The sequence below is a fragment of the Kogia breviceps genome, chromosome 2 (genome assembly GCF_026419965.1).
Source record: "Kogia breviceps isolate mKogBre1 chromosome 2, mKogBre1 haplotype 1, whole genome shotgun sequence".
NCBI lineage: Eukaryota > Metazoa > Chordata > Mammalia > Artiodactyla > Physeteridae > Kogia > Kogia breviceps.
Window position 1 is genome coordinate 46,039,275 of NC_081311.1, and position 72,089 is coordinate 46,111,363.

The following is a 72,089-nucleotide window of genomic DNA, read 5'->3' on the forward strand; positions in this document are numbered from 1 at the left end:
TTGGCAGTGTGTGGAAGCCCTTTTGGTTGTAAAGACTTGGGGAATAGGGGTTTGGTGGGATTGCTTCTGGTGTCCAGGGCACTAGGTCCAGGGATGCTACACAACATCCTGCAGTGGACAGGACAGCCCAGCACAGCCCAGAATGAGCCGGCCCCAAATAGCAATAGTGCCCACATTGGGAAACCCTGCCATAGAGCATATTGGCTCTTGCAAGGCAGTTTAGCCTCTGTTCTTCAATGGTTTCTCATTCTGTGAGGCAAGACACAGAGGGGACCGAGGCTCAGAGTTGGCAAGGAACCTGCCCAGGCCCCCATGGAGCAAAGGACCAGGGGAGCAGAGCCTTCTCCACTGCCCAACTCCAATGGTGTCACCTTGCCAGGTGTATGTACTTTTTTGCTTAGTGTCTGCTTTGATAAAAGGAATAGAGATTTTAATATTTATTGAGAGCCTCCCATGTGCCAAGTGCAGGGACCAAAATCCTTGCTCTCAGGGAGGTTAAGGTCTTGTAGGGAAAGAGTAACAAACAAGATAACATATAAAGCAGACAGAAGGTCAGAGAGTGAGTGATGAGGGCTTAGGAAAACAAGAGGAGAATGAGAAGAAGGGGTGGTGGAGTTAGAGGGCATTGAATTGAAGTTTTAGATAGTGTGGCCAGGGGCTCTTTTTTCCAACTTTGTTGAGGAATAATTGACAAATATTCTTGTATATATCTACAGTGTACCCCGTGATGATTTGATATACACTATTGTGGAATGATTACCAAGATCAAAATAATTAACACATACCTCATCTCACATAGTTAACTTTTTTTTTTTTAGTGAGAACTCTTAAGATTTACTCCCAGCAACTTGCAAGTATACAATACAGTATTACTAACTATAGTCACCATGCTGTACATTAGAACCTCAGAGCTTATTCCTCTTATAACTGAAGTTTGTACCCTTTGATCTGCATCTCTCCATTTCTTCCTCCCTCCAGCCCCTGCCAACCACCATTCTGTTCTCTGTTTCTGTGAAACTCAATAGCAAAAGAGCAAATAATCCAATTAAAAGGTGGGCAAAGAACCTGAATAGACATTTTTCCAAAGAAGACATATAATAGGCTGAACAGGTACATGAAAAGTGCTCACATCACTAATTGTCAGGAAATGCAAATTAAAACCCCAATGAGGTGACAGTTGAATCAAGACCTGAATGACGAGGACTTCCCTGGTGGCACGGTGGTTAAGAATCAGCCTGCCAGCACAGGGGACACTTGTTTGAGCCCTGGTCTGGGAAGATTCCACATGCCACGGAGCAACTAAGTCCATGCACCACAACTACTGAGCCTGCACTCTAGAGCCCATGAGCCACAACTACTGAGCTCGTGTGCCACAACTACTGAAGCCTGCCCACCTAGAGCCCGTGCTCCGCAACAAGAGAAGCCACTGCAATGAGAAGCCTGTGCACCGCAACGAAGAGTAGCCCCCGCTCTCCGCAAGTAGAGAAAGCACACGTGCAGCAACGTAGACCCAATGCAACCAAATATAAGTAAATAAATTTATTTTTAAAAAACCTGAATGACGTGAGGGAGCAAGGCATGTGGCTTTCTGGGGAAGAGCTTCCAGGTGGAATGCGCAGCAAGGGCAAAGGCTTGAGGTAGGGTGGGCCTGGCATGCTTGGCGAGTCATCCTGGCAGACTGAAGGCATGAGAGAGCACGAGGAGGTGAGGCTAGAGACTTGGGGGTGGGTAGGAGGACAGCAGCTCAAAGAGACACCTGAAGGTCCTTTGAAGGACCTTGGTTTTCCAGAGAAATAAAACACCGCAGGCTCTGAGCAGAGGCGTGGTAGCATCTTTGACTTTTAACTGAATCTGGATGCTGGGTGGGGGATTCAGTGAAGGATGGAGTGAATTTCTTCAACTTCATTTTTGCCAGGTTTTCCAATTTCCTCAGTTTCTTTTTTTCTTTTTTTTAAATTCTATCATGTTGTAAACAAGGAGGGAAATACAGTTGTGCAGAAGAATACCCGGGAGATCTCAAAGAATGGGATCATTGGTCAGGAGAGAAAAGAAAACCAGGAGAAGAATGGCTATCAGGGAGGAAAACCAGCGTGATGGCCAAGGTTTCAGGACCACATGGCTGGGGCTGGGAGCAGGAAGCGCACAGAACCGCTATCCTGGTGCCTCTACAAGTCTCCTGTGTGGAAAGAGGCTGCGTGGTTGGAGGGTGAGATCATATCCTCCAGGATTAGCAGAGTTTCTCAAAAAGATTCAGAAAGTTATTCTCCTCTGATTAGTTTTCATTTCATCATAGTTTGTCATGACTTTACCTGTTTTTGTCAAATGTTCACAGCCTGTTTACATTAAGATATAAGCCCCTGAACTTGGGATTCTCAGGGACCAAGTCTAAGCATTCTGTTAACTAGTACTGATGTTGGTTAAGAAACCTACAAACTTAACTTAAAAAGGCAAGCCTTTGGAACAAAATCTATTAAATCATTCTGGAGTCTTTTGGAATGAAGAGTTTAGATTTCCTTCTTACAGTGAAACTAAAAATGTAGAGAACACTGTGTTCAATTAATGCATTTTTATCTCATAAGAATAGAACCGATCAGTATATATTTATGTGCTGGTCCTAAGAGCAGGCGAGAGAGAAAGGGGAGTTCCCTGAGCATTCTCAGGAAGGACGAGATTTGAGATGTGGCTGTGCTCCCTCCCAGGTCTTTGGAACATGTTTGCAGACAGTAAGTCAGCTTACTGTATGAGAACCTGTGTGATCTGAGGGAGAGACATTTACACACAATGTAATATAAAAGGTAAGGCAGGGCTTCCCTGGTGGCGCAGTGGTTGAGAATCCGCCTGCCGATGCAGGAGACACGGGTTCGTGCCCTGGTCCGGGAAGATCCCACATGCCGCGGAGCAACTAAGCCCGTGAGCCATGACCGCTGAGCCTGTGCGTCCGGAGCCTGTGCTCCGCAACGGGAGAGGCCACAACAGTGAGAGGCCCGCATACCGCAAAAAAAAAAAAAAAGGTAAGGCAAACATCCAAACAGGCAAGTCAATTTGGCCACCAATGCATCATACAGCTACCTTCACTGAGCTTCAGGGGAAAGGAAGATTTGTGCTACATAAGTAAATGGACAAGTGACATATAGAAGTACACATTTCCAGATTCCCTTGAAAACTCACACCATCTTATGAAACTGGGCCCACCTTCCAGTGTGGAGACGGCAATGTGGAGGTGAGAAACAGCCCCACTTCAGTCCCTTCGGGACCCCCAGCCCCCTGTCCTGTCCCCAGCTAAGGGGTTGGGCGTCTGTGCTTGTATATCATCATATTTGCACTGTTTTGTTCCCCTTGTAGTAGAGAAATATTTCTCTGTGCCCATGTTTCTATCAAAAGTGAAAAATTTTAAGAGGCACAAATTTCCAAAAACATGTTTCCAGTGGGAAGGGGAAGTACCTCCATGTGTCTTGGTGCGTAGCCAGGCTACATGGGTTTCCCCTCGCTCAGCTGGTTCCCTCACTCGCTGCACTGCCAGGCCCTGCAGCACCGAGCGCTCCGTGGTTCATCAGCTCTGATGCCTGTGTGGTGAGATGCCAAGGCTCCCTCTGTGGGCAGTTAGGGTCCTGGCATGAAGACCCTCCAGACCACTGGGTGCCTGGCTCAGGAGGACACCCAGACCCTGGGCAAAGTTTTTGAGAACAAAGGAGGCTGGGAACCAAAGGGCTATTTGGGGAGTAGCCTCAGCATTGAGGCTGGGGGAGAATGGACCTCTCTGACAAGCCACCACCACGCCCTCCCCCTGACACCAGACTATGTGGGATGAAGAGCGTAGGACCCCCTCCGAGCCTCAGTTTCTCCCTCGTACCTGGAGATGCTCATTTCTGCTCTGCCAACCTCGCCATTTTGTTGAGTCATCAAATGAGAGAGTAAGCTTGTGTTAGGTACTAAGTTCTACCTAACAAGAGCAATTCCCAGGAAATGGGCTCGAATCGGAGTGGGGAGGGTTGTGTGAAGTCAGGGCAGTAGCAGGGGGCAGCCTGCATAGCTGGTCTGCTTCTCTCTGGAGGACAGAGAGCTAGCAAGTGCTCTTGGCTCTCCTGCTGCATCCTAGGTGGGTCCCTGAGTAAGAAGTCCCCAAGAGAGAAGGCAAGATGTTAGTGTTTGTCTAGTGCTTTGCAGTTTCCAAACTGCTTCCCAGGACTTTTCCTCCTTTGCCCCTTATCCCAACCTCATGAACTTGACAAGCAGAAATAGTCTCTGGAATGCAAAAGACCAAGTGGCTCCAAACTATTTCTATTTGAATTGAGAACTATCACCACATATATTTTTTCAATCTTTAATTACTTTGTTTAAGCTAATGTATAAAAAGAGAGTTACTGCTAATAAGCTCTACCTGAAGTGGTTGCTGTGTCATGGGCGGGCTCTCAAACCTGCAGGATTTGTGACTTCCTGCCGCTCTGGGGAGTAGGGGGGCCTGAGACCCCTCCACACACACACCCCTGTGTGGGCTCTTCCATTAGCTCAGTACCACAGACATTTTCTCTATGAAGGAAGTGAATGCCTCTTATTTGTCTGTATCCTGAACCTTTAACTTCTAATAAAATGTTTCACTTCCTTCTGGTTTTATCATGTGGTAATGCAAGCCACCAGAATAATAGGGTTTTGGAAAAGCAAGCTCCCAAATCTAACCTCCATTCTTCCACCCTCCTTCTCCCCTGCCCCAGGGCACCTGTGGGAGAGTGGCTCTGGTGAATTCCCCAGCCCTCTGTCCAGTCTTGCTTCTCTCCGTTTCAGAGATAGGGTTTCTACCATTTCCTACAAGAGATCTGGCCGCAGTTTATCATGTCTGACATTTATAGCAGGAAGATTGGGGTTGGTGGGAATCCTGGGCTGGGAAATGGGGCCGGCCGACTTGCATGGGGGAACTTACAAGGTGAGTGGAAAAGTTCTAAGCAACTGAATACCCAGAAGGTATCTTAGGATCCATAAAGCAGTAATGATGGGTAATCTTGGTGGAAGGGCACAGCATACCTGAGGCCACTGGGCACCAGTTTACAGGGCCATTCCTCAGCTGGCTGATGATTGACAGCGGTCCTCCCTTCAGAAGAGGCACCAAGGCCTAAGCGATGTGGCTGCAGGGACACTGACAACTCGCCCTGGCGGACACATGGGGGCAGAGGCCCAGCCTTATCTCCTTCATACGTATAGTATCTTGCCCCCTTCCTCCTTCCGTCTCTTTCTTCTCTCATTTTAAATCGCAGCCTTATTAAGATATAATTCACACACCATACACCTCACCTACTTAAAGTGTACAATTGTATAGTTTTTCTTATATTCCCAGATACGTGCAACCACCATCACAGTCAATTTTGCACTATTTTCATCACTCCCCCCCAAAATCCCATACACATTAGAATCACATCCCCTTCTCCAACCCTCATCCCATCATTAGGCAACCCCTTGCTTCCCATTTCTATGGATTTTCCTATTGTGGACATTTTATATAAATGGAACCTTACAATTTGTGGTCCTTTATGTCTTTCACTTGGCATCATATTTTCAAGGTTCATCCATGTTGTAGCATGTGTCAATACAGCACTGCATATGAGCTAGCAAGTCCACTTCTAGCAAGTCACAAGAGAAGTGAAAATACACGTCCACACAAAAACCTGTCCATGAATATTATCAGCAGCATTATTCATTAGAGCCCCAAAGTGGAAACAACTTAAATATTTGCATGATAAATGGATAAACAAAATGTGGTCTATCTACTTAATAAAATATTATTTGCAAATGAAAAACATGAAGTACTGATACATGCAACAACATGGGTAAACCTTGGAGAACATATTGTGTAATTCCATTTATGTGACATGTCCAGAGAAGGCAGATCTCTACAGACAGAGTGTAGTGTAGGGGCTGGGGGAGAGGAATGAGGGCCAGTGACTGCAGTGGATATAGAGTTTCCTTCTGGGGTGATGAAGATGTTCTGGAATTAACTAGTGGCATTGGTTGCACAACCTGGTGTTAAAAATCACTGAACTGTACACTTTAAAAGGATGCACTCCATAAATTAAATTCTCAGCAGAGAATTCAAAGGAGTAGACAAAGGAAAAAGAGGAAGTGAAGACTCAGTAGGGCACTTGTGTTTCAGATCAGAATGTAAAGGTACATCTCTTCCTGCTCCTCTCTGCTAAGTACAACTAAAGACTCTGGGAATAACACAGCAGACAGCTAGACTAGAAAGGCTGAGACCCTGTTCTCCCACTAGAGACTCTAGGACAGCTGGGGGTCACTATTAAGGGGATCTTGTCACAACACGTGTCTGGCCAGAGAAACCTCTTGTCCCCTAGGGCCTGAACTTCCCTACCCACCAGGATCCATCATTACCCCTCCTGGAGACACACATCTCACCTCCTCAAGTAGCACTAGCAGGACCGGAGGGAGTCCCAGAAGCACCAGATAAATAAACAGACCAAAATGAGGTGGCAAAAGCCCTGAAAATTAAATTGTCATTGGAACTACAGCCCACAAAATAGGCCAGTAGCTGCGTGTTAAAACTGAACAGCATGACTGCCTGCTGAAATAAAAGATTTAAATAGGACTCAGTCTCACAGCATCAGCCATCAGCCCACTTTTATGTGGGCATGACTGAGTCCTGCAGGCCCCATGCAATCCCCGTGGGGAACTGGTGCTCTGGAAGCACAAAGACTGTGCTTTTTATTGTAGTTAAATTTTTTCTTTTATTTTTTCCAGATTGCGAAATGACTTATGTATATGGAAAAAAAACCCTAGAAAATAGAAATAGAGAAGAAATTATAAATCACCTTTAATCTCACAACTCAGAGAGAATATTTGTACATATGTGTGTATATGTGTCAATATTATCCATATATCATTCCAGTCTCCATATCTTCATATGCAGACAGTTTTTCCTTTCACAGAAAATAAAATTCTATGTATAGGATATTTGTAACTTGCCTTTATCCTATGGAATATACTCCTTTTCTAAGTCATTAAATGTTCTTTCTACCTTACCTTTAGTGGTTGCATAGTACAATATTTATCACATTCCTGTAAAGAATACGTATCAGTTACCTTTGGACCTCCTACTGCACAGTCCACTATAGGAGGTGCTCATAAATTTTGGATGAATACATGGATAGAGAGCTCTGTGGCCAGACTGAGGGCCACAACACCTGGTGAGCCTCTTTTTTGGCCCACAAAGGAAGAAAGGGCCTGTGTCCAGGCTTGTGGGAAACCATCAGGGACCAGCTGTCATGCCTCCCATGTTGAAAGTTCTTTCCTAGGAAGGAGGTCCTTCCACTCCAGTGTTTCTGAGTGGAGACTCAGCCTTGGTCCTTCAGATCCCACCAGAAGAGAAAGCCACCCAGAGAAGGCTTGCTAGAATTGCAAGACAACTAGCAATTCTGCCCTTCTCTCCCAACTCTTTCTCGCCCCTTCAGGCCATCGTGCATTTGCTCCCATTGTGTTTCAGTCTAAAACGTTCACTCTGCATTTCCCACTGACAAACCCCAATCTGACACCAAGACTCAGTTCCAGGGACACCTCCTTGTTGGATTTTGTCTGACCCCTTCCAGCACCTCCACTGACTCCCCTTTACCCCTTGCACCTGATGTAAGTATCAGACAGAAACCTTGGCTATCTGTTGAGCAAATGTGTTTCTGCGTCTGTTGCACTCATTAGACTGCAAATCCCCAGCATGGCCTCAGCCCTCAGTGAATGCTTTTTGGAAGGATTAATTGGCAGGACAGGACTGGCTTGCCTCTGCAGAGGGGTAGACAGACAGAAAGGCAGAGGGCTTCACGGCCGACAGCACCTGACCTTGAAGCACTAGAGGTAGTGAGATGGCAGCTGCCTGGAGCAGGGCTGGTGCTGCCCTGGGAACATGTGTGCTTGCTTTGCCATGCCAGGAAGCCAGAGAGTTGCCAGAAGAGGGAAAAGATGAGGATCCTTTGGCATGTTTCCTAACAATGCTTTATGAAGGAGAAAGTCATCTTTATTGCATTTATTCAGAGAAGGAGGTTATAAGCACTTCATCTGGTGTTCACTTCAGAGCAGCTGTTCAGTATGACCTAGGAGAAAAGACAAGTGAATTGTGCTCCTTGTTCCAAGTCAAAGAATCCAAATCAATAGACACAATGGCGTCTCTTGTGACAGACAGAGTTCCTGGAGCCAGGAAGTTTTCTCCCAAATCCCCTAGGTCTAAATTTCAAGATTCTTTTTTCTTTTTACTCTGAGGCCTCATTTCATCAACAGATATTTCCTGGCGCCAATTCTGAGCTTAGTCCAGGGCTGGGGCTGGGGTCTGGAGCTCAGTGATGCATCAGACAGGAGCTGCCATGTTGCAACGGATTTTCCAACTGCAGGAGAGAATGCAGGAGCAGAGGTTTAGTCACAGGCAACAGATACAGATTCTAGCTAGCTTCAGTGGCAGAAGAATTTATTGGTTGTGTATAGAGACATTCCCAAATTCAAGGGAAGGCTGGCAGACGAGACTTGGAGAATTATCTGTAACCAAGGAAGGCTAGATGACAGGAAACATAGCCAAGGTCAGCCCCGAGAGCAGTTTTTCAGATGACTCTCCTGAGCCTTTGGCTGTCTTAATATTCTCTCAAGTGTCCCTGAATGTTTGTGTGTCTCTTTCTCCAGATTTAAGGTTCTGAATGGAAGCAACAGATTGGCCAAATCCAGGTCACCTATCTGAACTCTACAGGATGGAAAGCAGGGAGGAATAGCTGGGTTTAGGATTCTCTAGAGAGTGGCAGGCAGTAGAGACGCTGCCCACAGCAGCACATTTGTTGAGATTTCGTCCTTAAAATTGGTCTTCTGATTATAGAGAATGGTCAGGATTTTCCGAGGTAAGGGTAATATTCTATTTCTTAAGCTGCATGTGAATTTTAGTAGGACACTATCCAACTCAGTACAGTGGGATAAATCAATACATTACTTCCATGCCTCACTAGACAACAAGACTTGGACATAAGCTGTTGGAGAGTCAGTATGAAAACTCCAGATTCTGGAGATAGATGCCTTTTAAAAGTGTTTGTATTTTGAATCTTTTATTTTCGAATTCAAATTTAAAGATCCAGTGGTCAAGGTTATCTGTTTTTCTAGGTGCTGTTAAGACAGAATTTGCTCAAATCTTACAAAGAAATACTTTGACCTCCAGTAACTGGAAGAAATACATTTCTACCCTCAAGAAAACTGAAGTCAAATCCCTGTGGGTTTTCTAGCCAAGTGAAAAGATTTGGAGTTCAAAAAGATGGAGCTCCTGAGCTGTCTAGTCAAATATTTCCTTAAATTACAGCTGAACAACAGTTACTCTGTGGAGTAAAGAGTGACTGCCAAGGTTTTCGTGGTGTTCTCATATCTTCTTCCTTCACACGTGCTTGGTGTGACACCTCAAGAATACAATCTGATTAATGTCAGCAGCATTTTTGGTATGACTCATAGTTTTCATTAACGATCATCCATTTTTCTCCTGGATAACCCAAACTTACAAACTGACCTAAGCATCATTAGAATTTCAATTGCTGCTACAAATATTCACGTATTCAGCATATGATTTTTGAGTGCATACCAAGCTCCGTAGTCAAGGGGATGAGGACAAATGAGATCTGGAAATTTCCTGGAAATTATGTTTTGAGGTGGAAGATAGGTCAACAAAGGGTAACTAGAATTCAGAGTGCTAAGAGCTCTGGGTGGGTTAATTTCAGGGCACTACAGGAATACGTGCCAGGGATGTCTCTACTCCAGCCTGGGAATTGAGGCAAGTGGCCGAGGCTGGGGGAAAAAAAGAGTGTGGACAGAGAGGAAAGGAAGTATGAGAAAGAGTTTAGGGGGCAAAACTGCTTGGATCCTCACCTATGTGGATGTGGAGTGGTGGTAATAGGGGAGGAGAAAGCACAGGGAAACGCTGTTTGGACTGCCTTGAGGAGGGGTCCCTGTCACTGATATGAGAAACAGGAGGATGAGATGTTTAGGGAACCAGGACAGGGAAGAGAGTGAGTTCAGTTTCAGAAATTTTGTTTTTTGTTGCTGGAGGAATGTTCAAGAGAAGCTTTCCAGTTGAGAGCTTAATTCCTCAGAGTGCTGGGAAGGAGATATATATTTCAAAGTCAGGAGAGCGTACATGATCCACAAATGGATGAGTGCATTCAGAGAGACTAGGTCTACTGAGAGGAAAAGTCGTTCTAGAATAGAACCAAAAGCACACCTACTGCTAACAGTTAGGTCAGAGAGGAAAAGTCCTCAAGGGAGACAGAGAAGAAGTCCTCAGAGAAGAGTCAATACTTGGTTACAACTTGCAGCTCCCTGGTGAACCTTGATTCACAGAATGTGGTGGCTGTTTAATTTGACTCAGAGCTCATCTAAGCTCATATGCAGGGGAGAAATGGGAATCAGGAGAAAATATTTACTTCCAAGACATTACTGAACCAATACCAAACTGTTGGCAACATCTCAGCTGCCTAAGGCTGCAATTTCATTTAAGGAAAACTAGAGTTTGACTGGGAATTTTAAAGGAAATCCTGGGGAACTAGACTATCATAAGAAACTTTGAAAAGCTCTCACATTCCTGGGGATCTAAAAAGGCTGCACACATGCACAAGGCTGTGCATATGCACAGGAAAGACCTAGAAAAGGAGAAGTCACCAGTCCAGTTCACAACAAAAAATTATAAGACATTCAAATAAGCAAGAAATTATGAACATCCACAGGGGAAAAAACGGCTAGCAAAGGACAGAAAATGTCCCTGAGGGGCACAGATTTTGTACTTACTATGAAAAGACTTTTTTAAAGTTATAAATATATTCAAATAACTAAAGGAATGCATGTCTAAAGAATTAAAAGAAAGTATGACAATGATGTCTCATCACATAGAGAATGTCAAAAAATAGAGAAATTACATATATTTTAAAAATCTAAATAGAAATTTTGGAGATGAAGTGAAAAATTCACTAAAGGAATTCAAGAACAGATTTGAGTTGGAAAAAGAAAGAATTAATCAAAAAAACCCTATCTTACAGGGTTGCTGTAAAAATTAAAGATGACACATGCATAGCAACCTGATATACAATAATCACTCAATAAATAATAACAGCTGTTATTAAAAAACAAGTCAATGAACTTAAAGATAGAAATTATCTGCTCTGAGGAGCAGAAGAACAAATAATGAGGAAAAATGACAGAATCTCAGAGTTTTGTGAGAAAAGGAATCACATAATAATGGTCAGTCAAGTTGCACATCAAAACCAGCTCACAGAAACATCAGAGTAATGCTTCATCACATTCTGTCACTGTGGTCAGTCAAGTTGCACATCAACAACAATCAGAGCCTCATGGGCCTGTAGAACAAAAACAGATAATTCAATATTTGTATTATCAGAGTTCCAGAATAAAGTATAAAGAGAGTGGGACTGAGAGACTATTCAAGGAAATAATGGATAAAACTTCCCAAATTTGGTAAAAGACAAAACCCTGCAGATTGAAGAACCTGAGTAAATGAGAAACATGATAAATCAAAGAAATCCATGCCAATACACATTGTAATTAAACTTCAGAGAAGTAAAAACAAACAAAAACATATCTTAAAAGCAGTCAGAGAGAAACAACACATAATCCATTCACAAGGTTATGCAACCATCACCACTGTTTAATTCTAGAAGATTCCAACACCACTAAAAGAAACCGTGTACCCATTAGCAGTCACTCCCCATTCCCCCTCTTCCCACTTCCTGGTAATCACTAATCTACTTTTCCTCTCTATGAATTTACCCATTCTGGACATTTCCTACAAACAGATTAGAACCCAAGACATTTTTTGAGGATAGGTGTCATTTACAACACTGTAGGCTTTGTGAATTGCAGTGCACAATATGTGGCCCTTTGTATCTGGATCTTTTCACTTAGAATATTTTAAGATTTGTGTGAAACTAAATACAGACATAGATGAGTACAAGGGAAATTAGTGAAATCTGAATAAGATTCAGGGAATGTATCAAAGTCAATATCATACTTTTGATATTCTACTGTAGTTTTGCAAAATGTTACCATTGGGGGATATGGGATCAACAGTATATGGGAACTCTCTGTATTATTTCCTATAACTGCATATGAATCTATAGCTGTCTCAGTAAAAGGATTTATTTTAAAAAAGACCAAAGAAAGGTGGAAATTATAGGGGGAGAATCCAGAGTGGGGTAATTAAGAAGATGAGGCAGCCAAGAGGTTTTTAAAGAAAAGGCCAATATGAAATACATTTCAGATGCATTATTCCAGGAAAGAGAGAAAATTGTAGGTCATGCCTCTTACTTTTATTGACTCTGATCTTACTTTTATTTAAATCTGCTGACTTCTTACTTTTATTTCCTCTCATATGACTTTGCGTGGGCTCCACATGGATACCGCTGCCCAGAGCTGCACCCTCAACCCCACAGACTTCCCTTTGATCATGGAGCACCCCAGGGCCCCAGGAGGCACCCTGTAAAGTTGAGGGAGCAAAGTTTCCACCTAGGGATGGAGTTACCACCAATGTTGATTTCCTCTAGATATTAGATTTGCAATAAAGCAGAATGATGCTCCTGAGTCCCCCTTCTCTCTAAAATACTTGGGAAGAGAGTATGTTACCCACCTGCACTATTTGCGATTCTGGAGTCCAAACCCTCACTCTTGGGTCACCCCACCATATCCTGTCATAGAGGCAGCAGTGGTGGGGGGGTTAGACCTGACCAAATCGTCGTCCCTTTGGGGACCAACTTTACCTGTGTTGTTGAGTTAGTGTTGCTCTGGAAATAGTAGAACTGGGACCAGGACCAGGGGAGGTTCCCGGGCTTGGGGTAGGCAGTACAGTAGAGTGTTAAGTGTGAGGTTCTGTAATCACCCAGCCTCAGATGGAGCCTGGGACTCTCACATACCTACTGTGACCTCAGGGGACCCATTGAACCTCTCTATGCTTCTGTCCTTATCTGTGAGATGGGGACACTGATGGGATCCATCTCAAAGGCCTTGTAAAGGACTCAGGACAATGTCTGCCATGCAGCAGCTAGCTTAGAGTCAGGGATGCAAGTGAGGAGTCTCTCCCTGGGTCCCAGGGGGCTGAGGATGAAGCCCAGCAGAATAAGAAGTCTTGCTTGGGGGCTGAGCCTTGGTCTGGTTTTTAGCACATTTTCCACATAGTGTGGTTAGGACAACTCACACAGGCATGCAGTGGACACACTCCGGTGATGATCTGAGGGACATGAGTGGGAGTCTTTTGGTGACGGGTCATGCCCTGAGAAGGAGTACAGAGTCAGGGAGGCTGCTGGACCCTGAGGTCCATTCTGTGGAGAGGTAGCCTCCAGCCAGACTGACCAGGGACAGACACAGGACCTTGGGCTCAGGATATCCCAGGCCTGTGAGCACATCTTCCCAAGTCACTTCTGCTGATGCCCAAATCTGCTGGTAAATGTGGTTTCTTGGGCACAGGCTTATTTTCTACCTGGCCCACTTGCTCCCATGTCCTTCTCCCACCAGCTCTGGACTCCTGATGGGAGGTCCTCCCTAACCCTCGGGTATCTCCTGACTTGTCCTTTTACCTTCCCCCGGAGATGTTCTTTGCCGGGCCGTCCTCACCCAGTTCTCTTCTGCTTCTTACACCTCCCCTTCTACTCTTATCCCCACCCCACATGGTCACAGTTCACCCCTAACAGTTAACCTCTTAAGGAACTTCCCTTACACTAGGGATGCATGTGAAAGCACTTCCACCAGCCCTCAGGGCATTTAAGCTCCCACCGTATGCTAACAGAGGGCTGGGTACTGGGAACCTCACCCTGATCTCTGATCCCCTGCGGCACTTGTTTCTGTGCCAGAAGTCAGGGCTGAAGGGCCGGGAGTGCCAGGAGGGAACATGATGTTAGTAATTAGATGGGGAATGCCACATAAAACAGAGGCATGATACAAGGCTATACCAGAGACTTGAAGGAAATGCCCTGGGGTGGGTCATTCTACCTGATCTACAAACACCAACCTGTGACTCCTGTGAGGCATGGACTGTGCTGGACATCTGTGGTGGGAAAAGCTATAGAGTCCTTGAAACCTCTGCCATCCAGCAGAGAAGAAACCAGATGCATGCAGCTCTGGCTGCTCTGTGCTACTTCCTATGAAACAGGAGAGAGGGCCTTATTGTCTTATTTAACTTTCCATGTTATGGAGAAAAAGGCTCAATGCCTGATGTCTTCTAACATGTGATCCAGCTTTTGCAATCAAAGATGCATAAGCATCCATTGTGGACATGGAGAACCTGAGTCCTAGAAATAATAGGACCATGGCAAAAAGTTAGTTCGGTTTTTTCCATAAGATGGATCTAGTAGAGCTTAGTTGTCTTTAACTTCATTCGAAACAATTTTGTTAGATTGTATTGTGACAGCTGTCATATCAGCGTGCATTTAGAAAAAAAACTTATCAAAATTGGTGAACTTTTGTGTAACCATTTTAATATTGAAGATGGAAGAAAAAAAGCAACATTTTCAGCATATTATGCTTTATTATTTCAAGAAAGATAAAAACACAACTGAAAGATTTTTGCAGTATATGGAGAAGGTGCTGTGACTGATCGAACATGTCAAAAGTGGTTTGCGATGTTTTGTATCAGAGATTTCTCTCTGGACGATGCTCCATGGTCGGGTAAACCAGTTGAAGTTGATAGCGATCAATCAAATCGAGACCTTAATTGAAAACAATTAACGTTATACCATGTGGGAGATAGCCAACATACTCAAAATATCCAAATCAAGCCTTGAAAATCATTTGCACCAGCTTGGTTTTGTTAATCGCTTTGATGTTTGGGTTCCACATAAGTTAAGCAAAAAAAACCTTATTGACCATATTTCTGCATGGGATTCTCTACTTAAACATAATGAAAACCTTCCATTTTTAAAACAAATTGTGATGGGCTATGAAAAGTGGATACTGCACAGTAATGTGGAATGGAAGATATCGTGGGGCAAGCGAAATGGACCACCACCAACCACACCAAAGGCCGGTCTTCATCCAAAGAAGGAGGTGTTATATACATGGTGGGATCTGAAGGGAGTCCTCTGTTATGAATGAGCTCCTTCTGGAAAACCAAATGATTAATTCCAACAAGTACTGCTTCCAATGAGACCAACTGAAAGCAACACTCGATGAAAAGCATCCGGAATTAGTCAACAGAAAATGCATCATCTTCCATCAGGATAATGCAAGACCACATGTTTCTTTGATGACCAGGCAAAAACTGTTAGAGCTTGGCTGGGAAGTTCTGATTCATCTGCTGTATTCACCAGAAATTTCACCTTCGGACTTCCATTTATCTCAGTCTTTACAAAATTCCCTTAATGGAAAAAATTTCAATTCTCTGGAAGACTGTAAAAGGCAGCTGGAATAGTTCTTTGCTCTAAAAGATAAAAAGTTTTGGGAAGATGGAATTATGAAGTTGCCTGACAAATGGCAGAAGATAGTGGGACAAAACGGTGAATACGTTGTTCAATAAAGTTCTTGGTGAAAATGAAATCTGTGTCTTTTATTTTTACTTAAAAACCAAAGGAACTTTTTGACCAACCCAATAAGATATTGAATCAAGTTCACACAGCCAGCAAGTGATAGAGCTGGGATTTGAGTCCAAGTCTTTCTGCTGTTTTTGAGATGCCCCCTTGGTGACAGGTAAGCAGGTACTGGCCGCAGCAGAGGGAGGAGAAGAGCTGGGGGGATAGAAGACAGTAGGAGCGGCCTGGGCAAGAGGTGCTATGGCTGTGGGCCAGGACAGTGTCTTTGAGGGGGTGAAAGAGAGCTGGAGAGAGATGCGGGATGTGTGATTGTGAGCCTTCAGCAAAAGCTAACTTGAGCCATGCAGAGGGCTGGGAATTGAGGATACAGAGATGAATGGCATCAGTGAGCTCACAGTCTCCTGGGCAAGGAAACTGGGAGCTGACAACCATAGTACAGCATCTTTGACATTCCACTGGAGGAGGACCCCCAATACAGAGCAGGTAAACTCAGAGAAGCCTGCCTGGAGGGGTGCACTGACTCCTGACAAGTCAAGGAGGCGATGAGAACTATAGGAAACCAAGAGCTAAACGTTCTTTCCAGAAAAAGCAAGAAGGGAGTGAACAGGAGGCAGAGGATGGAATGCCTCAGGCTCTGTTTTGTAAAGTTGTTTTCTTGAGGGATGTAGGGCTCCATCCCTCTCCCCACACATGCTCTGGCCCACTTCCCCAGGGTTTTCCGTTAAGCCTGCCTTCTGGCTTCCTTCCTTGGCCCTCTTTGCTTCTTCTCTTCTAGGAGGGTCAGTGCCCTCCACATGAACTTCCTGTGAGGTCAGCACTGACCAGAGAAATAGGCCTGGAGATTCAACTATCTGATCTGGATTAAGCAAGGGAGGAACAGAAGGATATCATCTGGAAGAAAGAAAGACAGGGTCGGCATGGAGGCAACACAAGCCTGGGGGAAAGATATGCCTTTATCAGAGTTCTCTGTCACAAGACTCATTTAACCAAGAATGGTGGCATTTTTGGCCCCGCTGTAAGGGAAACCATGGCTGGACAAGATGCTTACCACCCGCTGCTGGTGTCTGGGACTGAGTAAAAGCTCAGGGTCTCCAGGATCTTGTTGAGCTGGGGGCTCTCTTGTTAACAAGGCCTTGGGCAGGATCCTGGGATAAGCTCCTTGATGAGAAGCAGCATGCTATGGAAATGTGATTCTTTCTGGTTTTCTTCTGTTTTTCCTTTTTCTTCTCTTCTTGCAAACAACCCCCAGGATTTATTATAAATAGGCTGCAACTTTCCAGCAAAGCCACATAACAGGCAGTGGTCAGACAGCAGCCCAGGCCTAGGCCTCCCGGTACACAGAGCCCCTGTGCAGCCATGCACAGGGCCCAGCTGATGCAGGCCTGGCAGCAGACAGGTCTGCTGGCCACAGCCTATCAACAGTCCATTGATCTCGCCCCACTGCTTCCTGGGCAGCCATTCCTCCACGGTGGCATAGTTCTCCTCCAGGAACTTGGTTGCCTGCTTGGTCTACTTGAATCATTTGACGATTCTGTGCATATATGTGTCCACTGCAACGCCCAACACAGCACCCCAGGCCACGGCCATGGCCAAGTGTGCCATCCTAGGCCTGACACTGGGCAGTGCCACCAGCTGTGGTTTTCTTCTACTGTGGTCCCTCCTCAGTATTCCAAGCCCCGTGGGAGAACTGACATTTCACACTCCACCCATGGGGATGCCAACACGTACAAGCCTCAGAAAGTGTGGTATGGCAGAGGAGATAGATGCCCCAAATCAAGACCACACAGATTAGAAGGGATCTGTGAGTCACAAGTGAGCTGGAGAGGCTCAAAAAGGGAGCAGACACACCAGCTGGGGAGGTAAGGAAGGCTTCAAGGAGGAGGTGGCATGTGGGCAGACCTGGGGGATGAGAGGATTCCGAGGGCTGGCATGTGGGGACAGTGTGGGTGAAGGAGGAGGCGTGCTGTTGGTGGTCGCTTTAGTGGGTGCTGAGGCTGCACATCAGGGTGGACAGAGACACCACCACCCAGCAGAGCCTGGGGCTTTTTGGTCACCTCAGCTGTTTGGACTTAATTAGGGAGGAACCTCTGAGAAACGGGGCCTGGAAGTCCAGAAACGCAGTTGAAGGCTCTTGTCACAGATGGAGAAGAAGTGGTGAGGTCTGGACTGGGTAGTGAGAGAAAAATACTGTCCCAGGTGCAAGGGGTGGATTTGGAGCCTTATGTGAAGCTGGGATTAGGAGAGAGAGAGGGAGATAGAGCAAGGGGTGGGGTGCACGGCCATTGGGATGGAGGGAGCTGGGCCTTCCTGTCTCAGCTGCCATCGGGGATGATGGAGTCATCTGGGCATCACCAGGCTGAGACAGGGCCCAGCCCAAGGCCACATGACCACCCCCCAAGGACTTTGTTTTTCATAGCTGCCCACTGGTAACTCTGCCCTGCTGGGGTCCCATTGAAATAAGAGCTTTAAGGCTTCTAGAGTTTCTTTCTTTCTCTAATTTCCAGAGTGGTAAAGACAGTAGCATCAGGGTTAAGCAGGATAAAACCAGTGATTAGAAAGTGATGAATGTCTAGTAACCACCTAGGAAGCTCGGAGTCCAGCTAAGATGGTTCCTTGAAAGTGAAGACATCCAGGGCCCCGATGGGCCTCCCTCGGTCAAGGTGAGAAGAGGTGCCCTTGCAAGGAGCAGGAAGCACGGGCAGGACAGGGAGTGTATCCCCTTCCCCCAGTGGGGCCGAGATGGAGGGATTTGTCAAGTCAAAACTTACCAACCTCTTCTGCTCCCATGGACGGCACATCCTCCTCTGAGTGGGGAGTCCATCCACTCCTCACAGGCCCCAGTTCCCCGAGTCCCAGTAGGTCACTGAACATGCAAGGGTGAACTTGATGGCATGTAAATATGTAATTATACCTCAATTAGTGAAAATAAAGGAGACTGTTTTCCCTGGCAAATTAGGAAATGATTTCTATCTCAACCAATAAATCACTTATAGCCAAAGGAAAAGAAAAAAGTGAACTGGGGAGAGATCAAGTGGGTTTGCAGTTTACAGGCATGTTTGCTGGGCAGTGAGGACAGTTCCTCCATTGAAGACAAACCGCAGTAGAAAGCAGGTTAGCCCTGGGGACCATGTCAGAGAGTGAAGAGCCTAACATCAAATCCAGAAGCTCCCCTGAGCACAGCCTTTCCCTTTACACTTCAGCAGCTGCTTTAGGGGCCCTGATCTCCCCTAACACCCATGGGAAATCCTCATCACCTAGGCTAATCACTCAAAGCAGGAGTCTGCTTCATCCCTGAAGACATGCAGAGGTCTGAAAACATACATAGCATCAAGTAAGCAATAGTCCAGCACCAATTAGTCCTTCAGATATATTTGGGCTCCTACTGGAAAGGTAAGGGGTGGATTTTTCCCAAAGTGAAAAACACACACCCTGGAAACAAGATACAGCCAAAAGATGTCATCCTAGAATCACTCATTATTCGAGTCTAACGTTGCTCATGAGGGGACTGTGACAAAGGAGAGAGAGCAGGTCTTCCTCGGAGAGGACAATAATCCAAATGACTCACATTTATCAACCATCTTTTAGGTGCCAAACATTGCTCAAGGTGCTTTACATGGCTAAGTCACCCAATTTAACCATCCTATGCACTAGGCTCCTAACTTGCTCAAGGTTACCCAGTTAGAGACTCAGTCTGACTTCCAAGACATTGTTCTGTACTAACCCATAAAGGTTGCCCACAGAGCATTTATCGAGGGCTTCCCATGTGCAAGGCTGAGCCCTTACCTGAATGGTCACATTGAATCCCTTAAAAATTCTAGGAAAATGTCTCCCCATTTTACACATGTGTAAACTAAGGTTCAGAATGGAGAAAGAATTCCAGGCAAGGGGGCATAGACAACCAGTAGAGGGGAGCTTAATGAGGATGGTGGTAAGGAGATGGATGGGCACAAAGTGGAGACTTATCATTGAGCAATGTTAGGTCTCAGATGTTACATGGATAAGATGGAAAGGAATTCCCTGAGGACTCCTGGGTAGGGAGGTCACATACAGAAACCAAAGTTTAAAGCAGCGTTTCCTCTTTATAAGATTGGCGTTTGACTCTGCCCCACTGGCCAGCTATGCCTTCCTGGAGTTTTCCTGCATGTCCTTCTCTTTGTAGGACACAGGATTAGCATTAAAGATCATCTCAGATAAAAGCTTCACCACACAACGTTCAAAACTCGTCCAACACATGTTGCTGAGATCTCACTGCGAGCCTCACCCCACGTCCCCAAGGCTGCCAAGCTTCATCCCTCCAGATAGCTGTATCCAGTTGTCTTTGGGTTCACAACTGCTCCAAGAGGCCTAGGAAAGAGAGAAGCAGCTCCACACGCCTTGGGGTTGTTTACTGGTCATTTTCAAATTTAAGCTTCGGGTCTGAGTTTGAATGGCCAGAGGTCCTACATAGGTCTGTGGGCTTCCAAACATGGGTTACACTTTGAGAAACAAAGCAGTACGTATTCCAGATGCTTTTGCTAGACACAGTCAGACAATTGGATATTTAAAAAGCAAGGGTTTTTTTGTTTGCGATACTTAGGCCTCTCACCGTTGTGGCCTCTCCCGTTGCGGAGCACAGGCTCTGGACGCGCAGGCTCAGTGGCCATGGCTCACGGGCCCAGCCGCTCCGCGGCATGTGGGATCTTCCCGGACGGGCGCATGAAGCCGTGTCCCCTGCATCGACAGGCGGACCCTCAACCACTGTGCCACCAGGGAAGCCCAAAGCAAGAGTTTTAATGGAGCTTTTCAGATCTCTCATGGATATTTGGCTTCATGGAGCTGCACATGTGAATCGAAGTCTAGAAATCTGTGGATTTGCACTGCAAGTTCAGTGGTCACTGAGGTGGAAATTTCAAAACGAGGGGTCCACCCCAGCCCAAGTTAACGTCTTGATTTTGTGTTATTTCAAGATGATGACAGTACGTGTGTGTTATATTATAGTAATCCTCCATGGCATTAATAGTCCTGGTGTGTGATAAATGCAGCGGATCCCAAAGGAAGTCCATACAGAGGTTAACTCCACCCGAACGAGTTATATATAGCTTTCCTCTTGCTCAATTCTAGCAAGTTGCCTTCTACGTTCAAATAACACTGCACTGGAGCAACATTTTGGTATAAATTTTGTCCAAGTGATGAGTGTTTCCAGGGCAGGATTTCATGTTACCCTGAATTATATGTCCTATGATGCTGAGGGTAATTAGGAGTGAATACATAGCACTCCTATCTCTGGAGAGGCTCCTTGGAGTTTATTACATCAAAGCTGTGGAATGGATGAGCCCAAAGGGGCTGGAATTGGGAGTCAATTGTGGACCATTTCCAAGGTGGAAAAAATAGAGTGATCCATGGAAAAGAACACACGCTGATTCCCTCAGTGCTCATGGCCATGTGGCCACTGGGCTCAGTGCCACTTGCTGAGAATAGGAAGATGAATATATTAGAGAGCTTGGGGTAGTGTGGGAGATCCAAAGCATGTAGACCAGGCCAGGGAGGAAAGTGCTGCGTTGAAAGTTCTGCTCTGCCCTGGGCTTGCTCAGCCACCTGCTATACTTCTCAAAGGTACATCTGAGCATCTCCACAGTAGGCTCTGTGCAAAACATCCCTGGGACCACTCCCTCCATGCCCCTCCCCTGTGACTCTAGCTTCCATCTGCTCTATTTGGATGAGTAAAAGAGGACATTGGATAAACCAAAGTACTCTGGTTGGAGGCATTCTTTGAGGTTCCTGGACCGAAAGGATCCTGAGTGAAATGCGAATCAGAAAATGAAGTAGTCTGCTCAGTGGATCCCAGTCTCTGCGAGGTTAGGTGTGCAGTCAGTACGGAGCATATGGAGGAAACACGCCTCTCTGCAGCCATGCTTGACACCTCCCCTGGCCATCTGCTTGTATGTGTCATTCACCCTCCCTCTCCCATCCTGAATTCTTGCTGTAACTTTCATTTTTGAAGAAAGGAAAACTCTTTATTAAAAGAAAGATGCAGAAATGTGGTCTGGATGAAAGGGCTATTAGGAAAAACCAAACTAGATGGTTATTCTTATGTAAGGGGTGTAGGATGTTGCCATTGAGGGAGGGTCTCTGGTGTGTGCCCCTGGCTCTCTCTTTCGCCTTTTTATTTCTAACATTAAAAAAAAAATGTTGGTTGAAGGTTGAGCAGGCAAGCTCATCAAGTTTGTGTATGAGAAAGAAGCAAACTTTATAAAGGAGATTAATGAGTTGACTCCAACCAAAAATATAGGAATGTTTTTATCTCATTCTCTTCTTGCCAAAGAAGAAATATATGTACATGGTAATATTTAAATGTTATTAAAAGTATACAATATCTCATTCCAGATCCTCTAATCGTACGCATGTGATACAACAATTATTAATGGTTTCTTGCATATTCTTCCAGAAAATTTTATGCCTATGCAAATACAAAGATGTAAATGCATATATATGTGTATATATTTACATTTTTAATTTTTTACACAAATGGGAGATATTTATGTAATTCTTTGTATTTATTTTTCTGTTTTGGTCAGCCATTTATACTATGCATTAGAGAAGAAAGTGGAATTTGACTCAAGACCATGAATTTACAATGTCCCCATCCACGAAAGGGCAGGAAGGGGGAAGAGCCGGCATAGAAGCTTCCCCCATGACTTGGGGTTTTATACAGCTGTAGAGAGCTCAATTTGGTATGTTATGGATTATAACAGCTGTGGCACTGCTGTTATAAATGCATCTGTGACCCTAAAATTGGATTAACAAAATGATGGCATCTAGGACAGAGAAAGTAATAATTCAAATCTCACACTTGAGGAAGAAATAGGTAAATTGGAACATAGTACAAGAGTGACCAGGATGGCAAAAGGGATTGAAATTCATGTCAATGAGCTCTGAGTGACAAGCTGACAAGCTACCAACTAACTAACAATACCCCCCCACCACTAGAGATCAATGAACCAGGTGATGAGAATTTATTTATAATTTTATTTTATTTGGTTAGGGTGTGAGGGGTCTTGATGGCTACATGAAGGTGGATGAGAGAAGGAGCATCTTCTACGGGATCTATTTTGTGGATTTAAGATCACCAAGTGGAGGCTACTCAGCATGAAGGTGGGTACCACCATCAGACTTACTCAGTGGTGGGTCCCCTGGCTCTGAAAGTATTCAAGTGTAAGTCATGTAAAAGAAAGGTCCTGACATGATATTTCTCAATCTCTGCTTTCAACAAAACTCGTGTTCTATATGACTAGCTGCTCCCCAGAAAATGTTCTATAGAAAATTAAAATTTAGAAATACTATCTCCAAACAAGTTAAGCCTGTATCTTTACTGCAGATTTTCTCAGGAAGGAGCTAAGAATGTTCTGTCTCAGATTGATTTGATAATATAACATCTTTTAAGTATGTGTATCCACCTTTGTACAACATGATAGAGGCTGAACATTCAGGGTTCAGGGGTGTTCTGGAATGCAGTTTGGGAAACACTGCTCCAGCAGAAGGAAGCATCACTGGATGATCATCTGGGTCTTTCTAAGTCCGCAACTGTGACTCCAGGTGAGAACGTATCTTCAAGACAATCTAACCCACATGTTGGACCTTGGATCAGGAACAGCAGATTCTAGTTGTATGCTTCCCTGAGTTACAGGCACTATTCGACATGCTTCGTGAATATTATCTCACTTCACCCTCACAACAAACCCAGGAGGCAGGTGCCATGATCAGACTCATTCTATAAATGAGGCAACCAAGGAACAGAGAGGTCTCACAGGGTGCCCCAAGTCACACAGCTAGGAACTGGAATCCAGGATGAGTGCTTTGGACAGTGTGCTAATAACTGAGAGGAGAGACCAGGCACTAAAAAAATAAATAGTCAGGAGCAGCTGTGAAGTAGATATCTTCATGGGAGAATGCATGATCCAGTCTAACCGGAGGACTCTGGCTCCCAAGAAATAAAGATATAGGGAGTATGTGTGCGTGTGTATGAGGGAGGGAGGCCAGAGCCGGTTAATCTTCAGAACAGAGAGCTTCCTGTTCAAGCAATTTGGGGTTTCAACATCTCATCATACAGCCTGCCACAGCGTCTGCCTTTCCACCTTTTGAAATAGATTTATTTGATAAAAATAGACCAAATCTCTGAGTATCATTTTATATTATTGAAGATTACCTAAGAGGGAGCATCAGTCATTTCTATGTTGCCAGGAATTACCCTTTGCGTCGCCGTGTTTATGATTTCTAGCTGAGAGAAGCAGTTGGGAGGAAACATGAAAAGAAAGTCAGAATATGTTTTATTTAAAACTCACCAGAGTTTCCATGTGGCCTGCACTGGTCATCAGGAGAGGCGTCCAGGAGATAAATATCCTGTCAGTCCAGGAGGACTTCCAGATGCTCGGGGGTTCTAGAGACACTGGCATGGCATGCTCCCCAACACCTCCAGCCTGTCTGTTTGCATCTAGCTCTCTTTCACTGGGTGCATCTCCCAAATCCAGCACGTTCAGGTGTATGGGGACAGGGTGGCATCTGCTTGCCTTCTGACCATGTGCCCATGTACCCATTCTCTCTGCCTCAGGGATTTCTAAAGTATAAGCAGGCAAGGTAAGATGAACTGGTGGGTAGGTGAGTCTCCTAGGAAGACAACTCACGGTACAAGCTCCATCTGTGGCAGCTTCTCCCACGGTCCCCACACCTGCATCCTGGGCCTCAGCTTGAGGCCAGCTCCATGGACCAGTCTAATGATGTCTCAAGTTAGGCATTTTGCCTTAGGCCTGCTTGTATTGTATTAATACCAGAGTTTGCCTGAGAGCCAAGAAAATGTAGATTGGCCTTACCTTCCTCACTGCAACCAGTGTTTATCTTAAAGATGTAAGGGAAAAACCTGGAACACGCTTCTCTTCTCATGCTTTTGGAAAGCGCTGGTGCCATTAAACATTCCCAGACTTTTGATCCTCCCAGGCCCTTGCCCTGTGCACATATCTCAAAGCTCAGGGAAGGGGTACCGTCCTGCTAGGCTACTGACAGATTTATTCCTCTGAGCTCAGGGGGGGCCAGCCAGGCTGCGGCCAGTCTTTTCACAAAGCTTCTCACTTGAACAAGAACTGTCAGGACGTGTGAATGAAACACAGAGCAGGACTCTGAAAGGCTCTTGGAGATTTATGGCATATTTTAGACCACAGAATCCTATAAAGTAAGATCTGAAAGCCTGTCTAAGTAAAGCAAGAGAACTGGCCATCAGAGGCAGCTCATCGGGAACTGTGATTGATTTTTGTCTCCCTCCATATCAGTTCCTAAGTGTCCTGGGTAATCTCTGTTATTGGGTGTCCTCATATCCTCTGTCGCCCCTCCCGAAGTCCAACCTTTCAGGCAGCAGAGTGACTGAGTGAGAACACAGCTGACCTCCGGGCACAGGGTTCTTCAAAGGCCACAGCACACTCAGCATGATCTGTGGGTGACCATCTCCAGTGAAGCCAGAGCAAGCAGGCAAGGGGCTGCAAACATGGCCAGGCTCTGAGGACCAATGGCTTCATGTCCTACAGGCCATGATGGCTGTGGATGGAGGTGCCCTGCAGGCTTGCTTGGAGAGAAAGTGTCCTGGACTTCAGGGGCAGGGGTTTTCTGTAGTGCCCCATGGATAGACTGGTCACAGGCTCTGCTGTCATTAGAGGACTCACTTTTTTACCAGCCGTCCCTGAGCTGCAGAAAGATGAGATGGTCATCATCAAACTTTGGTGGCGCCCCCTGGGGGAAGACGTAAGCACACACACATTTACTGGGCTCCTTGCCCTGAGATTCCTCACCAGGGGCTCCTTGGGGGTACAGAAGAAGGAAGCCATAAGCCCAAGAGATCCATTGTTCTGTAACAAACTTTCCCCAGGTAACAACCATTTGATTACATCTCATAATGTTGCGAGTCAGGAATCTGGTCAGAGCTTAGCTAGCAGTTCTACTTTACATGGTGTTGAGTGAGTTCACTTGGTGGTCCTCAGCTGGTGGCTAGATTGTCTGAAGGGTCCAAAATGTCTTTACTCACATGCCCAGTATCTAAGAGGGGACAGATGGAAGGGTGAGTCCAGCTGGGTCCCTCCCCTCCTTCAACAGTGTAGATGGAGTTTTTCCACGGTGAGTCAGGGCTCCCAGAACTGGCACATGTCACATACACCATACTCTGTTAGTCAGGGTAGTCACAGGCTAGCCCAGATTCAAGAGGAGAGGACAAAGAGCCCCCTCTTGGAAGGAGGAGAGTCAAAGAATGTGCAGGCGTCCTGAATCGGCCACAGCCACTTTCACATCCATCATTTACTTACTCAGGTAGGACTTACTGAGTCCTCACAATATATCAGATTCTGAGCAGGATGATAGGGGAAAGGATAAGAAAACACTAATATTTACTGTTTATTATGTGCCAGTCACTGAACTAAAGGCTTTACCTATGTTGACACATTTCATTCTTGCAATTACCTATCTTACAATGAAGAAACTGAAGTTCAAAGAAGTTGCCCAAGGTAAAAGGTAGAACCCAAAGTTCTGTATTCATCTGACTTCAAAGGCTCCACTCTTACCCCTATCCTGCAATGCCTCGAGTATCTAATTTTATTCAGGTCCTGCTTCAGGCAGCTCATGTTTTGCAACCAAAGTAAGGTATGTAAACCAGTAACTACAGTGCGGCAGTAAGTGATAAATGCACCCGTGGTTACACCAATGTGCAATGGCCTGTTACAGGAGAAAGAGATTATTGCCGGTTGTAAACATCAGAGGCTTTATAGAGGAGTGTTTCACATATCTATTTCTGGGTAAAAAATCAACTTAGTGACTTAAAATACCATTTTATTGTCACCTACCATTCCACAGGTTGACTTGGCAGTTTTCCTGTTCAGGTAGTGTTGACTGATGTGCCAGGAAAGCGTGGCTGGGAGCTCATCTAGGGCCATCAGCTCCGTTCCTGGATTCCTCAGAACTGTTCCTCAGTTCTCCGTGTGGCCACTTGGGCTGCTTTATGTCACACAGGCTGGATTCCAAGAAGAGCTTTTCAAGAGGGGGGAGTTGAAGCTACCAAACCAAATGAGTGCCATACCCAGAATTGGACAGCATCACTTCTGTTATATTCTATTGGTCAAAGCGGTTACAGGCCCAGTCATGTGATAATGTGGAGGGGAAATTCACAAGGATCTGAATATCAGGAAGTGTGGTTTGTTGGTATCATCAAAGTAATAGTCCAACTCAAGGAGAAAGAATGTAAACTGACATTTGAAAGACAGTTTCCTTTTCTCCTGTTCTTATTTTGTCTCCCACTATGGCTATTTCCATTATAAATATTTGGCATGTAGGTGTTAAAAATAAATAGTAATTTGTATTAATACTAGAAAAATGTGAAAATATAGATAAGCATAAGAAAGACAAGCAGCATTTTGATGGGAAGGCATGGGACAGTTTGAGTCTTCTCTCTTTATCAAGAAAGAGTAGACCAGGCAGAGGGAGAGAAATGAGCAAAGGAGGGGCAGTGAGGTTGTTTTTCATGGAAAAACCAATGAGTTTTGTCCATTGAGAAGGAAGCAGTGAGGGAGATGATAGAGCAGGGAGACCCAGCCTTGAAATACAAATAAATAAATATAAATCCTTATTTTTTCCTTATGTCAACAGGCTGATTTGGGTCAGGCACTTCCTTTCTAAATGATGGCTCAAAATCCAGGGATAGTCCATCTTATGATGTTGCCATTTTCAACTCATGACCTCCAGATTTGCCACAGAAAAGGAAAAGATAGGTCATTAGATTGTGCCGTAGGTTTTACAACCAGGCTGGGAGTTAGTCAATCTCACTTCTGCCACATCCCAGTGTCCAATAATTATTAATTTAATTTCTTTAATAATCTTAGGGCTATTTCATATAATTATTTTATATTTGATGAGTTGAAGTGTTTTGTTCTTTTCAACGAATTGGTACACTTCACAAGTTTTCAAATTATGAGTATAGTGTTATTAATAACATTCCCACATTATTCTTTTGATGTATGCAGTGTCCAAAATGATATTCCTTGATTCATTCTTAATACTGGTAATTTGTGTCATCTCTTTTTCTCTTTGCCAATCTTACAGAAGTTTGTCAATTTTATTGATCTTTTCAAAGAAACAGCTCTTTGAGTCATTGATTTTCTCTACTGTTTTCTATTTCCATGATTTCTACACTTATCTTCATATTTTTCCCCTACTGCTTGCTTTTGGTCTTGCATTTCTAGGTCCTTGAGGTGGAAGCTTAGATTATTGACTTGAGACTTTTGTTTTTCTCTAACATATGTTTTAGTGCTACAAATTTCCATCTCAGTACTGCTTCAGCTGTGCCCCCCCCCCAATTTTGATGTGTTGTAATCTCATTTTCAGTCAGTTCAATATAACTTTTGATTTCCCTTGAGACTTCTTCTTTAATCCATGCATTGCCTCAAATTATTTTGTTTAGTTTCCAACTATTTGGATATTTTCTTATTATTTTTATTTTATTGCTTTTTAATTTGACTCCTTTGGGGTCAGAAAGCAATCTCTGTATAATTTCAGTCCTTTTCAGTTTGTTTTATTGCCCAGATTATGGTCTACCTTGGTAAATGTTCTGTGGGTCCTTGAAAAGAATGTGTTTTCTGCTCTTGTTGGTTGGAATATTCCACATATGTCAAATATGTCCTGTTAGTTAATGGTGTTGTTGAGTTTTTCCATATTCTTTCGGATTTTCTCTTTACCTGCTCTATCAATTGTTGAGAAATGGATGTTGAAGACTGCAGTTCTAACTGTGGATTTGTGTATTTCTCCTTTCAATTCTATTTGATCCACATATTTTGCAGATTTGTTGCTCATTGCATACATTTAAGGATTGTTATATCTTCTCACTGGATTGACCTTTTTATTATTATATAATGTCTCTTTTTTTCTGTAGTAGTTTTTTAACTCTGAAGTCTATCTGATTTCAGTATAATTACTCCTGTTTTTCTTGATAAACACTTGCATGGTATATTTTTTCCATATTTTTACCTTCCATATGCCTATGCCTTTATATCTGAAGTGAGTTTTTTATAGACAGAATATAGTTGGGTGGTGTATTTTATTCCTCTTTGCCAATCTTTGCTTTTTAACTAGTGTGTTTAGATCAATAACATTTAATATAGTTATTGATATGTTAGGGCTTAAGTCTTCCATTTTGTTTATTTTCTTTTTTTAATGTTTTTTCTTTTTTCTACCTTCTTGTGGGTTATTTGAATTTTTTTTAGAATTCCATTTTATGTATAGTGGTTGTGAGCATATATCCTTGTATAGCTGTTTTAGAGGTTGCTCTGTGTATTATATTATGTATAAATACATCTCACAGTCTACACCAATTCAAGTGCAATGTAGAAACTTTATCTTTCTTTGTGTCCCTTTAAAATACCTCATTTATAGTTGTCTCTACATATATTTAGAATCACATCAATCATAACATAGAAAAATCAAGAATAGAAAGAAAGACTACAGGCATACCTCATTTTATTGTGCTTTATAGATATTGGGGTGTTTTGTTTTGAATTGTTTTACAAATTAAAGGTTTGTGACAACCCTACATTGAGCAAATCTATTGATGCCATTTTTCCAACAGGATTTGCTCACTTTGTGTCACATTTTGGTAATTCTCACAATGTTTCAAACTTTTTCATTATTATTATGTCTAGTATGGTGATCTGGGATCAGTAATCTTTGATGTTATGGCTATGACTCCCTGAAGGCTCAAATAAAGGTTAGCATTTCTTAGCAATAAAGTATTTTTAAATTAAGGTTTGTACACTTTTTTAGACATAATGCTACTGCACACTTAATAGACTACAGTATAGTATAAACATAATTTTATATGCACTGGGAAACCAAAAAACTATATGAGACTCCCTTTATTGTGATATTTGCCTTCTTATGGTTGTCTGGAACCAAACATACAATATCTCTGAGGTATATCTGTATTACATTTACCTAGAGATTCTCTTATGTGTTAATTTTTCCTTTCTGATGTTCCGAGGTTCCTTGTTTCCTTTCTATTTTTAGAACTTTCTTTAGTCATTCTTTTAGGTTAGGTCTGCTGATGATGAATTGTTAGGATTTTCTTTGTCTGAGAATATCTTGCTTTCCACTCATTCCTGAAGGAATGGGTATTTCACTGGGTATAGAATTCTAAATTGACAGTTCTTTTTTTTCATCATTTGAAAAATGTGTTCCAGTTCCTTCTAACCTTTATGGTTTTTGATGAGATATCTGATATCATCTAAATTGTTTTTCCCTATAGGTAGTGTATAATTTCACTCCTAATGCTTTCATGATATTTTCTTTGTCTTTATTTTTTTAAAGTTTAACCATGATGTGTTTTGGTGTATATTCTTTGGTTGTATCTCGTTTGGGATTTTTTTCTGATTCTTGAATCTATAGCTTATTGGGGTGTTTTTTTTTCAAATTTGAAACGTTTTTAGCCATTATTATTTTGAGTACTTTTTTTTAGCTTTACCCTTTTTCTCCTGTCCTTCAAGGGCTCCAGTGATTTTAGGTCTTTTGTTATAGTCTCTGAGGTTCCATTATATTTTTTTTTCAGTCTGTGTTATTTTTGGTGTTCAGATTAGATAATTTCTATTATTCTGTCCACCAATTCTTTCCTCTGACTCTTCATTCGGGTCTTGAGCCCAATCCATTGAATTTGGTTTTTTGTTTTTAATTTTGTTATTATATTTCTCAGTTTGAAAATTTCCTTTTGGCTTTTCTTTCTATCTTTTATTTCTTTACTGAGATTTTCTACTTTTCATTTGTTTCAAGCATGTTCATAATTACTCATTGAAACATTTTTGTGATAACTAATTTAAAAACCTTTCTCAGGTAATTCTAACCTTTCTGTATCTCTGTTTTGGCATCTATTCTTTTCACATTTAGTTTATGATCTTCCTGGTTTTTTGTATGATAAGTGACTTTTTAAATTGAAATCTTGTCAGTTTGCATATTATGTTTTGAGACTCTGTATCTTATTTAAACTGTTTTAGCTGTCTTTTTCTGACAGTGCTCCACCAAAGGAAAGAGAGATTTACTGTATCATTGTGGCTAGATGGAGTTAGAAATATAGTTTCCCCACTTGGCGTCCATGGGCCTCCATCCAAATTGGAGGGAGTTTCTCATTACTGGTGGGAAGGGAGAGGAGTTCCTTCTCCCCACTGGGCCTCCACTGCTACCTCCCTGAGAGTGGTAGATATACATTGTTACTGCTCCCCTCATGGATCTACTAATACTACAGATGGTGTGGTCTCATTAGCCCTTAGTGGTGGTGAGAGCCCAGACTTTCCTGTACCACCTCTTCTGCCATCACCCCACTGGGAAGGTTAAGGGCATCTCATTACTTCGTGGTAGAAATGGAAGTTCAGGCTCTCCATATGCTCTCCATGACACCATGCAAGGGGAGAGAGGCATCTTTATCATCTGGTAGGTATAAAAGTCCTGGTTGTCTGCTGGGCCTTCTCTGACAACACATCAATAGGGGTGTTGGGGTGCCTTCTGCAGAAAGGTGAAGTCTAGGCTCCTCATTCAGACTTTGCTGGTGTGGATGTGAGTGGGATCACTGTTTTCTTTGGGGTGTTTAACTGGAGTAGAGTCATCATTCTGTCTTGCTAGGCTGCTCCTTTTATGGTCCTCTGGCTCAGAAGAGCTGGCTTTTGTTTGGGTGTGTTTTGTCTGTGACCATTGGTACTTCTAGGTAGCTGGCTTCTTCAGCTCCATGTTTGGAAAACCTAAAGAACTAACTGCAATGTTGTTCTTGGTTCCCAAGTTTTCTAGGTAGTCTTCCTGCTCTCTATAGTCCATCTAACACTTGTTTTATATGTATCGTCCAACGTTTTTAGTTGCACTTAGCAGGAAGAATATGGAAAAGTACCTTACTCCATCTTTCCAAAAATGGAATTCCCTTACACTCTTTTAATATGGTTAATAATTACATACATAAGGATTCCCTTTGTTCATAGATAAGTAGTAGCATAATATTCATACTTTCTTTCCCATCTTGCTTTGTTCACTTCAGACTCTATGTTGGAGAACACACAATAACAATATATAGAGCTATTCCTCATTTCTTTTTATTGCTTCAGATTACTCCATTGTGTGATTGAACCAGTCCCTTACTGACAGCCATGTGTGTCCATTCCAGTCTTTTCCTATGACAAATAGTTCCACAGTGAATACCATTGTACCATATTTTCATATTTTTACTATCTTGTGGTAAGTTACCAAAGCATATGTAAGTTTGCTACCTCTTCATAGTATGACTTTTGATGGTTGTAACTGACATATTGGGAAGATCTTGGACTTTAGCCTTAATAAAAACACTACTTGCACAGGCAATTTATTTTCATGTACCCTACACAAATTTAAATTAACCCTCTAGATTTCAGTTTTCTCAAATTTATTATAATAATAGCTACCATTGTGTGTGTGTCTATTAAGTTCTGACAACTGCTTTAATTTCTTCATTTATTTCAGAACAGTACAGTAAGGTTATGATTGAAACTCGTTTTATAGTCAGCAATTGGAAAGATTTAGAGAGGTTAAGAAAGTAAAGGATGAGGGCTTCCCTGGTGGCGCAGTGGTTGAGAGTCCGCCTGCCGATGCAGGAGACACGGGTTCGTGCCCTGGTCCGGGAGGATCCCACATGCCGCGGAGCGGGTGGGCCCGTGAGCCATGGCCGCTGGGCCTGCGCGTCCGGAGCCTGTGCTTCGCAACGGGAGAGGCCACAGCAGTGAGGGGCCCGCATATCACAAAAAAAAAAAAAAAAAAAAGAAAGAAAGTAAAGGATGAGACTTCCCTGGTGACACAGTGGTGCCTGCCAGTGCAGAGGACACAGGTTCGATGCCTGGTCCGGGAAGATCTCACATGCCGTGGAGAAACTAAGCCCATGCGCCACAACTACCGAGCCTGCACTCTAGAGCCCATGAGCCACAACTACTGAGTCTGCATGCCACAACTACTGAAGCCCATGCGCCTAGAGCCTGTGCTCCGCAACAAGAGAAGCCACAGCAATGAGAAGCCCATGCACAACAATGAAGAGTAGTCCCCGCTCGTCGCCACAACTAAAGAAAGCCCGCACAGAGCAATGAAGACCCAACACAGCCAAAAATAAATAAAATAAATTTTAAAGAGGCTTGATGCTGAACTCTGTCTCATTCTAATTTTAAAAATCCATCAAAAAATTAATTAATTAATTAATTTTTTTAAACAAAGAAAGTAAAGGACAAAATCTGCGTGCAAGCTCAAGTTTGCCTGATGGAGAAACTCAGGATTTTCCTCTCATTTTTGCTTTCTGTGTAAAAGAAGAAACTAGTACTGCCTATCTCTCAGGTTGTTGCAAGGATCAAATGAGATACTAGTTATGAAAACAGTTTTAAAACCATGACTTGTGAAGTACACATTCATCATTATAATTACTTTACTTTCCTTGGAAACACTTTGTGGACACCATTGTCTATTCTCATAACGGCATTTAGTAATCTTCTTTTAGAGCAATCTCTCATGCAAGTGGCTAGAATCACTTATTTCATGGCAACTCCACGAATCACTTTCTTTTTAGAGTTGGTCCTCTCGACATTTTCTTTTCCTCTGAGGACGTCACCCCATTCACTTCAAAGCCACTGTGTTCTGAAGGAAGTCCCTTATGACACACTATCTCCCCAGAGTCCTTCTCATGGCAGTGTGACATCCATGTGCCTGAGACCTCTCCCATGTCAACTCACAAGAGCCAAAACAATTTGGGTGAAGTTCAAGGGTGCTCAAGGGAAAGGAAGGGAATATGGGTGCGGGTGACAATGCTGTCTTCCTTGCTGATGTGAATTAGGAGTGGGAGGGGGCTTCTGAAGGATTTTCTGGTCTTTGTTCATTCTTTAGCAATGGTGCATCAAGTGCCTATCTCTACCCACCCACAATTAACCAGACGACAGAGAGGAAATGATTATTGTTACTGGAGAGAAAGTAAAGCTGGTCCAAGCATGACTCAAATTAATATTAATTCTACATTAACTATTTATAACTTAATGTTTGTGCTACCAATGTCATTTTCAAGTGTGAGAAAAATAACAAGAGCAAAAATTTAAGCACACAAAACATGACAAGTTGCAGATGAAAAATAGGCAAAAGTTTAGTCTCAATTAAAACAATCTGGTATTATTTTCTGCTGTTCAACTAAGCCCTTTATTTTTCAAATGTTAAAATGAAACCTACGTAACATGAGTTTGGCACTGGGCAGCCTGCCGTCCTCACTCTAAAACAGCCCTGCAGATGGTCTGAGAGTAAGGGTTTTGTGAGTTCTCCCCTCCTCATTCACTCCTTTTCTCCTAAATGGCTTAAACATTTTGTTGTTGTTGAAGAGGGGGCAAAATAAGGAAATTGATGATTTTACTTTTTCCATCGGCAGCCCCTTTGTTCCCCTCTTCCGTTTTGCGTGGACCTTGCCCATTTTAGAGGTGATCCACTCGGTCTGGGCTGGGTCAAGTGTTCTTACCAAGATAAAACATGGTTTCTTTTGTTAGTTGTTTAACATTTCCACCTTTTCCCTGTTCCTGCCTTGTTCCCATGACATTACAATGAGACAGAAAACACACAAAGTGATGCCTCTTGGGTAGTTCCAGAAGTTTCAGAAAAATTCAGTAGTTCCAGAAAAATTTGCATTTTTCTATAAATGGTCTTTTATCATTTTTTTTTTTCAGAATACAAAAATCAAATTTATTTCTCATACTGGCAACAGACAATTAACAAATGAAATTTAAATAAACCATGCCATTTACCAGAACATCAAAAATATGACGCACACAGGTTAAAATTTAATGGAATATTTGCAAGATCTGTACACTAAACCTACAAAATACTGCTCAACTGAGTTAAAGAAATCCAAATAAATGAAAAGATAAACATGTTATGGATTGGAAGATTCAGTATCACTTAATTTAATATTTTAAAATTCAAGTGTCAGAAAAGTCCCAAATAAAATCACAGCAGGATTTTATTTTTTAAATTGCCAAGTAGATTCTAAAATTTATATGGAAATGCTAAGTACTTAAAACAGTTTTTGGGGGAAGAATTACAGTACTTGGATTGAAGCTTACTATAAAGCTACTGTAATCAAGCCATTGTGTAATAACACAACTTTGCACCAATAGGTGCAAAGTCAGATGTAATAGATAAACGGAAAAGAATGGAAAGTGAACAAATACATCTTCAGTATATGGTCAGTTGAATTTCAGCAAAGCTGGAAAGTAATTCAAAAGGGAAAGAATAGTCTTTTCAACAAAAAGTATTTGAACAATTGGACATCCAGATGGAAAACAGTGAACCTCAACCCTTACCTCACACTATGCAAACAATTAATTAGGAAGGAATCATACACCTAAATATAACAGCTACTAAAACTGTTCTAGATAAAAAGGTAGAAAAAAAAAGTTGTGACCTTGAGCTAGGCAAAAATTTCTTAGGACACAAGAAACATAAATCTTAAAAATTAAAAAAAAAAGTGCAGCTTTACACAAATTAAAACCTTTTCTTTGATAAGACAGGAAAATGAAAAGACAAGCCATGAACTGGGAGGAAATATTTACAAAACATTTATCTGACAAAGGGCTCATATTCAGAATATATAAAGGACTCCTACAGCTCAATAATAAATGGTACTTGAATAATAAAAGAAAAACAACCTGATTTTTAAAATTGTAGATATAAGAGATGAGCAGATATTTTACTAAAGAAGATATAGGAATAGCAAATAAATACATTGAAAATCACTCAAATTCATTTGGCTTTAGGGAAAACTAAATTAAAACTACAATTAAAACAGGGGATTGACTGCAAATAGGTATGAGGGAACTTTTTGAGGTGATGGAAATATTCTACTCCATGATTTTAACTATATATATTTGTCAAATCTTTTCAAATTGTGCACTAAAACTGCTGAGTTTTATTTTATGTAAATTGTAACTCAATAAAGCTGGTTAAAATCATAGCATAAACACTGTTGAAAGGCAATTCAAAGTTTGGGAGAATATAATTGCAACACACTCACCTGTCCAGGATTAGTACACTGAAATGAGAATATGGATTTTCCGTTACAATATAATAAAAAGAGAACAAAGCAGGAGAAAAGCAGGCAGATAAATAAATAGCATGTCACAGAGGAGGAAACTCCAGTGGGTAGTGAACAAGCTTCTCACTACGGATCAGGGAAGTTAAACCAACACTGGATATCATTTCACTCCTGATGGAGTGGCTAAAATTTAAAAGATGGCAATTTCCAGACTCCATGCCCTCTTTTAGTAGAAACAAAGTTTGTTACTGCTGGCTGCAAACGAGAAGTAGAAATTCCTTCTTCTGGCTTCTTGACAGGTATAGCATTGATCAGATCTGAGTTTGAACAATCACACGTTCCACCAAAGTTCTGCTGAGGACTTTGAGTCCTGAGGAAGTGTCACCTGCCGCCAGCCGCGGCGGGTCCTCAAAGTACAGCAACAATCGACGAGAGGGGGTAGGGAAGTGAACGCACCAAGGTATGGGATCAGAAGGGCACAAGCAACTGATGGTTGCAAGGCAAATTTAATAACAAAGCGTAGCCGTATATATCCCCCTAAAGCAGGGAATTTGCTTAGTCACCATCTTATCGGCATCAGCTGGTTAATTGGCTTCTCGGCTTAGTCACGCCTTATCGGCATCAGCTGGTTGATTGGCTTCTCGGCTTCTCCCTCAAAAGCACCAATTTCCCCTCCAGGGTTGCTTTTCCTAGCTCTAGGGAACAACCAGGGACTCCCAGTAACTGAGCAGGTCCCTGGAGCGATTTGGCCAAAGGCCATCTCCTTTTTTACGTTCATACCATAAAGTCCAGGATGCATACCAAGGAGAGTACAAATCGGGCCCTGAGGCTTATGAGGGTCTTAATGGCGCCTTCCTCAGAGGGCAATGCTCGCCACATTTCCCCCTCTTTTATTTTTTAAAGCTTGATAATGCAATTTCAACCCATACACCTCCTGACGAAGAGCACCGAGACGGCCAGCAATAAAGCGTAATAAACAAGGTAAGGCAATTAACATCAACAATACACATGACCCCACGGTAATCAATCCTGTGAGTCCATTTTGAAACCAATGCATTGGGTTTAACCACTGAAGCTGATCCAAGAGTCCTTGAATTAATTGTTGGGGCCCGTCTTCTTGTAGATGAGCTTCTTGAATTGCTTGTATTTCCGCATTAAGTTTTTGTATGTCCAAACTAATGTGTCCATCAGTCCATACACTTAAAAAGTGCATTTTTACTTTGTTCCAATCCTAGTTTCATTATAAGCGTGTTGAGTCACACAAATCCAAGTATATTTAGCATGGCAAATCAAACGCATTTTCAATTTTAAAGCCATAATTTGGTCTCCTAAACCTATGAGAGCATTTTTTAACTCATCAACCTCAGTTTTTAGTTGAGTATCAATATGACTTTGTAATGCTAATGCAATACTGGTATTTTTAGACAATTGATTAACATAATGTGCTTGTTGTACAGTTTTACTTAATGCTAAACTGGCAGTAGTGGCTGTGGCTGTTAAAGCGGCTAAGGCTAATATGCTACATATTAATATTCCAATGAATCGTTTAGGTCTTTTTAAAGCTTCAGATAATTCTAGCCAAGCTTGCATGCTAGTACTATGATACCATGGTTCAGAAATATTTACAGGCAGCATTACATAGGAAGGTTGTTTTAACATCATAACAGAAAAAGTTCCTTTCATAGGCAGAATGCAAGTACTAAAAATACAATTCTGATAAGTTATATTATATCCTAAGGAACCAGAAGTAAACTCAATCTGTAAATCTCCTATTAGCAAGGCATATGAGGGTGTAACACAAGTAATAACCGGTTGATAAGAATAAGACAATGCAAACTTCCCAAAATCCCAATGCTTATAAAAAACCAAACTATTATTAGTAACAGAAACTGAAGAAATTAAAATGGTACCATTATTATAATTTAAGGTGCACCAGATTTGAGAATTCAAAATCCGATTGGGGAAAATCAGAAGGAAAAGAGGAGGGAAACGTCAAACTTGTAACAGCTTTAACTACCTTTAAACTATGGCCGGCCAGTAAAGTCCCTTGTCCTCCTACATATACTTCAACACAAAAATAGTATCTTTGACTTTGCAGCTTCTATTAGAGCTCCGCTTTCAGCTTTATGATTAGACCCATCTTTGTTGCTGTAATTACCAGTCTCATTCTTTCCATTTTTGTTATTGTTGCCCTGTGAAATCATTTCTTCTAGAACAGCAAGAAGATGTAAAGCTTTCTCAGCTTGGTAGGTTAATATATACAGGTCTACGAACAAAAAACACACTGCTTGGGCAAATTTTTCTTCAAAAGGTTCTATGAACTGATAAAGTTTTTCACCAATGGATATGGCTTCTGTATACTGTCAGACATGATACAGGATGACTGCTTGATTGTAATACAACATACTGTTTTCAAGATCATGTAGTCCATCCATTTCTTCAACAGCCGAGTGCACCTGATTCTTCAACTGGTTAAGTGTCTGTCTTAAACTATCTGTTGTTATCTGGTTACTTTTGAAAAAACTCAGCTACTGCCGTATTCAAAATTATTTTATAATCGTCTTTGTTTATATCTTGTAGGCAGGCAAGATGTTGCAGACAGACATCATAATTTCCAGCTGTGAAAACCTGGAAAGCACTGGTGGACAACTCCTTCTCTTGATCAGTGATCTCAGGTAGGTTCTTGGATACTTTTTGTCCCATATTTTTTTACTTCTGACTATTGCCCCGAGTTACTATCAACTTTACTATGTGGCCACACTTTCACTCTTCACTCCGGGGATTCACCTACCGAGATTCAGATGTCCCTCTTGTCAGGTCCCTGTTCGGGCGCCACTTGCCGCCAGCCACGGCGGGTCCTCAAAGTGTAGCAACAATCGACGAGAGGGGGTAGGGAACTGAACGCACCAAGGTATGGGGTCAGAAGGGCACAAGCAACTGATGGTTGCAAGGCCTATCATTTTTAAACATAGGCAATCAGCCCCTTGTCCAGCCAGTTAAGAACTGATTTTATTTGCCAAATATTGTTTATCCCCTTATATATGATGCTGGGTGCCCTGACTGACCTGCTTATGGTCTTTGTTTTGTTTACATTTTTATTGTTGTTGTTATTGTATATATATTTTTTCTTTTAGTGGGTATAGAACTGATGGGATTTGGAAGAAAATGCCAATTTAAATCTGGAAATATTTTTCAGTTTTTCCAGACACTGGTTTTAGTTCTTGTGTACGCTCTTGGTTCGAGGACTGAGACTGTAGGAAGGGCACAGTGGCCTGAAGTTCACTTCATGCTGAAGGAACCAATATAAATAAGGAATGGGCCTAGGAAGGCATGTGTGAATTTTGACAGTGCCTTTGCAGGCAGCACTTGTACAAATCTAAGACTTGGGGATGCATATGGTCCATGGTACAGGCAGACAGGCAGATTGTGGGTAGACAGAGAATGCTGTGCAGGGCCATGAAATGTGGTAGGTACTGAGAAGGGGCACATACAGAGTCAGAGTCACTCTTTGCAAAGGAGATCCCTTCTACTACACAAATCTTGGGCACAATTTTGTCCAAAGCTAGAAAAACATTTGTCAAATTACTGCAGAGAATGTTAAGAATGGAATTACAGGCTGAGGAATTGCACAACTTCACAGAGGAGGCTGAGGAATTGCACAACTTCACAGAGGCTGGAAGAGAGGTCTGCTGGGTAGAGATGAGCACCCTTAGCCCTGGGTCCACTCCAGGGATACCCAAGGGGGAAACTTCAGGGGAACTGAGGTCCTACAGGAGCAGGGGCTGCCTCACAACTCTCAATGCAAATGTGACCCAATTTGCACACTGGGGTGGTGAAGCCTGGAATGTTCTCATTACCTGTTTTATCCAATTCTTAGAAACCCTCATGAGGTGGATATTAACAACTCTATTTTAGAGATGGGTAAATGGACAACCAGAGAATCTGATCAGTTTTCCTGAAGTCATAGACCCAGCAGGTTGTGGAGCTCAGGTCCATATCTATTTTAATGAGCAGTGTGAGGTTTTCCTCTCTCCTTCAGCCCTTCATAAGGAGAAAAGCAGGGGGAAAGAGACATGGAAATAGCAAATAATGCCCAGAGGTAGGTTGGAAGAAGCTTTCCATGTGGTCAAGTGAAAGTCACTTTATAGAGTATTTATTCTAAAAGAGCTGGAAGATCAAACTTTCCCTCTTCTAGTTTCACCAAGGAAAAAATTGGAAGAAATAGATTATACAATCCTAGTGGGAGGCAGGTAAGCACAAATATTCTGGGGTTTGTGATGGAGGAAATAGGGGTGGAGAGTAAAGAGAAAATATATCTCATGCCCACCATGAAGAGATCTGATGGGGAAAAGACAGTTTATCATCATCTAGGGGTTCTGTGTATTTAAGACTGTCCAATGGCCTTCCAGGCACTACACTGAGATATATTGGGAGCTGCCATCTGGGATGTTGAACTGCAGTCCCTCAGGGTGTGGGCTTAGCGCTCCTGGGCTGATTAGGTACACCTGGAGCCCAATGGCACTGAGGAACTTTCCATCACTGAATGACACCAGCAAAAAAAATCACTCTCAGACTTTCAGTGGGAGGAATTGTGAGCTTTAAACTATGTCCATCCACACAGTGCAAAGAGAGGGTTGACAGTGAACAGAGAATGGCTTGTTTTCTTTCCTGCAGATGATTCGTTCTGAGTTTGTCCTTACCTACAACTCGGTCAGAAGGAGCACTCGATGGCATTCATCTGTAAGAGGAGAGGGGAATCTCAGAGGGGTTTCTCTCTTACTAAGAGAAGGGACCCCAGGAAATCAACAACGAGAAGGAAGGAGAGACATGATTCCCTGCTGCCTATGCTGGTGAGCTCTACAGAATGAGAGGCAAGTCATTAGGAAAAGGAAGAACACATTTAGCTTTGTTTTCTGAACCTCACATGAATTTATGGTCCTTCCTCCATAGATGTTTCTTTCAATAACGTCCTTCCCATAGGGATGTAAGCTTCTCTGATTCCCTCCCTCTGCTTTTGCCTAGAATGGAAAAGGAAACATGAGCATCCTCCCTTCAGTAGAGGAGGGAGGGAATACTCAGCCCTTGTGTTTACGTATAAATACCAGGAAATTTGGCAGGGGCTGGGCTTACACAGATGTCCCCTTCAGCATCCCTGCCAAAGCCATGTGCCTTTCCTGGGAAGGCTGGAGTGTGACCATTTTGCCTGCTATTGTGACAGTTGTTGGGAACTAGCTGTACCTCCCTGTACATTTTTTTCCCTCCCACAGTAAATTTTTTCCCCTTTCTTCCCAAGTCAGTTTGAATTTGAACAAATTTTAGACCTTGAAATCAGACTTGGAACAGCCGTGACGTGCCTATTTAGAAAGGGGGATATTATGGGAAAATGCCGTTCTAAACACGGTTTCTAGGCCACACTGAAATTCTTTCCAGATGCCTACGTAGCTTGGAAGAGGCTTGTAGGAGCTCATTTGATATGAATCTGTGGTCTGTAACTCCAGCTTGCTCTCAGCGTGGACTGCCTCAAGGGCATCGCTGGTGTGTGTGTGTGTGTGTGTGTGTGTGTGTGTGTGTGTGTGTGTGTGTGTGTGTGTGTGTGTGTGTGTGTGTGTGTGGTGCGCGCCTGTGCTGGCATGGAAAGGCTCAGACTGGAATCTGACTTGGGTTCTAGCCTGTTTCACACAACCTCTGCTCAGTCTCCTCACTCGTGAAATAAGTCTGTTGGTTGGGCTCATGGTCTCTGGACCAGTTGTGGGGTCTGGTCTTCGGCTCCCTGTTGAGTGTTGTAAACAGGGTTCGGGCTGGACTATTCAGCAAAGCATGCTTTATCCAGGAAGTCCCCAAAGGGCAGATCTGGTCCTGTTAAAATGCATCCCTCCATCCCTGTGTACATCACAGGGTGTGGGCTTAGCACTCCTGGGCTGATGAGGTGCACCCAGATGGAGGCTCTGATGGGTGTCACTGTGGAGAGTTCCTCTTGAGTGTTTTGTGCTCTGCTCACAGGTCTCTTTTCCTGATGGAGTCTTTCTTTGTCCCACCGCTTCCTGTACTAATTGCACCAGCGTACTCTCGGGCAATCCTTATTGCCTGGTTAGCCTAAATGTCTGGCCCCTGTGCTCCATGCAGACCTGGGCTCCCTCAGAGCAGAGCATTCAGACTGGCCACGATGTGCCTTGTTAGGCTTCTCTGGGTGTTGATGGGCGTGCTAAGTTTATGAAAGGCTGGCTGTAGCATGCTCAGAACCAAGAGTCTGGTCAAGCCTCCTTAGAGAGTTGTTGACAACCAGAACTATGACATTTCCTGGACTACCTCTGGGCATATGTGAGACTGCATCTGGCAAACTTCCCAACAGGCTCAATCAAGTGGACCATGGACTCTGGGGAAAGCTGTATCACATCTGAGCCATAACTCAAGATTCTACCCCAGTCCAACAACACTTCCTCTTCAAAGCTTATGCCCAGGACAAGGGCATACCAGTTCAGAAGGAACATGATTCATTATTCCTCTATAAGCATTTATTCCTGCTGGAATTCAGCTGCCTTATCAAAGAGAAAACAGAGATAGTTACATTGACCATATGCAAATCTTTAATTACAATTTATTATGGGTCCAGCACCCAGTCACTTCTTGGTCCTAAAAAATTACATAGAATGGGACTTCCCTGGTGGCGCAGTGGTTGGGAGTCCGCCTGCCGATGCGGGGGACACGGGTTCGTGCCCTGGTCCGGGAGGATCCCGCATGCCATGGAGCGGCCGGGCCCGTGAGCCATGGCTGCTGGGCCTGCGCGTCCGGAGCCTGTGCTCCTCAAGGGGAGAGGCCACAGAGGTGAGAGGCCCTCATACTGCAAAAAAAAGAAAAAAAATTACATAGAAATAACCAAGTGAATATACCCCATGCTCCCCTCTTAAGATTTTCTATTTATTTCAAAGGTCTAAAGCAGCCAAGTGGCTGATAGCAGTGGCTTTCAGGAGGGACTCAATCACCCTGAGTCCTGCTAGCCACACCACTCTGTGCTGCTCACCTGGAGATCCCTCAGATCACCTGGGGGCCAATTCTGCCCAGAACTGGGGGCAGGCAGTGGCCAGAGGAGACTGACCCTGGCTGAGAAGGGAAAATCCAGGGACAGGGAGCCACACCCAGTGATCTGGGTCAAGAGTATCAGATGCTCATAGACATATATACACTACCAAATGTAAAATAGATAGCTAGTGGGAAGCAGCTGCATAGCACAGGGAGATCAGCTGGGTGCTTTGTGACCACCTAGAGGGGTGGGATAGGGAGGGTGGGAGGGATACGCAAGAGGGAGGGAATATGGGGATATATGTATATGTATAGCTGATTCACTTTGTTATAAAGCAGAAACCAACACACCATTGTAAAGCAATTATACTCCAATAAAGAAGTTAAAAAAAAAAAGAATATCAGATACTCAGAAGCCCACAAGGAATGGAAGCCTAACAGTATGTGATGTAGTGAATAAAACCACCCAAATTTTAGTACCTGCACACAAAGTTCATTTCTCATTCACATGAAATCCAAAATGTGTGTTCATGCTGGGCAGTTGGCTCCTACTTCCAGGTGACCATGCAAGGACCCAGGATCCTTTGGTTTGTGACCCCTTCTCCTGACCCTGCCCCTCAGCCCCATTCAACACCTGGCTTCCAAGGACATCACCTCAGACTGTAGGAAGCAAGTAGAGGGAAGGGCACAGGAGTCACATGTGGGGGCCTTCAGGTGCCAGGCTGGAAGCAATGCTTGCACTTCATCAGCCAGAATTGTCTCATGGCCACAGAGACAAGTGTGTGCTCAGGAAGAGGAATGACTGATTTTGAGAATCTGATCTGCATTGGCCGTAGAAACAGAGAAGGCTGTGGACTTGATTATGAGGACTTCAGTGGTGGTTTTGGATGGCAGAAATTCTAGGGACTGGTGAGCTAAAGCTGATGGCAGTGAGCCAAATGGAGGGGAGGCAGACGAAAGACTTTTACATGTGGGGCAGGCAGATCCTATCTATAGTCAGGAAGTTAGGACATTACAGGGGAGGTGAGGCCCTGACCCAAGCCAGCTTCAGTGCACGGAGCCTTGGTGCAGTGGAGCACACAGACCCGAGTGAACAGGAGGATCTTCAGTGCTCACAGCTGGAGCGTAGGTCATTGTGTTCTGGCAACTCGTGTCTTCCTCCATGAGGGAAGTTGAGGAAATCTAGTGCTAGTTTGGGTTTGTCTTTAACAATCTCGATTTCTGCTATGAAGGTGGCAATGAGCTCTAGACAAGGGTACAGAACACTTCCACCATTGAGACCAGACTATGGGAAACTGCATGGACAGAGGTTGGGGGAACACTGCCAGGTGGTGGTGCCTCCTCTTGGAAGGGGGCAGGTGGGAAAGAGGGCCAGCCCTCCAGGTCTTTGCCCCTGTTGTTGTCACTCGGGTGGTTGAGACATGAGATGGACATCATCAAGCCAGTGCTGAAACTGAAGTTGGAGCAGGTGAATTCACAGGAACAGTAAGACCTGAAGCTCCCTGGTCTGAAGAATGGGAGCTCCGGCTTTTGAAGTCACCCTCCTCTGAGTCTGACTCCAAGGCTCACATGGCCGCTATGAGGACAAGGTAGTGGCAGGTCAATGGATCTCAGAATTGGATGGAAGTAAGCTTCCTGAAGACCTGAAGCAAAGCTTCCTCTTCTGTGTCCACCTGATAGGGTCTGCAGTTCCACACTCCTTGTCCAACTTCTGTTCAATTCCTCTATGGAAACAGAATTCACCACCTCCCAAAGGAACCACTGAAAGACAGCTGTAAGTGTCAGGAAGCTGTGCTAACGTCCATCTTGTTCTGGGGGTTACTCTGGGATGACACATTACGTTGCAAGTGTTCTTCAAAATATCTAAGACAGTTGTTTTAGGAACACCCTACCAAACACTCAATAAACGAACGTTAAGTATTGACTGAATTGATTTTCATGTGAAACTATTCTGATAATATTCTGTAATATTCTATTGTGGGCCATCATTCACTTCACCACTTACCAAAAATGCACCTACCGCCTGACAGGTTCTGGGCTACACCCGCTGTTGCAGCGATGAATAAAGAAAGACTCTTCTCTTGAAGGGCTCACTCATTCCAGGGGGACCGTGACATGTACTTGACTAGTTTTAAAAATAGTAGAGCACAAGGAGAGCAGGATTTTAACATGACCAAATTTGGGAGGATTGAGCATGTTTGGTGTGATGAAGAGCAGTGAGGGCTGCTATGTGGCTGGAATGGAGGGTGTGGGGCTGGGGATTCTGGAAGTTATATTTGGTCTATCAGAATCAGATGTAATACTTGGTCTGGTTTTTTTTTTTCCTACAGAGGAGGGAAATCTGTTGCCTGGAGAGGATGGGTCCCCTACCCTCCATCAGATCAGTAAGTGGAACAACAAGATCTCAAACCCCGCTCAGCAACTCCCACTCTGCTTTTCTGTCTTTTCCATGTGACCTGCACTACCTAGACGTGGCCTGTCTATGCTCAAGCTCCTCGAGGAAGGATGTTGGTCTTAGGAAACTTTACATAACATCCTTGCCCAGGGCAACAGTTATTCCTCACAATGACAGATAAGGAATATGTGTTCCCTGCACCACATGTGCTATTTAATCATGTCAACATCCCTAAGAGTAGGTATAAGCAGGTGAAGGGATAGAGGTGCTCAAGTCCAGCCAGTTACTTAGTCTGGAACTGAGATGTGCCACCCCAGGCCACCTCCTGCTCACCAACCACAGGGCCCACCGAAGGGCCTCCCCCTCCATCACTTGCCCACGCGCAGCCATGATTGGGTCCTAGATGTTCTAACCCCTAAGTGGCTCCCCAAACCATCCCATTCTCTGCATCTGCACCCTCACTGCCTCCCTCAGTTCCGTGGAGGATTGATGGATTTTATTCTCTTTTAAAGAGTATGAGGCCAGTTTGGGGGACCTATATATCAATCTAAAGGGGATGAACTTTGCATGTGGGTAATAAAATTAGATTTGTAGAAACATGCTAAGGGTGATATAAAGGAAGGACCGGAGGAGAGCCAGAGGAAGGAAGGTAAGTTCAGAGGCCACTGTTGTCAGCTGAGAGGAAACACCATAAGGATGGCTTCAAGGGTGTGTGTACACCAGTGTCTGAGACCAGTAGTGGATCAGATTTTAACATCCCTTCTTCCTTTAGATGAAAAAAATATATTTTTAGCAATAATGATGTAATCACTGGTGATAATCATTATTTTTCTTGATCTATACTTCAGTTTTAAAACAAAAAACAATTTTAAAATAAGATTTTAATTTAAAATATATTTTTTCAAATTCAATCCTTTATGAAGGAGCCAAAATTTGCACTTAAACCTCACACTTAATACTTTTGTTTCATTGTTTTAAACTTAAATTTGGAAGTTTCCAAATTAACGTCCATATAAAATACAATAGTCATTAAAACATGTAGTAAAAGTGCTATTTTGAAACCACTATAATTATTGCAGATATATTACAAATATATTATTAAAATCCATAGTGACTGCAGCAGTAGTTTAGAACTTAGACTAATAAAAGGTTTTTTTTGTGGGGGGGAGGATTACTTCATCACTGATATCTAGACTTGCTGGTGACTTAAAGCTGGTTTTATTCTTGTTTTTTGAATTCTATACCACTTGTATCATTTTTCATTTTCACTGAAGGGGCCTGAGAGTGCCTCTTTCTTAAAAGCCTTGCCAACAGAATATGTTGTCAAACTTTGGAATTTTTGCTAATTTCAGCATAGTTTTAATTTGTGTTTCTCTTAATATGAGCAAGTTGAAAAGCCATTTGCATTTGTTTTCTGTGAATTGTTCTATTCAGATGTTTAGCTCATGAGGCCTTTTCTTCTGTTTTTAGAACTTCCTTCTAAATTAAGGATACTAACCACATTAACCCTTCGTGATATGTTGTATTTTCCCAGTTTACATTTAGTTTTCTTACTTTGCTTATGAGGTTTTTTCCTATTTTGTAAAGTTCAGTGTAATCAAATTTATCAATCTTTCCTCTCACTGCTTCTGGATTTTGGATCATACATAGTTTAAAATGTTTTCTACACTGCAAAGTTATAAAGTGACTTGCCTATGCTATTTTTTAGTTTTTGCTTTCATAGCTTTGCTTCTTGAAAGAGCTAGCCTTTCAAACTCTCTCCGTTTCTCCCATTTCTATACTTTCCTCACTTTAGTTAGGTTTTCTGGCTCCCCTTCCCTATCCTCCACTCCTGACTTAGAAGTCTCTCCTCCTGGCCTCAGTGGCACCACATGCTTTACACTATCACATCGTTACTACTCTGTCTTATTTTCTGTATTTCTCTATTCCTCCTCAAGGGCAGAATTCTGCTTTGCATCTTTCAATTGCTGGTGGCTTGTGCTATGTTTAGTTTATAGTAGGTGTTCAGTAAATGCTTTTGAATGCATGGATAAACAGATCACGGTTATTCATTTGTTGAAAAGGCTAAGAGCTTGACACTACTTGTTTAAGGTTATTCCAGTCATTGTGGGCTTTATTCTTGCTTCAGCCAGGAAATAGGCATTTGATCCTGAACCTTGAACATTCAGCTCCTCTATATTCACGTATAAGTACCCACAGATGCAGAATGAGGTTACTGGGATAAAGAACGTTTCTGAGCCCCCCCAAATCTGCTATTCTGGGCTCCATGTCAAATGATCTCAATTCTGTCCATCCAGAAAATACATTTCACTTCATTTCTGTGGGAGGAAATCACCTGACTTTCCTGTCTGCATCTTTGAAAGATTTTTCTTCATGATTTGGTGCAGTAAGAACATCTGCCTGGAGTAAGCCAGGCTTGAGCAAGGAGCAGCTATGCATGTTCTTCTAGTTATTTGTGACTTGATTGTCTGCAGCAATAGGACTTTTGTTCTGCTGCCTAGTATACACAGCTGGTGGTAAAACAGCAGCTGCACTACACACACATTTACTAGCGTCTGTAGAATGTAGAGTCCATTTGCAAATCACTAAATCTGACATCCTGGCTCATGCCCTGAAGGGAAAATCTAACTTTGCCAAACCCTAGCTCTGCTGGCTTGGTCTGCCATGATTCAGGGCATGAAAGAAGGGGTGGCGAGTCAACCCAGCACTCTGGGGCCTCTGCCTGGGGATGCAGGTTACTCAGGTCAAAGTGCAGGGAGGAGGGGAGCATGGCCCAGCTCCCAGAGGGGCCTGGCTGCATCTACAGGGGCGGTGAGCTACACCCATCTTCATAGGTAAGTCATCCTATGCAGCTAGCAAGGTTCATAGACCCTATGACCTAAGGATTTCCAGGAAGATGATGATCAATTTTAATTCTTGCCCCATTCTGTTAATAAATGGAGATATATATATATATATTTTTTTTCATACACATATTATTGGTTCTATTTCTCTGGAAAACCTTGCCTAACACACATGGTATGGCTGAGCCACAGTGTGTTTAATCATTCATCCACTGAAGGGCATCATCTTGGCTATTTCCAGCCTTTGACTATTATGAATAAAAGTGCTATGAACATTTGCGTACAGGCTTTCACGTGCACATACCTTTTCATTTCTCAGGGATAAATGTTCAAGAGTGCAATTTCTGGTTTGTATGGTAGTTACATGTTTAGTTTTGTAAGAAACTTTCATACTCTTTCCAGAGTGGCTGTACATTTTACATTCCTGCCAACAATGTATGAGTGAACTAGTTTCTCTGCACCCTTACCAGCATTAGGTGATGTCACTATTTTTTATTTTAGCCATTATTATAGATATATAGTCATATCTCATTTCATTTTTATTTGCCTTTTTCTAATGGCTACTGATGTTGAACATGTTTTCCTGTGCTTGTTTGCCACCTATATATCCTCTTCAGTGAAATGTATATTTGTCTTTTGTCCATTTCCTAATTAGATTTTTTTTCTCTTGCATTTGGAGGATTCTTTCTATATTCTAGATACTAGTACTTTGTCAGACATGTGATTTGGAAATATTTTCTCCTAATTGTAGTTTGTCTTTTTATACGCTTAACACTGTACTTTACAGAGAAAATGTTTCAATTTTTTTTTTCAAATTTGGTCCAATTTATCAAATTTTCCTTTATGGATTGTGCTTTCAGTGTCAAGTGTAAGAAAACTTCATCTAGCCCTAGGTCCAGAAGAATTTCTCCCTTGTTGTTTTCTAAAGGTTCTATACTTTCAAATTGTATATTGTCTGTGTTCCATTTTGAATTAATTTTTTCTGTGAGGTATGATAACTGTGTTGAAGTTTATTTTACTTATTTTTGCTGATGGATTCCAATTCCTCCAGCACCATCTGTTGAAAAGGCTATTCTTCCTCTATTGACTTGCTTTTGCACCTTGGTAAAAACAATCAGTTGGGGATATGTGTGTGGGTTTATTTCTCAGTTCTCTGTTTTCTTTCATTGACTTATGTGCCATTTCTCTACCAATACCATACTGTTTGGATGACTGTATCTCTAGATTAACCCTTAGCATAGAGTAGAGTGACTACTCCCATTTTACTTTTCCTGGCTTGATCTTTTTTGAGTACTGTGCCTTTCCACTTAAATTTTAGAATAATCTTGTCTATCGGTACAAAAAAAAAGACTTGATGGGATTTTTTTTTTCTTTTCTTTTTTGCGGTACGCGGGCCTCTCACTGTTGTGGCCTCTCTCGTTGCGGAGCACAGGCTCCGGATGCGCAGGCTCAGCGGCCATGGCTCACAGGCCCAGCCGCTCCGCAGCATGTGGGATCTTCCTGGACCGGGGCACAAACCCATGTCCCCTGCATCGGCAGGTGGACTCTCAACCACTGCGCCACCAGGGGAGCCCTCTTGATGGGATTTTGATACAAATTGCACTATATCTATAGAGCAATTTGGGAAGACTGACGTTCTTCTATTGGGTTGGAAATCATAAGACTCTCTGTTATGTGTTTTCCCTCTAGTCTTGGGGTCCCTAACCAGTATACCTTCCTATTTCCACCTGTATCATCCTCCTTTGGTTGCCTCTTGTGTTTATTTCTAGGGTTTATAGTTGTATTTAGCAGGGAAGGGCAGAGAGAGAGATGAGTCTACCCCATCTTTTAAGCAGGGTGATAAGGTTAGATTTGTGTTTTGTAAATGAGAGACAGTAGTCTGGGGTCAGTTGAGTCTGCATTCAATACCAGCCTTTCTTCTTACTCAACTCAATGTGACCCAGGATACTGTAGAAACCTCCCTAAGTGTGTTTCCAATCTGTAAAGTGTGGAGGATCTAATTTGTAGGATCTTTGTAAAGAATAAATGAGATCATACGTCTAAAATTCTCACTGACATGGCAGTTATTGTTAACACAATCATGATTCTAGAAAAATGTGGGAAGGAAAGATTGGAGCAGGATAAGACTTAGAACAGAGAAATTATGAGACAAATTTGTAATTGTCCTAGTAGAAATGATGAATGCTTGAATCAAGCCAATGATGGCAGGACATTTCCTCCCTTAAATGTCATATGCTTGGAACATTGGCTTGGTCAAGTCACATCTGCAGGATTCTTAGACAATCAAAAACTCTTAGCACACGTGCCTCCTTTGTGAAAAACCATAGCACTTGGGACAAATGCTCAGGAAATGCCTGAATCCTTACCATTTTATGACAAGCCTCTCTGGGAGCTCTGTGGGGGTGGCTGAGCTGGAATCCAGAACTGAGACTGGACAAGGCCCTCTTGAAACTGCAACAGATAAGTGGCTATGCTATGAGGCCACAGTTGTCCCAGACCCTATAGGAGAACTTGGTATTGGAAGTCAGCCCATCTCCAACTTGTAGGCTGGACTGAGCCACACTTGGGGCCGTCAGGCTAGACCCCTCCCTGATGAAGACTGAAGATGAAAGAGGGTGGTCTTGCGATGGCAGTTCTATTTCCTTCAGGAAAATAAACTTTCCTGAGAATTTTCATTGCACTTTTGAGATCTGTGCTGAGTCACTTCCTGTCCCTAAAGTTAATCAGAGCAATCTGGTGCACTTGATTGGAGTCATGACCTGGGTTCACAAGGCACTCATTAGTTGTGTGGCTTTAAGCAAATCATGTCATCTCTCTGAACCTTAGTTTTGCATCTTTAAATTGGGAATGCTAGTATATAAATGGAACCACATAGTATCTGACCTCATAATATTGGCTTTTTTGCCATGGTAGTTACTTGATTCTATACATGTGATAAACTGACATAGGTGCACACATTATGCTAGTGTCAACTTCCTGGTTTTGATATTGTCCTGTAGTTACATTAAGATTTAACCATTGTGGGAAGCTGGATGAAGGGTACAGGGGACCTCTCTGTACTAACTTTGAAACTGCCCATGACTCCATAATTATTTCAAACTAAAAGTTTTTTAAAAGTTTAAAAATTAGCAATGATGATGTCCCCTTAATAACTGGTGTGAAGATTAGATGTGATAGCAAGTATGAAATTGCTTTGCAAGCTAAAAGGCACTATGCATTCAGTGTGTATGTTTCCTCTCTACCTCCCCCACTCTCTTTCTGTGTGTGTGTGTGTGTGTGTGTGTGTGTGTGTGTGTGTGTGTGTGTGTGTGTGTGTGTATGAATGCATTCAGAAGCTGGACAGTTGAATATCTACTTTCGTTAATCTTTACTGGAGAGACCTGATCTCCAGGTTAATAAAGGAAAGAGAAATAAAGGCAGGGTAGGCATAGACCCTGCAACAAAGATTTATGGAAGCAGTCGTCCCCAAAGGTGTGGGTGCAGTGATATTTTTTTTTCTCAAGCATGTGCGTGCTGTGGTAGAGACATTTACCCTTGGAGCAGCAAGAAGAATATGGATTTTGGAGGCAGACCTGAGTTCTAATCCTGGCTCTCTCACTTTCCAGCTCTCTGTCTTGGGAATAATCACTCACTTTCCTCTGCAGAATGGGGACCAGGGGACCACAAGGAGTAATGAGAGAGGTGTGCCTAACACCGCAGCTGCTACAGAGGCATAGACATTCATATCCTGGTGTCTCACTGGCTCCTTCCATTATCATGGGAGGTGATAGGCAGGATTACACATTTACAGAGAAACTCTGCTTGCAGGGAAAATCATTTGGCCTGAGCTCCAGCAGTGTCTTAATTCCTGGAGACCACTAGCAAAGCTGTCCTTTGGGACAGACTTCAAGAGATCTGGCAAATTCTGTAAATATGAGGGGGTCTTTCTGGAAACCAGAGTGGCCGCATTTTGCTGTGTGGTTAGGATGATTATGGCTGGTTTGAGCAAGGTAAAGCCACAGATTCTTTTGCTAGAGCAGGTCTTCTGGTCATAAATCGGCTCAGAATCAGAAGTGCTTATGTGTGATAGGGGGTGAGCAGCCTGTATCCATGACAACATTTTTTTCCAGTTCTGTGGCTGGGGGTGATTAGCAACATTTGATTTGGCACAGAGCCTAGACCTCTGGCACTGAAAGTGTTGATTGCAGAATTGCAGCATAAGGAGGCTGGACAGATGCTCAGCTCCTTCCCTGCAGAGGAGGGGACATGAGACTAGAGAAGGGAAGTAATTTGTCCATATGGCCGTGGAGCATAGGTCAGAGCCAGGGCTGCCTGCCTGACTGCAACACCAGGGTTCATTCCATTGTAGAACAAGGGCTTTGCTCAAAATAGTCGGCCCCCGGAAAGCCAATGGGCCCAGCTGCAGCTGAGTATGAACTGGCCCTGAAGAGAACTGAAGATCCCACCATGTTTTTGGCCTGTGCTTGGAAGGCCAAGGGGAAACAGAAGCAAGCTCCCAGGACCAAGGGAGAGGAGAGGAATGGGGAAGATGGCGTTGTGTCCTGGCTCAATGCTGGACCCCAGCCCCTGGGCTTCACCCCCTCTTCCAAGGTGGTGGCTCTAACTGAAGAGGTTCCCACACAAACTCTGTGTATATGCTTGTCTTCCCTCTTCAGGAGACTTTCACTATCCAAACTCTCTCTCCTCCTCACCAAGCCTGGATTAAGTCCCTCTTTTTGGTGCTTCCGTAGCACTCCGGCCACTGCAGGTGCAGTGTCTCCATCGGTGACTCCGTTGGAGAGGGAACGATTGCATTGCTGCTATGTGAGCTCTCTGTACTTGAAAAGAGCCTGGCCCTTGGTAGCCATGTGATAAGTGTTTGTCAAAAGAAGAGTGGTTGGCTCCAGCCTTTCCCAGTCAGGCCCCAAGCCTTGAACCCTCTAACATGTAAGATTTGGGGATCCTCTTCTTGATCCTGTGGCCCAGAGCATCTGTGCCTTGTATTCTCGCTGGAAGAAGCTAACCTACACAGACACAGCTCCTTGGGGTCTCAGCAAAGAGTATATTCTGGTTAAGAACAAACGTCCGTGCTCTTCCTTCAAACAGACCAGTCCTGACTAGTAGGGAAGGTCCACAGGCAGCCCCTCTGGGATCTTGGTGTTGTAGGCCCTGGCATGAGTGAATTTAATGTTCTTTACCTATTCCCAAGTGATCCTGAAGTTCCATGGCACTTAAGAGTTTTGTAACCTCGAGTTTTGTATGTGAGGATCATCTCATGTGGGAGCAAGAAATGTAAATAGAAAGTGGCCTGGGTGGGTGCTAATCAACATACCAGCCCCTCTTTGGGCTCCAGACTCAACATTACAGGGCCAAAGAGACATGTCCTTCAGTGGGAGATAAAGCATGCAGGAGCTTTTCAGAGACCGTAGGAATTCTCTGCTCAGAAACCACAGGGCCCCTGGTGGATGTCAGGGATCATGTCAGGAGCCTCTCCATATATTTCTGCCATGCTGAATGTGAGTGGCTATTAAGTTCCAACTGTCTCTCAAGAGCTTGGTTGACTAACATGCTTCCCCTACCATGGTATCTCAACGGCTTGACGCAAGAGAATGGGTATAGATATTTACCTCTATTTACCAAAGCAAGGCATATTGGCACCAGAAATATTCTATAAATATGCTATAAATTTAACATATGTAATGCAGCATATGTGTGTGAAAGGCTACAACATTCTGGGCAGTGGGGAGGGAGCAGCAAATAAGATGTGATTCTAGCTTCAAAGTAGTCCAAGGTCTCCTGCATTATGTTTTGCTTTAACTAAATACGAAGTTTACAAAAGTCGCTGAGTGCTGGAAGCAAAGTGCTCAGAAAGAAAGGGATTTAAGTTTTGGGTCAATTAGAAAGAGCAGAGTCTTGGAGGTTTCAAGGATTCAAAGGCCCCTCAGTCTGTGAAGGGGACGGGAAATGTCAGGATGCATATGGTAGCCACTTGTTTCCTTTGCCTAGAGTCCATTCTCTTACCTTTCAGTTACAGCAGCTTGGTTTTCCTTTAAGGAAATTGTTTCTTTCCTAATCTCTGTCCACATGGGTTTTTTCCTCTCCCTTTTTACCTGTCCCCTGGCTCCAGGGGTAACTAATCAAGATAGTGCATCTCTCTGACTATGCTGATTTTTTTGAGGAGGGAGACAAGATTATATTGAGGTAATGAGATTCAATCATGGCAATTTTGTGAGAATTCTTAGAGAAGTTCTCATGGGCTATTGTTGCCAAATCAGTGGGCTGTTGAGTCTGAAGCCCTTGATTCTGGTGTTGTAGAGAGCGGAAGGAGAATTGAGTGAGAGATTCACGGTGATATCATTTGAGTGCCTGGATCCAGCTCTGCCTGAAATCTACACTTTTACATTATAGGAGATAATACATCCCCTCTGTGATTAAGCCATTTTGATTTTAGGGTTCTATTACCTGTAAGCAGAAGAATAGAGGAGAACAAACATCTCAATGGCAAATCTCTTCCCCTGGGAAGGTTGCCAGAAGAGTAGCCTCTCTGCTCTCCGGTCTCCAAGAAACCACATGCTGCCCTGAGAAAGAATAATCTCCAGGCCTGACAATCTATTTGTAGATTTGTAGACTCTTGTTATTCCGCCAAGAGACACCTTAGATTGTCTTCTGAAAGTTCAGCAAGTGTAGAATTTTCTCGTTACCTATATCTCCACCGAGCCACCCCTAAAGTGGAGAGGAGGTGCCAATACCCTCAAGGTCATGCTCTGTTTAATGGTGGATGGGACACATTTCTGTCTAAGTGAGCAGGGAATATTAGCAGTTCCCATTATGTGTCCCCTGAACTGTTGCACCAGACAGAAATGAGGATCTATGCCTCAGGTCACCGCCCTTCCCCGACAACCCATCACTTCTATAAAACTGTAGTCTAGGTGACCTTTCCAAATAGGAGATGTGAGCACACAACTTCTCTTTTAAAAAGTCTCTGGTGCTTTCTTTCTTTTTTTTTTGTGATATGCGGGCCTCTCACTGTTGTGGCCTCTCCCGTTGTGGAGCACAGACTCCGGACGCGCAGGCTCAGCGGCCATGGCTCACGGGACCAGCCGCTCCGCAGCATGTGGGATCTTCCCAGACCGGGGCACAAACCCGTGTTCCCTGCATTGGCAGGCGGACTCTCAACCACTGCGCCACCAGGGAAGCCCTCTGGTGCTTTCCATTGGCAAACAGGATGAAGTTCAAACTCTTATCACAGCATTTTACCACCTGGCCTCCACTCTCATCTCTCATATCTGGCTCTCCACTCCGTGGACGCTCCACTCCACGGACCCGCCACTCCTCTCAGAGGACCCAGCATGCTTTTCGGATGCTCCTACCCTTGCTGCACTGTCTGATCCCTTGTTACTCCCTTTGAGGGCTGCCTTGACATGGACATCTAGGGAAAGTGTTCTAGAGGTTTTCAACAGCTGTGACGTAAAAAAGCCATTCTCCGGTTTCCGTTGGGTTAAGGCAGCAGCTCTTCAAGGGCAACTCCTGAGTTCACAGATGTCTTTCAAAGGAAACAGCAAGTTGAGTTTATCGCTCTGACTCCTGGACAGTGAAGCTTCCCAGCAGAACCAATGCTTTCTTCACATCAGGTGATTCTCCTTCATTCAGCTGTTTAGAGGTGTCACGTTTGAACTGGGGAGAGGAGGAAGGGAGGACTTCCAGGATGTTTTTCTGGGTAACAGTGCCAAGTCAGCTGCTTTGCACACCAAAAGAACTGTCCAGTTACATAGGCTGACAGGGGAGCCCAGGATTGGAGGGGAGGCAGCAAGCTCTTCAGTTTGAAGCTTGTCATTTTGAGAGTGGAGAGCAGAAAAGATTCTGTCCTGTAGTTTCTTTTCCTTAGATGAAGAATTCTGTTCTTTCTTAGGGTCCTAGACAAACTTTAGTGAAAAGATGCTCTCCTAGGCCAGGATCCCCAGACACAGACCCTGAGATGGAGATGTGTGTGCAGGACGGTTTGTGGAGTGATCTTGAGAGTGAGAGAAGCTACTCTGGCAGAGGTAAGAGTCTTGATGCACAGGAGCCTTGCTGAGCCCACAGGAGGCACTGGAGTCATTACGGCCCTTGAGAGTTGCCCCAAATGGGGGCACAGGGGGCTGGGCCTATGTACCCCTACCCCTTCACCAGGCAGAGGATGCAGGGGAGAGAGTGTGACCCCGGGACCGACAGTTGCCTTCAGCTCCTGGAGCCGTGAACCCTGGCAGTCAGCACTGGAGGAGGAGAGGAGTGGGCACCTCTCTCCTGAAGGGGCATCTGGGCAGGACCCTGTAGTGCCCACCAAGACTCATACTTGTGCAGAACAACCTGGGAAAGAGGCAGAATTGGTCTGATCCGTGGCCTCTGGAAATCCATGTCTCCTGTGGGAGGATCATGCAGCTTGCCGCCGTGACAAGGACTATAGAGGTGTGACAGTTGGATTAGGCAATTGGCAATCAGACAGGGTTCAGGTGACTTGCCCAAATCACACAGCCAGACATGGAAGGAGAGATGAGCAAGCCCTGCCCACTCTGACGTCAGAGTTGGATGCCTTGCACCTGCCCTTTGCTCTCTCTGCCTCTGATGGTGACAGGCTGGCAGGGTGTGGAGGGGTGCCATCAACGTCTGTCTTGGTGTCTGGGTCAGGGATGGTGGCCAGGGACTATGGAGATCTCTTCAGTTTTTATGGCCCACACATCATGAAGCACAGGCTTGGTCCACAGTGGTAACAAGCCACCTGGGGCTGCCCTCCTGTGAAGTAGCCCGTCCCCCTGCCTTAAGGCCTGTGTCCACACCAGTGCTGAGGGCCGTGTTTTGGAGCTGCAAACAGAGGTGTATACCCTGCCTGGGCTGTTTGCTAACATGTGTCAGGAGCATGTGGAGTAGAACGAAACAAGCCCAGAACAAGGGAAGGGACCCAAACCCTTCTTGCTGGACCACAGCGCCTCCCAGGCCTGTTGACTGGTAGCTGCCCTGCTCACGGCCCCTGCAGGGGAGACAGGCCTGGGGTGGGCTCATCCACAGCAAGGCTGAGAGCCTGGGGGGTCAGGCCAGCCAGAGGAGAGACCCCCAACGTGGGCAATGGGTGAAAGCCCCGTGAGGAGCGACTCCAGGGTAGTCCTGGGTGGGAGATAACCGTCCACGGTGTAGGAACTGTGTGAGAGCAGGCCTTCCAGGGGGGCCTTGTCAGAGCTTATGGGGCTCCTGCAGACCTCAGGGCAGAGAACCGGCACTCTGGGTGTCATCATCCAGAGAGGGTCTTTGACCTCACCATGGATGCACACATGCCCCCATGCTCCCCAGACCCAAGACTCTTGAACCTCATTTCAGAAGTTCTCCCTAGCCTCGTGCTGTTTGCGGGATCAAGTCCAGGCTCTGGGCTTTCCTCCACCTGGTTCCACTGACCTCCTGGGCATACCTCCTGTCACCATCTCCTCTCTACATCCAAATTCACAGCCAGGCTCAATACTTGTTGTGTTCTTTCAGGCCTTGTGTCTTTGTGCTGGGGTCCCTCTGCCTGAAGTAGACCCCCCTTTTAACTCTGCCCAGCTAAACCTTCCTCTTCATTCTTAATGGCCGAGCCCAATGCCACCTCCACACAAACCCTTCTCCAACATAGCAGTGAAATGAGGTCTCCCCTTCCTGGCATGCAAACAGTACTTCCATGTTAATTTTATAATATGACACTTCACGTTGTATTAGTTAGATTGGCTACAAGATTAGCCAATTAGTTAGACTGGCCCACAAACTCCCTGATACCAACTCAGACCCATGCCCCCCTCCTTATTGCTGGTAACTGACTTGAAGTGTGGCTCCAAATCAGGGCACAGCAGGTGAATAAACATGTGAGTGATTGCAAGGATAAGTGAGAAAGATTAAAACTCTGCTTGGTTATTGTATGTACGATGGAGAATCTTTGCATCCCAGAAGCCATTTGTGCGGATTTCTGGGGATGGTATCCAAGATAACTGCAGAGTTAATTGTCTCCATGGAAACTTCTGGAAACACTGAGTGACTGGCTTGACTCCTGGAGGGAAGAAGATGCCCGCCTCAACTTGGCAAGGACTGAGGGGGTTTTGTTACTGCCTCTCAGAGTGGTGACATCATGGAGTGTCCACTCACGTCTGGGCTATATAAAGATAGAGAATCTTGAGCTTCTCTTCCATGGCTTGGAGAACTTCAGAAATTTTCATTTGTTTTTAATACATTTTATTCTGAGAAAAAATATGGATTGAAGCATTGTTGATTGCCCTGGAGCCCTGCAGTCAGCAGCATCTGTGGTCCACACCCTCACTTCATGGCTGTACAGGGAGGAGGTCCTCACAGCTTCATGATCCCCACACTTTTTCTGGTCTGCATAAATATGAGGACTTGACCTAGTTTCAGAATCAGTTACCAACCTACCAGCAAAGACAAAAATGCTAGATGATATGGTTACAAGGACTCGGAGATCAAACAAGAGGTTCAGGGGCAGTCTGAGGAAGGCAAAAGGAGACAAACACAGAGGCAATGAAACAAAGGTTTGTGCTGGGTGACCCCACGCTAGTCACTTAACCACTCTGAGATTTACATTTTTTTTCCTATAAAAAAGGATTCTATTTCACCTAATAATCATACAAATCCTTGCCCTAGTTCCTCCCAGGATTGTGAAAGAGGAAAATTGATGTGAAACAGGACGCTTTCTTAAACAACGGAGAGCTCTGCAAACGTTAGTCATCCTTAGTTAGAAATCGCAAGACTGCTATGAAACTGTGAGGTTTGGCCTAACCATTAAATTCTGGAACTCTCTTTCTAAAACTTGACTTTACAGTAGATGGAAACACAATTTTTTAAAGTGAGGGAATAAACCCTCAAAATGGAGAAAGCATGCCTGCCTACTTATTTGTGAGTGCCTGTTGGAAATCTGTAGGCATCCTGTCAATTTTGAATATAAATCTGAATTGCTCCTGCACTTATCCTATTTAGCAAATTCAATTTTGAAGTAGATTTCATTTAGACAATGATTATCCATTTGCTCATTTGATTTAGGTTCTCCTGCTTTTCCTTTGTGGGAAACTTGAGGAACTGGCCGCTGTGCAGACTCCCTGAGCACCTCTGAGTTCAGCCAGCTTGCGGGAAGTCGGGGAGCTGTGGACTCCATGGGAGCCCCTAATACTATAGTGAACAGAGCAGCTGCAGTGAGTGTGGGGTTGTCAAGTAGATTCTGGAGTGACATTTTCAGAAAAGAAGTTGTGGGAAAGATTGAGAAAACCTAGGCTCTGAGCACCTTTATTTATATAGACAGACCCTGTAAAAAAAAGAAAAATCTTTATCCAAGGTCTTATACTGGGGGAAAAGGATCCCTCTTGACTTCTCAGGCCGGGTTTCCTGTGACGAGCGTTCTGATACCCCACCTGACGTTCAGGTTTCCTAAGATCTGTCCACCAAAGCTACACTTCTTTGGCAGGGAAAATTATAGCTTCATTTTTTCTCACCTTTGTCCTGGATCGAGGGAATAATCTAGCATTCTATAATTATTTAATTGGTCTTAAGTTCTAAGTTACATATACCTTGCTACTTAGCCCCACAAAAGTTTTCTGGCATTTTCAATATCTGTGTCTCTGAGCATCAGCTGAGAAAAATGTGGTCACAGCCTAGGGACTTGGTGACAATAGTTCTTTTTTTTTTTTTTTTTTTAATTTACTTATTTATTTATCTTTGGCTGTGTTGGGTCTTCGTTTCTGTGCGATGGCATTCTCTACTTGCTGCAAGTGGGGGCCACTCTTCATCGCAGTGCGCGGGCCTCTCACTGTCGCGGCCTCTCTTGTTGCAGAGCACAGGCTCCAGATGCTCAGGCTCAGTAATTGTGGCTCACAGGCCCAGTTGCTCCGGGCATGTGGGATCTTCCCAGACCAGGGCTCGAACCCGTGTCCCCTGCGTTGGCAGGCAGACTCTCAACCACTGCGCCACCAGGGAAGCCTGACAATAGTTCTTTACTCATTCTTTTATTTACTCTTCTTTATTCTACAGAAATTATTGAGTGTCTCTATGTTCTTAGGCGCTGGGTCTTAGACAGTGAACCAAAAGAGCAAAAAGTCCAGCCAAGTGGAGCTCACATTCTGGAGAAGACAGGTAGACCTCAGCTGAGTAAAATATTTAAGGTGTCAAATGGTAAGAAGGGCTACAGCAGAAATACAGTAGAGACAGGGGTAAGGGAGTGTTTGGAGTAGGGTCTGCTATGTTAGGAAGGGTGGTTAGTGAAGGCTTTCCTGAGAAGTTGATATTTAAACAAAGACCCAGATGGGAGAAAGCAAACCACGCAGGCATCTGTTTGGGCTAACTTCTTGTCACTCCAGGGGCTCATTTAATAATGCTCCTTTGTGTCAGACGTTGCTCTATGCAAATGAGTCCCGGAGAGGACCAACCTGGAACCTGTGTGCCTCTTCTCGTGTCTCATGCACAAAAGGCTACAGCCTGGGATTCTGTGATGATCATGTGCTACACCAGGTGCCCAAAGCAGGGCTGATCCACACCCAGAGTTGATCTTTGGGCAGCATCTTTTAAGTTTCCAGAGTTACAGAGGGATTCCAGGGCAGGAAGAAGGTATCCCTGAAGCTCTGCGGACATCTCAGCAGGATTCAAAAGTCTCAACCATTAAATATGCATCCAGTTACATTAGCGAGTGATACAACTTACCAAAGCCTCATCCTTTTCCCTAATGTTATTCTGTCCCTCAGGTGAGGTGAGGCTCAGTGGTGAGGTGGGTCAAAGATGGGCTGAGGGGAGGATGCATCTCCAAGTCAGACTGAGGGTCTGGGATGGGCAGCCCCAGGACGGGAAAATGTAAGGGTGGCGGGGTCCAGATGTGTTCTTTGGGGACAAAAATGAGACCCTGACTTAGGCCTCTGGGGGAAATGGGAGCTATTTAAGGGTACTTGGGCACCTCAAAACAGCAGGGTATCGGGAATGAAGGCACTCCACGAACTGGTTACTGTCTCCCTTAAATTTTTTATTCATTTGCATCACTGACCCAAACAACATCGCTATAGTCTGTAGATAAATTGGGGGAAACTAGCTGGGGAATGTTTAATGAATACTTTCGCTGGTGCAAAGATCTCTCATAAAATGGGGAATTAGACTTTGAAAAAGCCGCTGTGGGAATGCTGTCTGGAGCAGACACTTTGGCGCTGCCCGGATCTCCTGTGCTCAGCGGCCGCGGAGGGAGGAGGTGACTCCTGCATGCGAAGGGTGCCCCTCCTTACGCTGCCCTATGCTGCTTACCAGCATCTCCGGAGCCCGGAGCCTGGGTACTCACTCCACCTGTAGGCAGCGCAGACAGACCAGAGGAGCTGGGATTTCGTGCCCTTAGGGCAGCTCTCAAGCTTCCCTATCAGTCTGCAGAACTCTCCCGAGGTATGTTCTAGGTCTTTCTCAGAGGGTTCCCAGCCCAGTTAGTCCCAGACTGTTCACAGGGGTCACTGGCTTTCCCGGGCTTGGCCGCTTTCCCTGTCCCCCTCCCCTACTCCCCCTCCTGCTTCCCGGAATCAGTTCTCAAATACCTTACCTGCAGCCAAATCCTCAACTCAGGGCCTGCTTTTAGAAATCTCAAACAGGGACAGCCACCACGTCTGTATGATGAAGATGTGCTCCCTGAGAAATAAATGCCATGAGATTCATATATGATTTCTAAGAAAGCCAAGAAGTCACACTAACATTACTGAGAAGTAATAGGTGATAAATCCACATAAGTGCCTTTTTGCTGTATTTAGTAGAGAAAATCTGGGGATTTATGATAATCTCAGACATATCTCATGATTTTCAAGTGTCTACTATAGATGCAAAAAATCTTAACAAAGAAACAAAATAACAACTTGACTCCTACATGAAATTTATCATTCACCAGGTTCAAGTATAATGTGTCCCAAGAACAAAAGGTTAATATTAAGATGTAAAAACTAGAACATAAATACTGCCAAAAAGATGCTGAAGTAATGTGATGAAAATCAACATCCATTTTTTAAATTCTGAAAACAAAACCTGGTAAAAAATAATTTTTTGGCCATGCACTCTAGTAAACATTATACTTGTACAAGTGCTTATATATAATTATAGTTCTTTTTAAAAAGTCAAAAAAGAGAACAGGGTAGATACCTATCACCATTATGATTTTACATTGTCTTGGCAGTCTATTAAATAAGATTTGAATTATAATTAAAAAGATACTTTTGGAAAACAGCACTCAAATGTTGATTATTTGGGGACAGCGTGTAGCTAAACTCAAGATGATCAAATCTCAGAGAATAAGAGTTCAATAAAGTGGCTCAAATTGTTTCAAATGATAGCCTTTCCACACACAAGCAGTGCTTAATTAGAAAATATAGCGGAAGTAGAGATGTCATTTGCATATCAAAGAACCCAAAATCTCTCGCGGTTAAGTCTGATAAACTATCTATAGGATCTAAGTGATGAAAGCATTTCTCCAGAGATGTAAAGGGAGGTTTGGGTAAATGCAGATTCTTCACAGGTGTCTGAATCTTGCAGTCATGACAACTCTTCCCAAATTAACTCCTCATTTCTATGTAACTCCCATTAAGGTGTTGATAGAAAACTCTGGAAAAAGCAATGAGTCTGGGGGAGAATGGATACATGCATATGTATGGCTGAGTACCTTTGCTATGCACCTGAAACTATCACAACATTGTTAATCAGCTATAGTCCAATATAAAATAAAAAGTTTAAAAAATAAAGCAAAGTGTTACCATATATGTAAGAGAGAAAAAGTTGAAAATATACATGTATATTTGCTTTAAAAAAACAAACAAACAAACAAAAAACCCTCCATTTCTGTTATGAAGAGAGAGCCTCAGGAAAGAGAAGTATCCAACTCAAATGATCTACACCAGGAGAGCCGAACAGGCCTCTGGAAGTCCAAAGCCCAGACCACGCTCAGCAGGAGCAGCTCGGGGTGGACAGGTGGGGAGTGCACACCCACGGGACACAGTGGAAGGAGACAGGTGTCCAGGAGATGCTGGGCTTCAGTTTCAGGGATCACTTGGCTCTTAGAATAATAATAAATCTTGGAAAGAAGGGAGGTGTTCTTTTCTCCAATTTAAAAAAAATTTTTATTTTATATTGGAGCATGGTTGATTAACAATGTTGTATTAGTTCATGTACATGTATTTATTCTTTTTCAGATTCTTTTCCCGTTTAGGTTATTACAGAATATTGAGCAGCGTTCCCTGTGCTATACAGTAGGTCCTTGTTGGTTATCTATTTTATTTTATTTTTATTTTTATTTTTTATTTTATAGTAGAGTATAGTTGACTAACAATGATGCGTTAGTTACAGGTGTACAGCAAAGTGATTCAGTTATACCCATACAAGTATCCATTCTTTTTCAAATTCTTTCCCCATTTAGGTTATTACAGAATATTGAGCAGCACTCCTTGTGCTATACTGTAGGTCCTTGTTGGCTATTTTAGATATTGCAGTGTGTATATGTAAATTCCAAACTCCCAATCTATCCCTCCCCATTCCCCTTCCCCCCAGTAACCATAAGTTCGTTCTCTAAGTCTATGAGCCTGTTTCTGTTTTGTAAATAAGTTCATTTATATCATTTTAAAAAATATTCCACATATAAACAATATCATGTTATATTTGTCTTTCTTTGTCTGACTTACTTCAGTTAGTATTATAATGCCCAGCTCCGTCTTCTTGTGAGATGGAAGGAAAGGAAATGAAGACAGATGCAGTGCTTAGGGACACATGTGGCAGGAGTCCCTGTCATCACTCAGCTTCCTTTGTCTATACTTTTATTTTTTAATCATTCAAGATATACATGGATATGTCCCTGGAAACCCCAAACAATATAGATGAATTATAAGTTCCCCTTGACCACATCACCATCCTGGTTTTCTGCCCAGAGATGGTCAATGTTTTTAATTTGCTATGTGTCTTTTGTTTCTATCTGTAAATAAACACCGACTATAGAAATATGTGGGTTTTGCTGTGTATTTCTTTAATTTTATTTTTCTTAATGAGATCACACTATGGCCTATTGCTCTGCAACTTGAATTTTTCTTCTTAATAAGATGTATTGGGAATAATTCACCTTAGCACCTTCAGAACCATTTCCTTATTTAACGGCCACACGATATTCTGAAGTAGGTGTGTGTCAGAGTCTATTTAACCGTTTCCCAGCGATAGACAGATAGGCTGTTTCTAGCCATTTTAGTTTACAAACCATGCTGTAAAGGATATTCTTGTGTATGTCTCTGTGTGTAGATGTGCAGTGTTTTTTGTTTCTTTTTCCTGTGGAGAGTTAATGCGAGGCTACGTTTTCTCAGGCAAAGAGGAGGTTGTTTCTACCGGGGGTTGGTGGGGAGAGAAGTTGGAGTTGAGTAGAGAAGGGCTGGGTTGGTTTGGTAGAAGTAGGAGCAGTGGATGCACAGGCAGGGCAGGTGGAAGGGCTGCTGAGACTATATACTCCTGGGTTCATCCAGAGTAGAACCAGAGTGTCTAGGTAAGATGTTGGAGGAGAGGGTTGGTTAGAGCTCCTGATTAGAACCAGCCCTTAGTCCTAAATGTGGCTCCCCTGAGGGCCAAGGGGCTCCTCCACCCCTCCAAGCACAGGCATCACCTCATTTCCTTCCCCAGGCAGGTAGGCACAAAAATCCTTTAGGTTCTCAAAGTGTGGGCCCTCAGCATCAGCATTTCCTGAGAACTTGATGGAGGTCACATTCCCACATGCTTCCCAGACCTGCTGAATCAGAATCTCTGAGGGTGGGGTCTGGCCATGGGTCCCCATGCTTTCTGGGGGATTTAAATGCACATTAAAGTTTGGAAACCACTGGTTAGGGGTCTCCGTGGCTCTCACAAGCACCAAGGAAGCCCTACCGCACAGCCCTGTGCACCTGTGATCATTCCTTTCTCCAGATGCCCTTTCCCAATCTTCTCATTTTCTTCCACATTTTGTTATTTGGGGTTCACCAAACACTGCTCGTATACGTTTTCTCAGTTGTCACTACAAAATTTCCAGGAGGGTATCATTATCCCCAGCTAGAGTCCCCGGAAGTTAAGTGACTGCCCAAGATGTCACAGGTAGTCAGGAAGGGCAGGGCTGGACCCACGTCTGGCAGGTGGTCCCCCATTTCACAGGGGTACTCAAGGCCCCAGCCTAGTTCACATAGCCTAGCCATCCCCCCAACATTCCCTGCTCACATCCAGGTTGGGCTAAGATGGCAAAGGCCCTAATCTCTTTCCCCAACCTGCTGTGAAACTGCAAAGAAACTTTTATATCTCCAAATGATTCTCAACCTCACACATATGAAGCCTACAATAATTTACTTACAGACATTTTGACAGAAGAATTCTGGGTGAATTTAAATTAAATTCCGCTCTCTTTTTCCTCTGCTGTGCCCTCGTCCCACACATGGTCAGCTCTTTGAGTAACCAGGGTCTGAACAGGGCCTGGAGAGCTGAGTCATTTCCGGGGGATGGGGACAGTGTGGGGACATGGTGACCATCACCGTGTGACCAGCCAGCCATGTTGGCAGTTGGCAGTGTGGGCTGCTTCCTTTTCAGGACTGTCAGGTTGAGCTGAGGCTGCCCGGAGGAAGTGCCCCTCAGCTCTTTAGATTCACAATCAAGCCTCCTGGTATGGCGAGGCTGGGGAGTGGGGTGACGATTTTTACACAGAGCCTCCCTTCTCTCAATACCCCACCTGCGCTTCTTCCCAGGCTTTTCTAGAATCAGTTCTACAGCGATGGCTCATTCTATTTTAACTCTGTGCAAGAGAGGATTGACTGGTACCAGGGACCATTGCTGGGTTTCCCCTCCCTTCCCCTCATCACCATCCTCTGTCCTCTCCCTCTGTCTCTACCCTTGGAGGCCTGGCTCATGGTTTCCAAGGCCTGCATTCTAAGGCATGGGCATGTAGGACCAAAACCGTCCACTACTCTGTGTTTCCTGCCAGATGAGGGGCACTGCTCCCAGAGCCCTCCCCAGAGCAGGGGATCTGGGGGTGAGGAGCACGTGTGGGGAGCACAGACAGATGGCACGTGGAGCAGACCATGCCATCCACAAAAGATGGGTCGTCCATGCTGCTCTCAAGGCCAGAGGGGGAAGACACTGTCCAGGCATCTTCTGACGGCTGTTTCTTTAGGAAGCTGTAATTGCAGAGCGGCAGCCCTTTCCGTCTGCTCTGTGACATCTGGTAATCCCTGGACGAACATTTTTCTGGCGCTGCTGTGGACCATCACTCTTCCCCTGCTCGGGACAGATGGTCTCGGCCAGCGTCTAGAGATAAGCAGGTAACAAATCACCTGCTGTAAACATGTACAAAAATAAGCACGAAGGAGGGAAAATAATAATGTTTATCATCTTACAAAAACACACCAAGTGCCACGGAAGAGGTCTAGGTTTGAATATATGAAGTGACACCAGAGAGTGTCCCAGGGTTTATACAGCATGGGGAGCTGCGGTGTGGCCAGAGGAACTTGGGGCCACCTTGGAGGAACTGCTGCACTGTTTCTCTGGTTAAGCTGATCGTCTGGAATGGAAAGCAACCAGACCCTCAGACCACCAGCATAGGCAGGCCCAGGTGTATGTCCTACTGAACTAGACTCTTTCTGGACAGAGAGCCTGCAGATCTTCAAGAAAATGAAACTACCTGTGTAGCTGACCCACCCATCCAGATACAAGAGGTGACGTTTACACAGATGCATTGAGGGCCGCGGTGTAAGGAGCTTCTGTGACCTCACATGTAGATCCTAGGACAGTTACCTGTGCCTCCGGTAGGGCACGTAGAGGATGGTGACCATGGCCTCTGATTGCTGTCCTGGTCATTAAAAGGAAGCCCACCTCAATTTCTCTTTTTCAAAGAAAATATACTTATAAAATCTCAAATATTGAAAAAGAAAACAAAGGGCAAGAGATATTCCACAGGCAGGGAAATCGATTCCAAAGTTCTTACAGACTCGAACTGTCAGTAACCAAAATGGTTTATTTGAATTTAATTTAAAAAGAAGAAAAAGAAAAAAGAGTGATTGCCCTTAGGATGCAATTTCAAAATATTTATGTGAATTTTTTGGCAATTGCTTTGGTGCATCCCGAGTATCTATCGTGGTATATCTTCTGTTCATAGACCATGAAATGAAGCCTCTTCCTGCTAACTCCAGAGAGGCTTCCAGAGCTCCTCCAGGCATTTCCAATGTGGTAATGTTTTACTAAAGAGATGAAACTGGGTGGTCCGGAGGGAAAGTTAAGCTCCAGTTTACATAACTCTCCAGAATGCAAGCAACTGCCCTTTCTACCTTTGCTTCCTCTCCTCCTTGGCGTTCAGCTAAAGGCACTCCAATCCTTTTCATATTTTCTCCAGACTGTGGAGTGGTTCTTTTCATGGAATTGAGTTATTTTCCTATAGGTAAAGCTAAACCTTAACTCAATTACCCGTAGAATCCCAATGCTTTAATTTGAGCGACTGTTGGAGTGAAGAGGACGTGTGGAAACGGAGTCCTGGAGACAGCCCATTTATACTGATGGAAAAATAAACACACAGAGGCGAGCCCTGTGCAGGGCTGAGCATGCTCCACTGATAGATACCACACTCAGCACGTTGTGTGTGGTACTGGGGTTTAGTGCTAAAGTGTAGGTGCGTTAGACCTTGTCACCAGAAGGGCTGTGAGATGCTGCTGTTTATTTTGGTTCCTATATTTCAATTAAAACATAATGCATTGTTCCATTTTCTTTTCAGTTGCTTGTTTAATCATGAGGTTATGGGCTATCATAAAACCTTCATTGCTCTCATATTTCTTCTTGGCAGGGTAGAGAAAATTTAATTTGGGATTAGCTCCAGAAGCATTTTGACGAAGCCTCTCTGCTATTTATCATTCCAGAGGCTCTGACAGTGCTAATGAATGTCTGAAGTTGTTTATCATTTTATAAACACACGGCGCCTCAAGGTGGTGCCAATTAAATCTCCAACGAAGGATTAATGAGGGCCCATCCAAATAAGAGGTAGTGATACCTTTTGACAACTTACCAATGGCTTGGCCTGAACTGAACACAGTGGTATGTGACTTGAGGGGGAAGAATCTGCTCCTTTATGTCCCCTGCTGACTTCTGCAAGGGCTTCTGCTCCCCAAAATGACATTTATCTGAGCTGTAGTTAGGGAGATGCAGGCGATGGTGGTGATGGGGTGCACGCAGGCCCACGCAGCCACAGGGAGAGAGCAGATACTAACACAGTCCCACGTGCTGGCTGGGAGCTTGGGTTTGGAACTGTGTTTCAAGGGATAGGGGAGGGAAAGATTAGATGAACACAACCTAGATGATAAAGTAAGCTCGAAGGTCAGCAGGGCAGGTCCATTCTGGAAGGAGATGTGTTCTATCTCCATCTGAACAGTTAGTGAGGCTGATTGGTAGGCATTCTGTTGGCTGTAAGCAGCTGGGTGATCTGTCACTCAGCTAACTCACCAAGAGGTAGCCCTGAAGAGTTATCTGTGCAGACTGTTTATTTTTAAAGTTGGATTTACTCCTTGCTATTTGTTTGTAGTGCCTCCCCATGAAAGTAACAGTCTCAGACTTTGTCTCCCCATTCAGGCACCAAAGGGCAAACAGCAACTGTGTCTTGAAAGGCTGTCAGGGAAATGAAGATCTGAGGGGGTACCCTGCCCCCAGAATTGGTGCAGGGACCAGCTCCCCATCTCATCCAGAGTTGGCAGTCAATACCTCTTAAAGTCATATCCCTCAAGACCATAGCTCTCTCTGGTTTTAGGATGGAATGAAAGTTGACTGAAAGTCAAAGTTGAGTTGAACAGTCTGATTCTTCCACAGTTATGTGCACAAGTCCCACATGGCAGGAGAGGGCAGGGGCAGGAGGTACTGAAAGGTGGAGAAAACCAGATTCCACTCAGCACAACTGGGTGGTTAACAAAGGAGGGAAGAGGGTCAAGCACTGGAGCCACTGATGTAGAGTAAGAAATGGTAGAGGCTGTATTTCTCAGGATGTAATGTAACCTGTCCTGATTCCCCATCCCTCAGCCCCTGGGAGTTTGGGGAGCTCCAATTGGACTTAGAGGACTAGATAAAGATGATGCATGTGCTAACGGGGGGGAAGTGGCCCTGTGACTGATTCAAAATTCAATAGCAGTTTTGATGTTCAGTTTTCTCGTGGGTACCATTCTTCTTAAGTTTCTGAGTAGATAACAGTGAGAGAAGGTTCCATGTTTCCTCTTCTGGAAAAGAGTTTGCTTTGTTTCTAGTTGCGAAAAAGAACAGGCTGACAAATATGCTGCCGGATCTCATCACATCGACTTGTTCGGGGGAAAATTTCCCACAGGTTCTGGCAGTCAGTTGACTGTCTTTTCATCTTGAATTATGTGAGTTTCTATTATTTTATAATTTGTTTTCATGGGCATTTTGTTGGGGAATTGGAAGAGGTTGCTTCAAGCACTTCTTACCGGATACCAGTTGAAATTGGAACCTCTTATGGGCAATTGCAGAAGAAAGTGGCCAAGTCGAACTTCTATAATCCATGAGCGTAGTTCTATGGCCAAATGCGTAAGTGGTGCACCACCAGGCTGTGCCTGGTCTCAGTCATTCCCCACCTTGTGTTTTACTACTTCTCCCAGTATGACTTTTATGCTGCATCCAGACAACTCGTATTATTACTCCCTGCTCTTTCCATACTCCCTGGGCTTAGGGCTCGTGTACCACCTGTTGGCTGTTCCTTCTAGAATGAACTTTTCCACTCCATCTCCATCCCTCTATACAGCATAGGGATGTCTCACACCATATACTCTGTTCTATAGTTTTCTCCTGTTTCCAGTCCCTGTTGCAGCCAGGTTGTTTATGTGTAGATCATGCACATGCTATGGACTCTAAGCCATGAACACGGTTGCTGGGTCCAGATCATGCTGTCAGACCCTAGAAGGACCTGCAGTGCAGAGCTTTCCATGCAGGACACTCAGTTAATATTTATTAATTAAAGGAATGAATATATTCCATAGAGTGAAATGAATAAAACTCCCTTAGATTTCTTTGAAACATGTGCCAAGAAGCATTTTTAACCTGTCCGGTTTTATTTTATTTCATACTCTCCCATCCTTCACCTCAATATGAGGCTTCTCATGTGTATAGATTATGCTTTTCTGGGGAAAAAAAAATCACATCTTTATTTCCCTTTAAAATGTGTGAGATATATACACCTTTCTTAGGTACAAAGAAAGATGGAAGGGTGGATGTCTAATGAGCTGTTGAGAATATGTAATGAGTCCCTGGTAGCATTTGTATTTGAGCTTCAACTGTTTTGCAGGGTTGAAGAGAGCAAAAAAGATGAGGGAAAGTGCTAATAGTTGAGGGGAACAGTATACAATTAATCACAAGAGGTTATTTTATAATGCATCAAGTTAAAAAGGGGAAAAATGAGCATATACTTCTTTAATGTAATTCAAAAGATTTCTTAAGGGTAGTATATTAGTTAGGATTCTCCAGATACAGAAGTGGTAATCTGGATAGATATAGAGATATATAAATACATTTATATATCTATCCATATAACTACCTAGAGAGACAGACAGAGATAGCAAGACACAGAGAGAAAGACAGAGATTGAGAGAGAGACAGATAGAGAGAGATTGATTTATTTTAAGGAATTAGCTCATGTGGTTGTGGAGGCTGGCAAGTCAAAAATCTACAGGGCAGGCTAGCAGGCTAGGGACCCAGGAAAGACCTGATGTTGAAACTTGAGTCCAAAGGCAGTCTGGAGGCAGAATCCCCTCTTCCTTGGGAAGTCAGTCTTTTCTCTTAAGGCTTTCAACTGATTGGATGAGCCCTCCCCCAATCCCCACCCATTATGGAGGGTGAGCTGCTTAACTCAAAGTCTACTGATTTAAATTTTAATATCATCTAAAAAGTACCTTCACAGCAACATCCAGACTGGTGTTGGACCAAATATCAGGGTACTGTGGCTTATAAAATTTAGCACATAAAATCAACCGTCACAGGTAACATGGGATCATATAGTAATGTTTTTTTTTGTTACTCTACTTGAAAATGAAACCCTGGCTATGCTGTGGAATTCTCAGATAATTCTCAGTTAATATTACTGGCCTCCAGAGAAAGATTTAAAATTATAAAAATGGAAAACTTGGGCCCTCTCAGTAGTGATCCAAGTTGCTGTCGAATGCCATTGAGAGCTAAGGCATTTTTGTTGCCCATGCACCTGCTTCCCAGAGGAGATCAACTTGGTAACTGCAGCCTCAGGCTTCTGGGGAGGGGCCCTGGAATGTTCAGGAAGGGGACTGCCTCCCAGGGGTGTGTACCCATGGGCCACACCCGAATCAGGGCCTTCACCCGGAGAGTGTGTGCAGAGAGGCTGACCTGGGAAGGAAGGTGTAAATAATGCTGTATGCAGACTTGAATGGTGTCAGAGATGGCAGGACATGCTTTAAATTTGTCAGGGCTGTCATGTGGAGGAGAGGTCCTATTTGTTCTATGAGGCTCAGAAGGCGGAATGTGTAAAAACCACAGAGGCTGGTGGTGTCTCAAGCTAATACATAGCACCTTGAGCTCTCAGCAGTGCAGCACACCTTCCCTGCTCCTTGGGCTGCTGGAGCACCTGTGGGGTATGACAGCAGAGGATGAGGCCAAGTAACTCTTGAGATCCCTTCCCCATTAGGTGACCCTGGATGTGGTGGTCTGGATAAAGAATAAGGGCCAAATGTGGGAGATGTTGCTAAGGGAAGATAGAGCCAGATCTCATAGATGTTGGAGAGCTGGAAGAAGATTGATTCCAGCCAGTTTGGGCATGTTGAGTGTGAAGGGTAAAATGTCATCCAAGGATGTTGTCCTATAATCCACTGCAGAACAGGCATTGGAGGGTAAGTGAGAAGGTGGGTTAAGATTATTTTCATGGTCACTTCACAGAGGAATAATGGGTTACTTAATATTAACTGAGAATTATCTGAGAATTCCACATAGTCACTTCGCAGTGGGTTAGAAGGTGGGTCAGATCTTGCAGAGGCTGTGTTAGAGGGTGACGACTGAGAGCAGAGAGCCAAGGGTCCTACCTTACCTCCTAGGGGTGAGGACTGCAGGTCCCAATCCAAACATCACCTGACCCATATCCCAGTAAAGAAAACCTCATCAAAGTTCACTAGAAGATGTGCTAAAGGGGGTGCTATCTTGGTGCACCTTAGGAGAGAAAGAAAGAGGAAAGGAGGGAG